Source organism: Vitis riparia, chromosome 1 (assembly GCF_004353265.1).
Source record: "Vitis riparia cultivar Riparia Gloire de Montpellier isolate 1030 chromosome 1, EGFV_Vit.rip_1.0, whole genome shotgun sequence".
Taxonomy (NCBI): domain Eukaryota; kingdom Viridiplantae; phylum Streptophyta; class Magnoliopsida; order Vitales; family Vitaceae; genus Vitis; species Vitis riparia.
Window position 1 is genome coordinate 7,516,685 of NC_048431.1, and position 72,089 is coordinate 7,588,773.

General features: G+C 35.1%; 4 protein-coding genes across 6 annotated transcripts; 2 read left to right on the forward strand and 2 right to left on the reverse strand.

The window, feature by feature from the left end:
- Nucleotides 1-8,379: 8,379 nt before the first annotated feature.
- Nucleotides 8,380-12,042, forward strand: LOC117927548 (inorganic phosphate transporter 2-1, chloroplastic). The gene is made up of 3 exons (XM_034847472.1): nt 8,380-9,301; nt 10,498-10,689; nt 11,000-12,042. The coding sequence occupies exons 1-3, from the start codon at nt 8,594-8,596 to the stop codon at nt 11,822-11,824; spliced, it is 1,725 nt and encodes a 574-aa protein (XP_034703363.1). The 5' UTR covers nt 8,380-8,593; the 3' UTR covers nt 11,825-12,042.
- Nucleotides 12,043-12,241: 199 nt separating this feature from the next.
- Nucleotides 12,242-34,961, reverse strand: LOC117915111. Its single transcript, XM_034830686.1, has 20 exons — nt 34,391-34,961; nt 33,089-33,137; nt 31,876-32,319; nt 28,650-29,026; nt 28,366-28,566; nt 28,086-28,283; nt 27,827-27,901; nt 27,671-27,737; nt 26,395-27,550; nt 26,254-26,310; nt 21,121-21,230; nt 20,873-20,991; nt 20,150-20,446; nt 19,895-19,990; nt 18,823-19,163; nt 15,548-15,800; nt 14,698-15,471; nt 14,318-14,564; nt 13,467-13,901; nt 12,242-13,178 (listed from the first exon to the last, which is right to left on the reverse strand). The coding sequence occupies exons 1-20, from the start codon at nt 34,814-34,816 to the stop codon at nt 12,565-12,567; spliced, it is 6,336 nt and encodes a 2,111-aa protein (XP_034686577.1). The 5' UTR covers nt 34,817-34,961; the 3' UTR covers nt 12,242-12,564.
- A 2,682-nt stretch (nt 34,962-37,643) lies between these two features.
- On the reverse strand, nt 37,644-59,679 carry LOC117917377 (ABC transporter B family member 26, chloroplastic). 3 transcript variants are annotated; one of them, XM_034833641.1, is made up of 19 exons: nt 59,076-59,679; nt 58,416-58,543; nt 54,472-54,514; nt 53,976-54,020; nt 53,728-53,850; nt 53,537-53,640; nt 46,756-46,810; nt 46,595-46,665; nt 46,299-46,401; nt 45,724-45,934; nt 40,296-40,369; nt 40,144-40,200; nt 39,988-40,062; nt 39,009-39,083; nt 38,646-38,927; nt 38,511-38,575; nt 38,376-38,436; nt 38,031-38,160; nt 37,644-37,958 (listed from the first exon to the last, which is right to left on the reverse strand). In XM_034833641.1, the coding sequence occupies exons 1-18, from the start codon at nt 59,541-59,543 to the stop codon at nt 38,080-38,082; spliced, it is 2,121 nt and encodes a 706-aa protein (XP_034689532.1). In that variant the 5' UTR covers nt 59,544-59,679; the 3' UTR covers nt 37,644-37,958; nt 38,031-38,079. The 3 variants fall into 3 exon arrangements, with proteins under 3 accessions (XP_034689532.1, XP_034689521.1, XP_034689540.1); XM_034833630.1 differs by having other exon boundaries at nt 37,644-38,160; XM_034833649.1 differs by lacking the exon at nt 59,076-59,679 and having other exon boundaries at nt 37,644-38,160; nt 58,405-58,534.
- A 6,194-nt stretch (nt 59,680-65,873) lies between these two features.
- On the forward strand, nt 65,874-70,004 carry LOC117922597. Its single transcript, XM_034840760.1, has 4 exons — nt 65,874-66,448; nt 66,897-67,049; nt 67,154-67,359; nt 69,582-70,004. The coding sequence occupies exons 1-4, from the start codon at nt 65,975-65,977 to the stop codon at nt 69,787-69,789; spliced, it is 1,041 nt and encodes a 346-aa protein (XP_034696651.1). The 5' UTR covers nt 65,874-65,974; the 3' UTR covers nt 69,790-70,004.
- The last annotated feature ends 2,085 nt before the right edge of the window (nt 70,005-72,089 follow it).

Consider the following 72,089-nt stretch of genomic DNA (forward strand, 5'->3'; position numbering starts at 1 on the left):
AAAGTAGACAATCAAAAGGCAAGAATAGAATGGGTGTTCTCTAAGTTAGGATTAAGAATGTATGGTGCAGGTTTTGACATTTCCCTTTGGGAGACTGTTCTTGGGTAGGCTGCTCTTAAGGGTTTGGTCATTTCCTTGTCTGAGACTTTGATTTGGATAGGGTTTTTTTGAAGGGTTTGGCCATTTCATTGTGTAAGGCTGTTTGTAGTCTGGCTGCTTTATGAGGATTACATCCATTCCTATCCGGAGGAGAAACATTATGTTGGGACTCTTAAGCTAAAATTAGGCCCCGGCTCTTGTCCTTTTCATTGATTATGTCAGCCAATAAGCCAAGCCGACTCCCATGAACATGCTAAAGTGGGTCATAATATTACAGGATATCCCACCCTGTTTCTTTTAAGCATTTCGGTGAGGGGGGATGCGGATGCTGAGCATATCCACCTTTATCTCCTTATCCTTTTGAATAGGAGAATCATGCACTTTGCTTCTTTTCTTTCAGTTAAATTGCTACTTCCAAGAATAGTTAGGCTTTGTTTGCATCATTCACTCTATCCGACAAAAGAGGGTGCAGTGGGAGTAACGTTACTGCACTTGACAATAGCAATTCCTTCTTATGCTTTCATTTTCCACTTCTATTGGCACAGTACTTCAAACTACCTTTCGGTACATTTAGGACCGGAAATGGATTTTAAAAATCCAGAGCTTAGAGCTCTTTACACGTGGCATGGGCCCCAGTGAGGTGGCTGAGCTATCTTACACGCAACCATCCAAGTTGCGGGTGCGGGTGCGGGTGCGGGAGGGTCGGTTGTTGTTTTGTGGGATTTTCTAAAGCGCGTGACCTACACTTGACAACATTGTGGCGCGCAACTTGATGCCTGGGTCTCTGAATGGTGACGGTGATTTGGATGAGAGACCCATGTGCAAAGGTGTACACATAGGGTGTGCATGATGAGAACCCCAAGCTCTTTGGTTGGTGGTTCCACCTGCCTGTCCGATCATGATTGGCCCGACTTTGCGCCCACATCATATCTTCACGCATCCATTTGGCCTGAGTTTTGACTAAGGGATTTGGTAAATGCGCCAAGATTTGATTAAGCTACATTACAATCAGATTTCTAAGCCTAAAATTCAACCCTAGTGTCGATTATGGAGTACCCCGGAAGGGGAAGGTATCTAGCATGGTCATACCAATGATCCTACTGTTTTGTTACTTGAGGGAGGGTGGGTCCCACTGACTTTCAAGTCTTCATTATATGCCAAACAGCCCCAAGTGGGCTTGTATGGTTGCCTCGATTCCCTTCACATGGGACTGGATGTGGACTCCCAACTTCGCTCCATCAGTTGCCTCATGCCACGTTGCCCAGAAAAGAAGGGAAAAAAATGGTAAAACTGATGTACATGGTTTGGCAGCAAGTCTACACTGCTCCTTTCAGTTATTTTCTTTATATGGGGGCTCATTTTGGTGGAGTGGGAAAACGGTGATAAAGATGGATGGCATAATAAGTAAAACAATAAAATTTTGAGGTGTGAAAGAAGTGAAGTAGGGTTTGGAAGGTGATGTGTAACTCTTTGAATGTCAACTTAAGAGGGAGAGGAGGATGGGTCGAGTGATGTGAGGTGTTCGGCAAGGGAATATACTTTGTAGGTTCTGAAAATTGCAAAACTTGGACCAAAACAATCACACCCATTCTCTATCTTGTATACGTGTACAAGAAGAATATGGCCCTGAATGCTTAGTCCTCACCAGCCACGGATGACTTCTTGAATTTTCGCTGCTTTTGAATTAAATAAACAATAAAAAAAGATCCGGTGGCCCTGGAATTTTCTAGTCTTTCTAGGGAGTTTTCTTTTGGGATCTTTCTTTTCTTGAGCTGCACGTAGCTGAGGAAAACTTAGAATAATGTGTATGATTTTGGTGGACTGATTCCAATTTTGCTGCAGTAGGAGCATTTGGATGGGTGGGAGTGGATATACCTTCCTCTATTATATAATGAGGGAGATGCTTCCGGCGCCCTTGAATGAAATAATTTAACTCTTATGCTTTCCCTTCAAAATGAAACAATGGTGGCTCCCAGTATAAATGTGGTACAAAGACCTGAGCAAGCCTGCCACCTTTGAACGGAATGGCAACCCTTCTTACAAGTTACAAGATGGGAATATGGGCTTGGGCTTCAGAATAGGGTAGTCAAAGTCAAGTCTCCTATCTTTGAATATTCCCGTGGATTTGAAAATGGCACACATTTAAGTAATATATATATATATATATATATATATATATATATATATATATATATGCAATCTTCATAAAAATTTAAAAATAAAAAATAAAAAATCCGTAGTCAATAATAATGCATCTATTGAATCCGACAAATAAGGAATGCCCATAAAAACAGTCCAAACAAGGCACCAAAATAAAACCACACAAACAGGGCCTTCCTATTCAAGCCCGGAGCACCCTTTTTTCTTCTCTCACAATCTCCATTACTTTCTGACATCCCCATTTGATCCCACCATGCATGGAAGAGACAACGGAGAGTGGAAGCAAGTTCTGCCTTCATAAAGCCATAAGGTCGGTTCTTTGATGGTGATGTATATGAGGTGGGTGGTGATAATTATCTATGAAGGGGTAATCAAATATCATCATCAAATATTATGAGATGTTAGTACAAAAATATTGAAAGATCCTCGGATGGTAAAAAGAAAAAGTACCACAAACACTACGTGTTGATCACCATGCATATGAATAGCATCAGAGAGACATATTTGTTAGTTCGAAAGCAATCATAATGAAAAAGTACAATATCAATTTTTCTTTTCCTTCATTTCCACTTACATGCAAGTGTTATTAAAAATGCATTTTCATATGGATAGAAATACAGATGTATAACTTCTATATAATTTCTAATGTATTTATTTATTTTTATATTTTATAATTAACAAATAAACAAGAAAAGTTTTTTATTATATAAAAGTTTGATGTGATTTTGAATATATCTTTAATTTTATTCAAATTTGTGCAATTAAGAAGAATAAATTAATATATATATTAAAAATATATAATGTATTTTATAGGACCCTTTTTTTTTTTAAAATACATGCAGGACACTTGACATTCAATTAGTAATGGAGGGAGAGAAATGGGTACAAATTTTGTTGTTTGATTAGAAAATAGAAAAACCACAACAATAAATAGAAATAACATTTACACATTTAAAGTTCTCATATATTAAACCCAAATTAATACTTATCGTTTTCTTTTTTCTTTAATGTGAGTATGCATAAGGATGGGCAACTTTGAATATGTGTTAATTCAATCATCAAATAATTATCCAACTTGTGCTTTTGAGTGGCTCCTTTAGTGAAGACCATGCCCCTATCATACAAAGAAGACACGAGAGGACCTTGAGAATTCCCTTTTAATAATTAAGGTTTGAGTAGAAGAAAGAAAAAAATATGTAAAGCAACAATTACCTTCTTTCTCTTTTCTCGTCCCTCGTATAGAACCTCTAAAAAATAGTTTATAAACAATGTTTACGTTACTTATACAAGATATGTGTATGGCTTATTTTAGATAGGCATGTGATTTTGCAATATGGTGACATGACTAATAGGTTATGTAGGGGGACATTCATACCCATGGTGGTGGCATTGTTACCCCATTGGGAGTTGTAGGTCATTGCTGGTGAAGTGTGCTTATTTAGACATGTAGAATTAGGCTAAGGGTTAGCTATGTTTGTCTTGTCATTCTACATTAGTCAACGTATTAGGTAGTACTAATGGTTAGCCTTAATTGGTCAAGCTCTGTCATTTTACCTAATTGGTGATCAAGTTTGGATCCCTTATGTTTACCTAAAAGATTGATGGTTTCTTGTTCATTTATATAGAGAGCATGGGATTCTAATGTGGGTCAATCAATGGGCAAGCCCAATAACAACCTCACCTCCTTACTTGGTGATTAAGTTGACATACTCTACTGAGATGAACTCTTGCAAACAAGTGTAGTTAGGGGGTTCCAACTACACCCCTTCAACAATTAAGTCCATAAGAAGCTCTACAACCAATTTTACTTGAAATGATTGGCTTAAGCTTTGATAGTTTAACTTTAACGAGTGTGAAGCTATATGTGGGAGACAAGTTAATGCTACAAGGGATACAAATATGTTGGTCTTTCTTGGAGTTGAGTTGTCCATATATATGAATTGAACACAATTCTTTATTTTACCAAAATACCTAGGTTTATTAACACAATAACTTTGGTCAAGAAAAATAAGAGAGAATTATTATAGCTTTTGTTGTATTACGAGTATTATCCTTATAATCAACCTATGAAAATTGTCAATACTAAGTCAAATGAGTTACTTTCACTGAAATAATAAAAAATGAAAACAATATATAAATTGGTTTTTATGAAATATGTTTAAATAAAAAAATTAATAATGGTGCAAATATTTATTTTTAATACAAATGATTTGAACCTAAAAGTTTTTGCAATCCAACTTTAGGAATAGAAGATAGAGAGAATAAAGGTTTCTTAAGTAAGGCGGTCTTAGGGTTTTGGGGATCCTTGTTTGTGATAAACTTGAGCTCAATAATTTAGAATTGTATTTAAAACCTAATTTTACCTTTTAAAATTGGATTCTTAAATATCATCAAGTGAATGAAATTTATTGCATATTTAAGTCTTGACTTTTTAACCTTTCATACTCTTTATAACTTTATTTAGGCAGGTTAGATTATAATAAGGAAAAATTGAGATAACTAGTGATCAAAGATTACGAAGAATCATTAGTATTGAGTAATACTCTACATGTCCTTTGTTACTATAACTAATATGAAAAGAACTAAAGGTTCATAAATTGTAGCTTAAAACATTCATTAATCTCACAGTTATGATTATTTACCCATTCTCTTTTTAAGTGGAATCCTTAGGTTTTAACTATCACAATTATAATTTTTTTTAAATAAGTAATAAGTTAACAAATAAATAAATAAATAAACTATCTAAAATTTGAAAGCAAGTTTTTAGTAAAAAGTTAAAAACAAAACAAACAACTTATTCTCCTTCTTACAACTTTTGACTTCAAATTGATGTTTTCTACTTCGAATTGGGCTTTTGTTCATCTTCTCCCTAAATCCTTGACTTATTTTGACCTTAAGATGACAAAAAAACTATTTCAAATTGAGACTGTCAATTTCAAAGTCTGTTTTTTTCTCCATGTAATTTCACTTCAAATGATCATATCCTCCACATTTCAATTCTAATTTGTTCACTATTCAAAGGTTAGATTTATGATTTTTATTTTAAACCTTTAATCCAAGTATGCTATACACACTTGAAGTTGAGTTTGATTCTCCATTTGAACTTGTAACCTCAAATTCAAACCTTCCTCCTCAAGGTTATTTACTCTCTAACTCTCTCAGTAGCTTTCATTTATGATCTCTCATGCTTTTAACATGCTCCTTATGGCCTTGATTTGAGTCTCATCATCTTCACAAGTCTCAAATCTTCTTCTATGCATGATTGGCCCATTTTTTCTACCTTGGTTAAAATGAATTTTTTTTCATCTCTTTAGCCTAAAATTAAGCATAGAGTAGTTGTTAAACCCATGGATAGGGTTTAACAAATCAATTTTTAATAATGCAAGTTGATGATGACAATGATCATAATGAAGTATAAGCATATACATTTGATATAACTATGTGATTAAATGTACTTTTGTTATTATAATTTAATTTAATGTGTATAATTTAATATATTATTTGAGATGTACAGTAAAGACAAAGCAATAACGATTTATAGGATAAAAGCTTATGCTTGTAATTTCAATTTATAATAAAATTAACGATGTATTTCAAATAAGTAAAGTTGTACAATGTTGTTAGATTAAAGTTTCACAATAAATATAAAGCAAAAATATTTATTATACATATACTTGTTTTTCTTGATTTATATTATATAAATATTTTAGTTTATTTAATAATTTTCATATTTTATAATTTAATTTAAGATTTAATATTTAATGAAACTTAAAATTGGAAGAAAAAAAAACGTTGGACTTATATGTAGGCCCAAAGCCCAACTTCGAATACTCAAGTTGAGGGCAAAGTCTGAGGCCCATAAGACCAGGCTTTGGACCTTAGATTTGGGAGAGTGGACCTGGTCCGACTTGACTTGAAACCATCTCTTGAGCCTACCAAGGACTGAATTTTCGGGATTGGATCAGGCGACGGCTTGAATTTACACTCCCACCTACAGCCTTTACATTTCACGCCATGAACTGAAGTTCAAAACGTGACGGTAAACCTATAAATAAAAAATGTTACATATTGTTAGAGTTTGGTAACCGGATTTTTGTTTGGTCCAATCTAAAAAGCTCACGTAATTTTTCTCATCTAAGGTTTTCCGTATAAATCTGTGTTCTTATTTATTTTTTATTACCTATTTTTGTTATTTCATAACACTTGTGATGTGATCTAACCTTTGTATTAACTCATTTATGCTTACCATCTTATTATAAGAGGACATAAAATATTATCATAGCTTAAAAAGAAAATTTAGGGATCTGAATTTATAATACTAAACTTTGGATGATAGCAATCTTGATCTTCACTCCCTTACTTTTGACTTTTATGCTATCCTTAGCATATGTACTAGATTTTTTTTAATATAAAAAAGTAAACTAATTAATGTCATAAAAATAACATGCATAAGGAACCATAAATGCAAATACAAAATTAGTATATATAAAATACATGGAGAAACCGAAAGAAATAGAATCGAATCCTTAGAGTAACTTTTATCCGTTGAGCGACGACCTTTCCACTTTGCATCGTCGGATCAATAAGGCCAACTTTCGTCCTTGCTCAATGAGTAGGATTTTGCAGTCAAACTCCCTTCTGCTTTTGCACTCGAGGGTCAATCTCCGTCTGACCTGAGGAAACCTTTGCACGCCTTCGTCACCTTTTGGGAGGCCTACGCCCCATAAAAACTGTCTACCTGAGATCGTCTCTTGACCCGTAAGTCCTGACATAAGGTTAAAATTCTAGCTCTTCTAGAATGGTATCTCACTAATCGCTCAGACCCTCTCAAAAGGAGACCTTCTTCACCCTCCACCTAAGTTGTGCAGGAAAGGCCCAAAGCTAATTCTAAGGAATAGTGAAGCTTCATAGGGTCTTTCTATCCAGATGCAGGTAATCCGCATCTTCACATACATGTCTATTTCATCAAGCCATTAATGTGGTAATGATGACTAATTTTGGTTTAACACCTTGGTGTTGGGTAGTGAAGAAGTTAAAAAATTTTCAAGAATAACTGAGATTTTATTTCATCATTTTCTAGATATAGAGGAATTTCTTGCAGGGGGAGGACCTCTATGAGAAATTTTGCACAAATTTTTTAGTGATTAGCTCAAATGCCCCCATTGTTTCATGAGGGCTTTATATGAGTCATTACTTTATTGTTGTTGCAAACTATGTAGGTTTTTCTAAGTACTTTGTTGTCTTTTGGGCACATGAAAGAAAGAGTAATTGTGTTTTACTTTTTAACTGCATGTCAGTGAGTCAAGTTAACCTAAAAGTTTGATAGTAGTCACTTTTCATGATTCTCACTGTTCAACTCTTCATGATCCTCATTTTGGATGAAGTGAATTTATGCACCCTATAGCATATGGAATATAATAACCCGAAAATTTATTGATTTAAGACAATGATTGAAGCTTATATGAGGCTTTTATTGCGACTTAAATGCCTTGAAGCCTTTTAAGACATAATAGCAACGGTTGTTGATTAGTTTAGAAAATAAGATCAAATGTGGCCTACAGGCGTAATGCCTTTTAGTCCTGAACTTTTTAGTAGATAAAAAATACACAAAAGAAAGAAGCTTGATGGAGACATGAGGAAAAATTGATAATGGCAGACGGGAAGGGGGCAGTTCATAATTGGAAAAGAACAAACAAGAGACTGGAAGTTGAAGGGAAACGAGTGGACTGAGGGGATGTCTGGGCTAGGGTTGGCCTGATGTCAGGCCTTTGAGTGGTCAGGAAGGTAGTCCGGAAAAGGAGTGGGGCAGGCCTAGCGTCAAATTGCCAGCCCAGTTTCTCACCCCTTCAGTCTTTCCAGGCCTCGTTAGAATTGTGAAAAGACAAGGTAGCGGTAATAGAGAATACATTAGAAAAACTTATGAAATTCATGCTTTAAAGGCAAATACTCTTGTATCGAATAGAATTACAGGGAGACTAAAGAAAAGTTTGATGAATTGATGGGGAAAAGAAGATAAAAGTAGGCCCCGCAGTTGGATTCTGTGTATTTGGAAGGGGCCGTGTATGGATATAGTTTTTATGCATTTAATTTGTATGGAAATTGAAATGAGTGGGGGGTGTGGATGAAGAGGCCTTGAAGAAACAGATCCACCACTCATTTGAATCCAGCCAACGCAAAATTGAGAAAAGTTTGCACACTCCATTGTTCCCCCTCCACCTACTTTTCTCTCCTCTTTCATGGCACAGAATCCACCGGAATAATCCCATATTCCTCTCCTCCTCTCCCTCACATTCTCTCCCTCTCTTTCCACTCCTTTCTTCTTCTTCCTTAAGATATGACTCCTTCCTATTGCCTCTCTTCCTCCAGACACGCCACCACTGCCGAGGCTTTTCTCCTTCACAACTCTCATCTCCACCTTCCCAAACATCGCTCCACACTCCCCAAGAAAGACTCTCTCTTTCTCAAGCCTTTAAACCCACCTCCCAAGTCATCTCTCTTCCTTCTCAGACTCAAGACCTCTAAACTCTCTCACCCTTTTGCCTCCTTATCTTCCTTCGCCGAAGCCGAAGGCGAAGAGGGACATCATGCCAAAGAAGAGATTGCCAAGACCGAAGGTGAATTGCCCGGCATGGCTCAGGCCTTCAACATATCATCCAACACTGCTTCTGCCATTTCCATATGCATAGCATTTGCGGCTCTGTCTCTTCCACTTTTCATGAGATCTTTGGGCCTGGGACTGACTTTGAAGACTAAATTGCTTTCCTACGCCACGCTGTTGTTCGGGTTTTACATGGCCTGGAATATTGGAGCCAATGATGTGGCCAATGCCATGGGGACGTCGGTGGGTTCGGGAGCATTGACCCTCCGGCAGGCAGTGTTAACGGCGGCGGTGCTGGAGTTTTCAGGGGCATTGCTGATGGGGACCCATGTAACCAGCACAATGCAGAAGGGCATACTTGTTGCTAATGTGTTTCAAGGCAAGGACACTTTGCTCTTTGCTGGCTTGCTTTCCTCTCTGGCTGCCGCTGGTACTTGGTTGCAGGTGCATTTCTCAGTTCATTCGTTTCTTGATTTCTCTCATTTTCCTTTGGAATTTGTTATGTTTTCAAGTTTTTGCATTTTGTCTTTTGCTAATTTTGGAAACTTGTTTAATTAGTACTGCATCTTGTTTAAGAAAATGTAGAATTCATATCTGCATATACTGATCTAGCCCACAAATTCCAATATCCCCAAGTGAAGCCTTTCTTTGGAAATGACCTAATCACTGTTTTTGTCATTGTGCAAGACCCAGTTTGTGTAACTTCATACGTTTTTTCTTGTCCTCAGAGTTTATGATGTCTTTGGATGGACTAATGATTGTCCATTATAATTTTCTGTTCCGCCAAGATTACTCAGTCAATGATCTTGTGAATGCCACAACTCCCAGTAATCTTGCATTGAGAGACTATTGAACAAAAACTAAAAGCAGATCATAAGAAATGATCTCGTCAGACGAATGCAAGACCTTGAGTTTTGGCATTCCCCCCTTCATACTTCCTAGCGAACTAGGAGTCTGAAATTTTCATGGGCTTCTTTCATAACAATTGACAGTTTTGGACCTCATGCATATTAACTAGGAATGATTTTTCCAAGATCCACAAGTCTTGAGCGATCCTAGAGTTTTCCTTCATTGCTAAGGAATGAGAGAAGAAAATTTGCATGTGCATTTCTTAAAGCAGCATACTCACAAATTCACTCGCACTCCCATGAATACAGAACATCGATAAATGGAATGCGACCCAAGGTATTAGTTATAGCTTATATCAACAGATATCTATACCCCATGTTAAATTGTTTTCCTGAAATAAGTCAACCATTTTCTGGTGGTTGGTTAAAATTTTGAATTGCATTAACTTAAGGAACATCTAAATACCTTTCCTGAAACGTCTATTGATAGTTAGATTTGCTGAGAGACTTGTAGTGCCATCAGAGTAATTCTTCATATAGTTATTTTTGGAAAGAGAGTGGATTAGCAATATTTTCTATTAAGAAAAGGTCTCTTGACGGTTAAATTCACAGCAAAACTAGTGCCATGAGAGCGATTTCTTGAGATCAATGAACTCTTTCATACACTTGCTTCCAATTTTTCTTCTAATTTTATTGCACTTACATTGGATTAGTTTGTTCCCCTATCCATAACGTATTTGGAAGCTACATTCTCATGTTTTACTATTCATTAATGCTTGATGTGTTATTCAGGTTGCATCATTCTATGGTTGGCCTGTCTCGACTACACACTGTATTGTAGGATCCATGGTTGGATTTGGCCTAGTGTATGGAGGACATGGTGCTGTCTTCTGGAGTTCGCTGGCAAGGGTGACTTCATCATGGGTGATCTCACCTTTGATGGGGGCGATGGTGTCTTTTTTAGTCTACAAATGCATCCGTAGGGTATGTTCTTGCTCATTTGGATTTGAATGAACGAGCTTTCAGACTTACATCCTGTGTGTTTAATTTGGTTTTGATGTGAATTGCAAGACCTCACATGCTTATGGCTTGTGGAAAGTAGTTTACAGCATTCTCCTTGGAAGTTGAGAAGAATGCCTAAGAGCCCCCTTTGGAAAGAGGCTTCAGTTGTGTCAACGAGCCATAAGTATGGTGCATATGCCACTTCTCAGCATTGTCTAGCATATTCCAAACTCCCGAAATTCACGAAATGCTGGAATATGACCCTTATTCTTACCACCTTTACTCTTTCTAGTTTGTATACAGTGCTCCAAATCCAGGACAAGCTGCAGCAGCTGCTGCACCACTTGCTGTCTTTTTGGGTGTGACTGGAATCTCTTTTGCAGCGTTTCCGCTTGGCGACAGCCTTCCTTCAGCTCTGCCCAAGGCTTTAGCCTGTGGGGTTGCTGGTGCTTTCCTAGTCTACAGAATTATCCACAAACAGCTTGGTCACCTCCTTGTGAAGTCGAGTTCATCACAGCCGGAGGCGAAGGAGGATACCATCCACAATAAAAATATTGGGTTTCTCTCAGATATTGCTGGACCAAAAGGTACCCAACTGGAAATAGTTTATGGGGTGTTTGGCTACATGCAGATCCTGTCAGCCTGCTTCATGTCATTTGCCCATGGGGGAAATGATGTCTCTAATGCAATAGGCCCCTTAGCTGCTGCACTATCTATTCTTCAAGGTGGCACCAGTGGCTCTGAGATTGTGATTCCATTAGATGTCCTTGCATGGGGAGGATTTGGGATTGTTGCTGGGCTTATGATGTGGGGTTATAGAGTGATATCAACAATTGGGAAGAAGATCACAGAACTAACACCAACACGAGGATTTGCAGCTGAGTTTGCTGCGGCTTCCGTTGTTCTATTTGCATCAAAGCTGGGACTTCCCATCTCGGCAACCCATACTCTGGTGGGTGCAGTCATGGGGGTGGGGTTTGCAAGGGGACTTAACAGTGTCAGAGCAGAAACCGTGAGGGAGATTGTGGTTTCTTGGGCTGTGACAATTCCAGTTGGTGCCCTATTGTCTGTTTTCTACACATGGATCTTGACTAAGCTCTTGGCATTTATACCATGAGCACAATGAACAGCTTGATGTATGGGATTATTTAGAAACCCCCCATATTCTTCCAACATTATTTGTAGAATGCTCATGTTTCCTTGCTCCAACGTGATCACCATATTTTTCGGGAATAATTTGTTGAATGTTTATGTTTCCTTGCTCCAATATGATCTCCTGTAAGTTGAAATCATTGTATTCGGGAAATAAAATTAGTTTTCCTACTTCGATTCAAAGTTTGAAACAAAAAAAGGGCATGTTCTTCCTCTAATATTCTGTATAGTATGCCATAGAGATATTTACCACTGGTTCACCCAAGTGAGAAGGTTTTCGTCTATGTTTTGCCCGCACAATCGAATACGCAAAGATAAAACAAGACATAACCTGGTCGAGACAGCCCTGCCAAGTAGAAATGTAGAGTATAACTTGAATATAGAAAGTAAGACACTCACGTCTAGTAGATAATGGAGGCATCTGATAGTTTAAAAAAATAAAAAAATAAAAAATCAAGCACTAAAAAAGAAAGAAAGAAAAGGTTTAAACAGCTCCTATGATCGTTGGGAAGGTTCCTTCAAAATCCAAAAAATGAGGTCCTAAGCAGAATGTAGCATAAAATAGTACACATCAATATTTATGAACGTGTCCATCTTGCGGATTACTACTATACGACAAACATACAAACACTAGCAGTTCAACTGCTTTGCAGGATTTACATACCCGAGCATATAGTAGCAAGAAACATCTGGTGAAAAAGAGACCTATGGAGACAGTTCCTGTATAGAAGTCAGGCTGGGCTCCCACCCCAATCCCCTGTGCATTTTTTCCTTTAGAATAGGTGATAAAGAAGGCATTTTCACTCCAGATCTTCTCAGCAAACAATTAGACCACCTTTCCTTGGAGGTATAGAAGTCTTTTGCAGAACAAAAAGACTCACTCAAATTATCACCGTCTATGTCAACAATAATATTCCCATATGACACATCTTTGCTTCCTTCAGAAGGCTGTTTTTTGTTTACCTTCTCCGGGTGTCTACGCATCAGTTTCTGTGCAGTAGTACATGGGATTAGATAATACTTCTGACCAGGCAACAGCTTCTCTTCTGGCCATAAAAGTGACTTGTGGGGGTTCTTAAAGACTTCTGGCCGAGCAACACACAGCCCTGGATACTTTTCCATCAATTGAGACGCAAGAACTGCATTTTGATAGACCTCTTCTCTACCACCAGCATGAACTATTCTTATAGTGAAATCATTTGATTGTAAGCTCAAGTTCAATGACGTGGAAGTTCCTCCCACGTTCTTTCTTCTGGATTCTCTGTCGGGGTACCGCACAAACCCTAACAAAGGAATGCATCTCTTCAGCATAGCCAGCACTCAAGATTCGTTCAATCCAAATTTAAGCATTATAGCCTATTGCAGGGGAGTGGAGAAATATCTTGACTTTGAGGGATTTTAATATTACTAAGCATTGCTCTATCCCCTTGTTTGTCATTGCCGGCTCTCTCTAATTTAATATTTTCCAGAGAAAGTAGTGATGAAACCAAAGGTTAATAGGAGAGAATGGTTTATCACTTTCTTATTTTATTCTCCTCCACATGAAAACCAAAGTTACCCATGAAAATAATAATAATAATAAGCACCAACCAGGTTTCAGAAATAACTTGTCGATTTCGTTTTCTGCCAGCTCTGCAGACACATCCTTGAGCTAATGTCATAACCCCATAATCCTGACAACACCTGACGCTGCAATTTCTTCCTCCTCCCACTGATCCAATTGTTATGGAGAATGAAGCAATCCTTCTTCAAACAGACAGATTTCCATTTCTTTTTCTCCCACAGGTTTTGATATGCGCCATTAGGGAAGAGGTTTCTATCCAAGAAATGAACAGTCAGATTTGTTTCAGGTTCCAAGCACCTGTTATCACCCAAGCGATAGGATCCCCCCTCCCCACATAATGAGTCATAGAAGCTTGGCTGCTCGGATAGATTAGAGCTTGCAGCATGCTTCACTACCTTCTCCATTCCAGCAATTGTTGTATCATCAGAACGAGCAAAGTAGAAGCCAGAGTTCAAGCGTCGAGGTAAGTTAATGGGTCCTGCAGATCCAAGTACAGACAAATTCAGGTTAAGAACTATTTTATCAAGGAATAGCCACATAGAGAAGTCGTGGAATATGCTACCCATCGTTGTAAGATAATTGAGACATAATAGTTTTCTTATTACACCAAAAATAAAAAGAATTTAAATAAAGGGTGTATTAGACCAAAATTCAATCAGATAGAACTATTCCAGCCATGCAGCGATTTCCCCTGGGCCTCTCCTGTATGTTGCTATGTCCTTACTCGTATGACAGTGGAAAATGAGGGAAAGGAGACAAAATGCTTGAAAACCATATAATTAATAAATATTTACCAATAAAAATGCTTTTATATCAAGGAAAATGCTTGATATTTTCAATCAGAGGAGCCTATGTAAAATAAAAAATGAAACAGAGTGGAGCATCAAATAACACCTGTTTCTTTGTATTCATCAGATTGTGCTACCAGAATAGCAGGACCAAAGGAGTAAAGCAATGGCAATGGATTTTTAAACCAATAGACATCAACATCACTCATAAGTACATTGTAACCCAGCTTCAGTATCTGCAAAACCAATCTGGACTTGGATTTGGTCACCCTCTGAAAGCATTTTGTTCCAAAGTGACAGTCATCAAAGCTGATGTCACTTGGAGCTAAAGGATCCTCGAAAACGGGCAGGCCCTATAAAATATATGCATAAATTCAGAATTAAGATATCAAAGCAAGTAACCTATTATACATTGAAGCAAACCTATAATGAACTGAAAAAGAGGGTAAAAATCAGAAGCAAGAGACAGCAACAAAGCAGATTTACCTGCAATATGGAGAACTGATAGACATCATGATCAAGAGCACACACCACAAAATTTGTAATCAGGAGGCTGCGTAATCTGCAAACCCAACTCATTAGCATGTCCTTGTAACTATATCCAGCAACTGCAAGGACAATTGTCTTATTCTTGTCAGCAATTACTGAAAGGAGAGATTCCAAGGAAAATGGAAGGTACAATGGTGAAGAGAAATCCAACTGATGCTTCATAGAGCAATCCATATTTCTCTCTAGAGAGGTAATAGCATGAATACATTCCATAGTTTTCTTCTCTCTTCTGGGATGCAAAATCCTTCTCTTCCATAACCTCAGTGAACTCTGGTGTTCAAAAGAATAAGAAATGCTTTCTGCTGTGTTGACAAAAAGATTTTGGCCATCACATTTGAAATGTTTTACCAAGTTAGAATAATTAACTCCAAGAAAATATAGTGATCCATAAAGTGCTCCAAGATGGGAATTCCCCACATTCTCCCAACTTCTATTTTTGATATTTGAAAAATTATAACCTTCAACTAACCGATCAGACCACTGGTCCAGATCTTTCAGATAAAAACCTGTGATGGTCCAGCTGGCATCAAATATGAACCTAAGTTCAGATGACAAGGCCTCATTAATGACCCAATGGTTGTGGAGTCCCTTTCCATACAAGAAAGGAGGGAGGACTCCAGTATGTAATGGCAGCCCTCTGTTGTTCCATGCCATAAGCATCCTCCCTTCATGACAATTCCACTGCCAACTCTGAGCAAGAAATTCCTGCATCTGAGGGAAGATAGCACAATTTCAATGAATCCCATATATTCCATTCACTTCGAATCCGTATTAAATTCCTTCATACCTTCTGGGTTCTAATCCGTTTACCATCCTTCCTTAACCAATGCTTCCCAGCTTCATCCAATCGAAATGGGAAGTAGAAAACACTTCGTAAATGAGCAAAAAGGAGCCAATCATAGTCAAGTTTGTGAGCATAACTCAGAGTGGAAATGAAGTCTGGCAGAAGAATGGTCTCAAAATCGGTCAGAACAGAAATGTCTGATGTGGATGCCCATGATCTTGCAACCATGGAATGAAAGAATGGGGTACCCAGGAACCTAACCAGAGATAGGCATAAGTCAGGAAACTTGTAGATTATGCGAATTAACAATTAGCAAGAATATTTTGACGTATTTATAAACGCACATGATGAAACCAAAAATTTTGCTCTCACATGTCCTCATGCTTCTTTAGATCAATTTTGGACATCCTAACCATATGGCACCTTTATTATTTCATTCCAAAGTATACTCTTATTCCACATCTCCACTTATTCCACTGTCTCCCCTCACTTCATCCTCGTTTAAGTAAATCTGTATTTATTTTATTGTTCTTGAGTATCTTTAATATTTCATTCTCTATTTCCATGTATCAATATTTGCATCTCCAAATAGGACTACTCCATATATGGAAAAAAGGAAAAAACAGGAAAAGAAAAACTGGCCAATTCATTACTGAAACAATTAAGCTTCCCACTGTTAAATGTGTTAAATCACCTAAATTATCCTTAGTTAACAATTGAATTGATTAGAGACTATAGAAAATCAATCAGCACAAAGCTGACTCCAAATATATGTTGAAAAACCATATGCAGAGTCTCTTAGAAACTTAGCAGATATAAAAAGACCACAAGTGAACCAACTGCAGAAACAATCTACTAAATATGAAAAGAAGGTTTCCTAAACCGGATGCACCTACTCCTAAGGATCTTTATACTGGTTAGCACGCACACTCTTCTTTCACGCCCATGACATAGCACCTCATGCTCCTTAGTGGATCACCTCAACACCATGCTGAGGCTAGTGGTTCAATGAATCATGCTTTTCTACTAAAAAGACTTCTAAGACAGGTTCTGGAATACTCTTGAGAGTTAGGAGTGCTAAGGTAAAACAATGGCTATGAAATCACAATACATATTTCATAGTCTAAAATGTTAGGTTTTTATACCAAAATCCTAATTGGATATTTGGATAAGGTTTTATAGTTAGTTTACCAAAAGAGTCTGAAAAAAATTTTAAAATTCAAGTTCAAAAAGCAATTTCAAGGAGTTAGTGTTCAAACCATCCATAGGTAGGGGGGCATTTGAACCATGCATGAACATTTGAACATCCATAGAGCATTTGAATGCCCCTAACAAGATGTTTCAACATCCAATCCTATTTTTCAATTTTTTTTTCACTCATTTTTAGTTTTTTCTCCGAATTTCCATTTCATTCACTTTCAGTAACCAATAACCTAATGTTTTAAAAGGCCAAAGGCAATCGCAAGGTGTTTTGCTCACACAAAGCGAGGCATAAGTCTCAAGGCGAATAAGCCTTAAACAAACAAACAATCGCCTTAACTTAAACAAACAAATAAATAAATAAATAAATAATCTTAAAAAAATCATATATATTTATTGATAAGTTAACAGTATGAATATATTGATAACTTAGCAGTAAGAATATATTGATAACTTCAAATGAACCATACACCAAGTAACACAGGATGTATACAATGCGTAACAAAAGGCATAGCCTGTAAGAGGGCAAACATGATAAACTATTCGCTCCCTCAGCCAAATCCTACCCAATCTACAAAATAAATTGAAGGCATTGATGCTTTAGCTATGTATATCCTAACTCATAATGACATACTTCTAATGAAGGAGCACTTCAACAATTGAACCAATTGCCAAGCTAGTGTAATACCTCAACAAGCAATACTATTGCCAGGAACAATGGTGAAGCCACTTGAGGCCTAGGTGAAAATTTTTAAAAAAGGGCATAGTGGGGGATTTGAACCACTACTTGAACAAACTTGCATTTACCATTAAGCTAAACCAGGTAGTTTTGCTTGTTTTTGCACCCCTGTAAATTAATTTCCTGGCTGCACCACTACCTAGAGGACATGTCTAACCCTGATGAGGCTAAAGATGCATCCCTTCTTTTTCCCCAAGCTTTGGTTCTGAAATGCTGCTCCAACTCTATAAGGACTCCTCTGTCCCTTTGCTGACCTCAAATGCCATCTCATTTGAATATGAAAGCACAGAAAACTCCTCTCTCAGTATCTTTTAAATTAGTTTTTATTTCTAGATTCACCATTGAAATGATTGTTTAACAAGGTTCAAGCCCTGATTTATCAAATAAGTACACTCAAGTGATACCAGAGCTCCAAGCAAAGAGACCTTGTTACAAGCCTTGTATCTATTACACAGCCATATATAATAGTTCCAATAAACCAGTTGATTACAATCGCAAGTTGCTTGGGCTAGTTAGCTACATAAATACAACACCATGAGATTATTTTCTTAAAAATTTTACCAGAAATTCAGGCCTGGCAGATCAAGAATTTTTAAGTGCAGCCAAAAACTGTTGGTAAATAGAGTTCTTTTCCATTTTGGCACAATTTGATGAAAAAAATATTAAATTGATGGATAGAAAATATTCATTCCCAATGTAGCTTACATTTTCCCAGCATAGAAAAATCACATTTTCAAAATGTCATTTCATGGTTTAGTCTGCATCCACTGTGGACAGGAGAAGTCAACTTGGTATGGACAATTTCCAGTGAAACTGCATTAAAATAACATGGCTTTAGTTTTTAGTCAAGCTGCATTAAATAATGCAGCTTTAATTCAAAATGATATTGCAATATTTTCATGCCTTTCCAATCCAAAGAAAGAAGAAAGACCGGAGAAAATGTAGGTTATGTTTGCTTATTGGAAAATAGAAAGGAAAAATAGAAGAAAAGAAAAGTGAAAAAAGTTCTATATATATATATGAAGTATATAAAATATTTTTATTTACTACACTCTTTTATATAAAGATTAAATATATCTAATTTCCTTCCATATTTTCCACATTCAAATCAAAGATGAGAAAAATATTTTCATATTACTTCAACATGTTTCTTTTCTTTTTCATGAGGGTTGTATCCAATCACATCTTACAACCCGATGTGGACTCAACTGAGCTACATTATGAACAAATATATATTTTGTTTATCATTTTGATAATTATTTTACAAAATTGCTCCAAAATGGCAAACAACTCCGATCAATGCTTGGCAAGAAATCAAAGATTAAATTTAAACGCTTACGTGAAATCGATATTAGGCTCCACCGAAACCCGCGAACCGAAGGCACGTGCAAAAACAACGACAGAAGGGTCTCGACTGAATAGAACAACAGTGATGTATGGAGATAAAGCAAGCCATGATCGAACTGCCAGAACCTGCCTTGGCCCAGGAGGAGCATTAAGAGGATCGGGGGCGGAGAAAATAGTAATTTTGGGAGATGTCAAATTGGTAAAACCTTGGTGCAATTGTTTGGGCATCTTGATATGGTCCTCTAGGGAAGGTAAACTCTGCATGGCATAGAGGGAAAGAGCGATCAACAGAAACCCGGATACCCAAATTGACCACAACGCCACCTGAAAGGCCTTTCCATAAAAAATAAAAATAAAAACCAAAAAACGATTATGAAAAACAAACGCAAGACCAGAGAAGAGAAAAAGGGTTTGTGTGTTAATAGTCTTAATGGGAGAGATTGTACCTTTTTGTGATCGAAACTAGCGAGAATAAAACAGGTAGCCTTCATCCTTGTCGATGCCGCTGCCCTTACTTCTCAGTATCTGTATTTCTGAGATTGGATTTGAGAAGACGATATACCCGATTTTCTTTATTTTTAATTTCTTTTATGCGTGAGAGAGACGGTGCTGAGTGTGCAGACTGCTGAGTGCAACTTTAACGGAAAGAAAGAAAAAATTGCACGATAAACAACCGCACCATCACCATTACCGACACACGTGAGTTTTGGCCTCAGCCCGGCCTTGGAATCTTAATTCTACTACATCCTTTGCATTTCAATAAAACCATATTCCCGTCATCTTTACTCTCCTCCACGTTGAATTTGTGATTCATGCTTTGAAGAAAGAGATTACAACACCCAATAACATTAATATACTAATTTAGCACGTGGTAATAATGTTTGAGAGACGTAATGGTTGGGTTTTACAATCTTCTGAGATAAGGTGATCAGCACCGTTTGATTTGGAGCTTTTGCACATCCTTTATTTAACGTAAAAAAAAGTCAATGCCTCATGACGGTGCATCCCTCACTCCTCTAGAATGAATTTACTTCAATGGGTCTCCCCGTGGTGACTGGAAGTACCGGCATATCTGCCATCTCAGAGAACATCAAATTGGAACGAAAAGCAAATTTCGCTGACAATGTAGTTTCTAAATAGAGCTTACACCCGCTCAATTTCTACATTATCCATACAATTCCCTCAAAACACTCAAATTACACCCAAGTGTTCAAGCATAGTCACAAACTATGACCTGGCGGATATAGTCCGTTTGTGTGCCAAGGTTTGAAAGCAAATGAAGTTCTTAATTTCATAAGAATTTGAGGCAAAGTACATACAGGAATCCAGTCCCCCATCGATTCAATGTCCTGAACACGACATTGAATAAAGACCAGGTGATAGATCAAAAGAGAAGGCCAGTAGAAAACTGGAAGACCATCTGGACGCAAGAATGGGGCACTGCATGTCATGAAATTTCCCTCATGGATGTTTTCTATATCTGCCCGTCTTTCCTTGGCCATTGCATATGATACACCATATAACAAAGGGAACTTTCTGCTGCCTCGAAAAACAACAAACCCAACGGCAAAATACAAACTCCAACCAACTTGAACATTAACCTCCGAAACCCTCCCCTACCCCCAGTAACTAAACCACCCAAAACAGAATCTAAGTACGAAAATGAAATTGCCAAAATGACCAACGACTAAAAAAAAAAAATTTGCTAAAAAAAAAAAAAAAAAAAAAACAAATAGAACTGCTGAGCAACCAGCAACCAAAGTCCATCACTCTCCGCACACCCTTCTGAGCTGCAAATACATTTATATAGGTTTTAGGTCCCAACTGGAAAGCACAAATAATTTTGAAAAACAAAATCCAAAAATAAGGGAGCAGAGGGACCAAAACTCAAGAATTGCCAACCCACCCTTAATACTTCATTCAACCTCCATGAGATGTACCAGAAATGCTTTTACCCTTCAATTAAGTGATACAGGTCCAAGTAACTCCATTATTCAATTGCTATGGCTAAAGCACGAAATTCATGTCAAATGCCCATTGACAGGACACATCAGATCTTCAAAATGCTTTGGACAAGAAATTGTAATGCTTTGTGTCGTCCCAAGAGATCCTCTGTCATCTTTGCCGACGGACTGGAGATTTGGACCTTGACCTCCTTCCCCTACAATGAAATTGAAATAGAGTTCATAAACTAGCAACATTCAGAACTGAAGATCCAAAATCTGATGCTTTCACCTGAATCTGCTTAATGTTTTATGGTGATTGGTGGGTATGTCTCAAAAACATTAACACAATCTTAATCTTACAGACTGCAGGGCAACATACCTGGTGGTCTCAAAAGAAGAGTAGGGAGAATGCCTGCGCTGAGAATGCTTGCTATGTGGAGACCTCGAAACTTGTCTAGAAATGAAAACATCCATCATACTGATTTGGTGAGTTGACTATACATAATTCAAGAGAGAAATGCTCAACCTTGAACAGTGTCTGACTCGATAAGTACTGGGCTGTGGGCATAAATTATTCTGCTTCTAACGAGATAAAAAGGATCCATATAATTAAACACCATGTATCAACCAAAACCAAAGAGAAAAGCACCAAAATCTTAAAAAACACCAAGATTCATCCACTAAAGAATTTTCTGGCCTTTCTTCAACAGATAACATAATGATAGCTGTTCATTCTTCCATCTTTACTATTGACTTGGTGTAATATTCACAGCAAGAGAGTCTTTACCATTTTAAGTACTAATCAGAATCATAAATAGGAAATTCATGCTTACCTAATCTTAAAAATCCTAGATGCTTTTTTTGGTGAGATGCAGAAGACCTTTCAATAAACTTAGAGGTTTGGTCCAACAGTAACTTGACTGGGTAGAACCACCTATTTTGTGAATGGTTCTAGCAATCCATGAAAATTAAGAATATCTTTGGCAATAGAAAATGGTCATATGTAAAGATACTTCATTATCCACAGTTTTTCAAAGAAATGCATATAAGTGAATACGTTGCAGTAATGCTTGGATGACTCCGAAAAAGATGAATCATCAAATCTCATTTCAAAAAGAGGATCAATTCTAGCATAACGCAGAAATTAGGCACATCAACATGAAAAAAAATTATAGTCCATGTGAACCATCATTGATTTCAAGTGAAATTATCAAAGGCGTCTTTGGGTATTCTGAAAAAGAAGAATGTAGTATATCACCTTTCAAGAGGAGAATCAACTGTGGCATTACACAAAAATAAGATACATCAACATGAAACAAAATTACAGTCCATGTGGGCCACCATTAGTAGAAAGCAAAAATTATCCAAGTTATCATTGGGTACCCAAACAATACTTGGATTCACCTATAGTACCATTCTATCATATCAAGAATACAGGCATCATTCTACTACCAGTGCCCTAAAAAGTAATGGCACACTAAGTGCAAAGGCATTAGTTTCAAATCCATTGATTGAAAACTAAACTCAAATCTACTAAAAAAATCCTCCCTTTTTTCATGGATAACTGCAAAGAAAATGAAATAAGAGGTACTAAAACCTATGGCATTACAGTGCTATATGCAAGCATTCATGCTATATGTATGATAAAAATAAAGCCTCAAGATCACAGAGCACAGAATTAGATTTTATTCTGTTAATTTATGGATCATTTTTTAAACATGTCCAAGTATCTGGAGAATGATGCCATTAGAGAGATTATCAATCACTCATCCAACAAGTCCAACATTATGCAGTCCAAACATGAATTTTGAGCAGGTAATAAATCAAAATACAGCAATGAGATGATGATATTGACATCTTATGTGAACATTCTCTTTGTGGTTAATAGTTTTGGTTTAGGTAAAATTTAGTATCAAATTTGAAACCTCAAAATTAAGTTATGATTATCGCATTAGCTATTTATGGTGAGCTTCATCTCTTTACTCTTCCCATGAATACTAGGACCACAGAAAATATAAAACCCCTCGTCACACCTTATGGACATGAATTTTGAATCTTTTTTATCCTATGATAGGACATCTAAAGAGAATATTGCTTAAGAAAGCTGAATGATTCTTTTCTCTAACTCCATGTAGCCGTCATTCAAGGCTCTGTTGAGTTAACAATGCCCACTAAAGAGGGTAGTGAGAGTTTCTATTTGGAAGTAGATAAAATTCAATAATATTCATATTTAGATCATGAACAGTAGCACACAGATTTTTTTTTTTTTTTTTCTGATAAGTAAATAAGCAAGATATATTAAACGCACTTGCCAAAAGGCACAACAAAGTACACACGGAGTATACAAATAAAAAAAAGTGTCATACACTTCATGTTTTCTATTTTTAAAATAAAAAATTTCCATAGAAAGTAGAACATCTTATACAAAAAGTGTAGATTTACCTTATGTCTTTGTAAATCACTTTCATAAATTTTAAAGTTTTAAGAATAAAAAATTTTTGATACCTCAATTTTTTTTAAATAGTTTTTAAAACCACCATTTTTCAATGTAAGTCTCTAAGAGTTTTTGTATCTTACATAAAAGTTACAACTATTTTCTAATTTTAACAACAAAAAATAGGATGTGTATCTAAATGGACACTTAGTTAATAGTTTTTGTCAAGAAGATGGAGGAAATGAATGAGTTTTACAACCATACACATTTCAAATGCTTGAGAGAGAGAGAGAGAGAGAGATGAGTTTGAAGTGCTCGTGTTATAGGATTCAAAAATTCCCATCCTTTCCCTGAAAAATAATGGAGAATGAATGGCCAATGCCCATGCAGAATGATATAAGAAAGGTGAGAGTTTCCGCTGCCTTAGTTGGTGAGATTGTTTATACTTCAGCTCAAATATATATATATATATATAGAGAGAGAGAGAGAGAGAGAGAGAGAGAGGAGGGAGCGAGGGACGGAGGCACTGGGATTTGGGATTTATCTCGCACCAGGACAAAGAACTTGAGAATTGGTTAAAAGAATATCAGGAAGAAGCCAACAAACCATCTCCATAGAAACCAGATTTACTAGAATGGGATTTGAGATCTATTTAAATTTCAGAACAGTTTGGCAATCTTGCAAATATGCAATTAGCTAATAAAAAATTTATAGGTGCTTACAAAAATACTTGGACTCAGTGTGCCAAAAGTTCTCTTATGGAATGGAAAAGCTATTTTAATTTGACTCCTAAACATATCTTAAAGAAAGAACAAAGGCTTTATCATAATTTATCATTTAAAAAATAATAATAAAAGTAAGGGGTATAGAAAAAAAATGATAAAAATACAGGGGAAAAAAAAGCAAAGAGTAGATAAAAATTAATTAAAAGACCATATTAGATATCCATAAATTCCAAGTGTCAAACTAATTTTTGGTAGATTATATTTCTTCACATCGACCATCAACCAATCCAAGTTTGGAAATTATATTACTGATGTGCAGTTTCAAGGACTTCAAATTTCAAAGCCACAAAGGCATTCATATTCAACTGCTAATTCATCTCTATTTCTTGTGTTGTATATGAGGTGCATATTCTAAGGTAAAATGTATATTAAAGTCATGAGGTAAACATCTAAAGAAAGCCTCAGACCTTAGAGCTCTAGGTTGTTGCTTGGGGATTTTTCTTGAGCCTTGGCTCAACATAAGCCTTCAAAGTTTTTTAAATATTTTGCTTTTGCATTGTGTATAATCAAAATATTCAACAAGTATGATTATAAAGAAAGAAGCCATAAAATTCAGAAGTTCTCAAAAGTGAACATGACATGTTGAGTAAACCAATATAAGAAGAAGAAGAAGAATAACATGTCTGATAGATAAGCAATGCCATCTATGCATATGAGAAGCAGTTTTGTAAATATAGAATGCTTTTGGAAAAAAGAAATCCTAGACCACATTGGTTGTTTCCATCCAGAGATCAGTGCGCACCAGGCACATGCTGGATTCTGGAATAAACGGCCATTGTTGTCTGGGACACATATTGCTTCATCTGTCATGCTCTCATTCCAAGGATCAATCTCCAAAAGAGCATCATAGCTGTAGAATGAATGTCCTCTCCAATATTTTCAGCATGGCAATGCAGCAAAACACATAGGGAAACTGTTCTTCTCTTATTCCCACATATATGAATTTAGGCTTGGCAATCTATCATAGGACTGCCTAAATTTTGTGCTTCAGTAGCCTCAGATGCATGATACTTTTCATCAAGGAAAAAAAGAGCAATGTGTAACGGTAGACGAGCATCACACACATTTCCTCTCTTGTAGAATAAATAAACTTAGCAGCAGCAAGCAAGTAGCAAAATACCACAAGTACAATTTCACAGTAACATAAATTCTAGAAGACATGCTTATGAGGAAGAATTATACTAAAGAATCTCATTCAGATAAACACCCACTGACGGAAAAAGATTATGTGTTGTAAGGTCTATCAACCTTAAGCAACAAAATCTGCATCTCAATGGCTTCCTCAAAACTTTCCACAAACCGAGGCCTTGAAGCACAAATCTTTTAGGACATATAAAAGGAAAAAATAATAATAATAGAACAATGCAAGGGTTTTGACTTCGTTCTCATCCGTCCTTTAAGTGTTCCAGATGTTGCCACACAGCATGTTTAATTTCATACAAGAACTACTACTTATTTATGGAATATGGAGAACAAGATTTTTAATAAATCCAAAGTAGGTACAACCATTCGAATATGTTGACAGCAGAATCCTACACATGTTTCAAACTCTAAACTCCTGATTCTATTATCAGTTTATCACGCTTGCATAATGGGGTCTCCTAGATCAAGACCCAATTGCAGAGCAAAAAACAAGAACATGACTTTTCTTCTTATTTATACATTAGCTAGCCAAGTCACTCAGTTAAGAAAACACTTGAGAACTTCAATGCTGGAAATTTGACTAGAATTTTTAAATCACTAAAAGGGCAATGCAGAAAAGAAAGATGCAAAAAACAGAAACAAGATGCAAAAAGATCAATGCAATCTCATCTAACCAACATATGCCCTAATTCACTGCATGGTCTCAAATCATTGTCCCGCAACTATCCATTGAGGCCAAAAAACGAATTAAAAAAAAAAAAAAAGAACCAGTTGTCATTTAAATAATTTAAAAATAACCAAGCCCACTGAGTGTAAGTAGGATTTAAAATGAGTCCATGATGTTTCTTAATTCTCACAATTAAGTGAGCCCATTTAGTTCAAATGAACTTTAATAAATGATCTCCTTGCTATTTTATTGGTTTATATCATGATATCTCCACTTTAGATTATCAACCAGTTCTTTCCAATGCTCTGTAAAACACACGATATGCAATCAATTATAACAGGATCGAGGATGTCCAAACACCAAGAATTTCAGACCTCAAACATGTTGAGATGAGTAGAGCACAAAAGGAAACAGTAAGAGAAGTAATGAAGCACTGGTAAACAAGTACCTTATTCTAGACCTGGTTGGTGATGGTGATAAGTTACGTTTTCTTGAGTGCAGCTTCCTGCATTACCCAACTGAATATGAGGGTCAAGGACAAGAGTGAAATCAGAAAAGAGAATAAGATTGAAGTTCTGAATTAGTAAACCTCTTAGAATCCTCTGATGCCTCATCACTTGAAGCATTGGTATGACTAACCACTGAATTGTCCTTGCTACTTCTACCCCTACTGCTAATTGAAGAGGAACGTCTTCTCTTATGCATGCCTGATTCACTTGCAAGTTTATGTCTTGACCTATCTTCCTTCTCATCATTTGATCGTTCTCTTTTTTGGATACTCTCTGCTTTCACATTAGCTCTTTTGAACTTTTCTGTTTCTTTTCTATCCTCCTTCACATCAAGATGGGCAGACCTTTTCCTGGAATCAGATTCCTTTGCCTTTTCCCCGGACTTACTACCTTGTCGTTTTGTTCTATCTTTTGAGCCATTCTGATCATCTGTCTTTTCCTTTCTTAAATTTCTTTCATCATGTCTCCGATGGTTTTCATCCCTCTTCACATCTGCTCTAAGCTTAACACTCTCCTCTTCCTTAACAAAATTTTTCTCAGAAGAACTCCTTTTAGTTTCATGTCTATTATTTTTATCTGATTCAATTTTGGTTTCCTTACCTTGAGAACCATCTGTTATTATCGCATTAGCAGTCTGGCTACGCAATTCAGGTTTCATGGCCTTTTCTCCTACACATTCATTTGACCCAGAAACATAACTGCCTTTTCCAGCGTCAACGTTAACCTCATCTTCCCTACCTCCGGAGACTGCCCCAGTTCTAAGGCCAATACTACTATTCTGTGACTCTGTACCTGCCCCAACATCACTTAGCCCACCAGCCACAGTACTGCCATTATTTTTGGCCCCGATTAAACTTGTTCTGTTAGGACCAGCCTCTATGTTTATTTGACCTTTACCATGGTCTTCAATTTCTACTTGTGAACTGTCATTCTCAACTGCATCAGGTACATTGTCTGAAAATTTTTTCATGCTTGACTGTGGATAAACACTATTTTCCCGAGAATCGAGTGCACTGAAGTTCTGGACTTCATCATCTTCATCATCATCATCAGAAGCATAGCTTCCAAGACCTAATACATCCCCAGGAGAGCTGGAACTGGATTTTCCACTACCAGCTTCGGTCTCAGTTTCCTTGTCTTTAACTGGAATTAGAACCTTAGCAGAAGCCTTAGGAGTTAGAACTGACGGAGAAATCTGTGATACCTTATGATTTGAAGTGACAGTCCTGTTGTCAACTGCAGGAATAAAAAGTAACATGACTGTATATGTAAGTTTAGAGAACACAGAAAGTAATTACAATTATTTCAGTAGTTTCCCACAAAAATTAATAATATATGAGGAATCAGAGGACATACCTTCTACTGTCATATCATCTTCACTAAGAACTTTTGTTGCAATTTCATCAAACAGCTCATCAGTAACCTGTTAAAAACATAAAAAGTAAAATATATATATATATTTCACAAAAAGAAATTATATGATACAGCCATAAGAATTTAAGCAGCTCCAACCTTTAAAAGAACTTCAGTTACTATTCGTTTTATTTCCTGGTTAATAGCTGCAGTTCTAGCAGCTTCCACATAATCCTACATAGAGCAAATGAATAGCAACTTAGTTCCATGAAGTGCACCCAGATAATTACATAACCAAACAGTTAAATTAACAAACCCATTGACTGGAGCACCAAAGAAAAGACATTTCAGCAGAGGGAAGAAAACTACATAAATGGATGAAATCAAAATGAATAATCATCAAGCAGAAGAAAGTAACCTCATCATCATCCTCTTCTTCAGTTGACCTAGAAGAATCAATACTTTTGCTATCTGCCTGATCACCTTTCCCAAAAGATTTATCAACACCTTCCTCCTCAATGAATTGAGTTTCCTCTCTAGGATGCTCCTGAGAAGAACTTGTAATGACAGCTTTCTTCTTAATTATTTCTTCTCTTAGCCAATTAGGCACTGAAGCCTGAAAAAATTCCACAATATAGAATTCAGCAACAATCATGCAACTGTCAAGCATCAATCCTGGGGAATAAAAGAATAATTACCTTTTTAGGGCGTTCAAGACCACTAGAAAGATTGTATGCATCACCCGGAAAGGCTGTCGTGGGATGAAGTGCAGTTCCTGCACCTAGGCCAAAGGGTGCACTGGCAGATGGAACTGTCTGCTGGAAGCTTGGTCCTGGCATCCTTCCAAATATGGGTGCAGCATGTCCAGGAATGGAAGGCATGGTTATTGAAGGATCATGCTGTAAAAAGGAAACAACTGTTACCAGATTCATGTAAAGGCTGTAGAATTTAAGGAAAATGAATCAATTCAAAACCATAAAACCTGTGGCCCTGTTGAGAGTACTGGAGGAAAAACCACCCCGGAACCGACAGGAGGAGTCCAAGTATGCATAGATTGCACAGCTGCAACAGGGTCCATGCCTCTCCCTGGTCCCACTGAATCAGAATGAGCATAGCTGGATTGCATATTCGGATCATGGTCACGATTGAATCTAGGTGCAAAATCTAAAGGTTGATCACTAAGATCGACTATGGGATCCGCTGTCTGATTGCTGTATGCAAAGGGCTGTTCTGACAAAACCGATCTACCAACAGCAGGCAGTGATGATTGAACATGAAGTTGTCCATCTTGAGCTGAGGATATAGGCACAGGTAATACCTTCTGCAGCTGCTCATTTTTACCTACAACCTCTTCTTTCCCTGCAATTTGAGTAAATAGTCAAACAGCAATGGCAATGAAAAGCAAATAAAAATTCTACTACTAATAAGTACTACAGGAGTAGAAAATTATAAATGTTGTATAGTTTCAAAACATCAGGCTGCTATCACAGTTTAGAAATGTGTAAATCTTGAAAAAAGAAATTGTGAACCATCTGATAAACAAATTATGTAATCTCTGCAACAGTAAAGGAAGAGAGCAACGACATGATGCATAAAATGACAGCAACTAAAAATGTATTTCTGTAAACAGGAATGCAAAAATTCCTTTTTTGATAAGTAAAAAGGTAATATTATAATAAACAAGGATGTTATACATCAAGGTATATAAGGCATATACAGAGAGTGATGGGGGAAAGTCTATTCAAGGAGAAAAGGGAAAACATAAATAAACTTTAAGTAGGATTAATATTAATTAGAATTGAATTAAGATTAGGATTTGTTGGAGTCAAATTAGTATTAGCTAGTTAAGTTATAATATAATTAGAATTTGAGTCATGATAGGTTATTAAAGTCCTAATAGACTTTGAATATTATAATAAGAATTAGAGTCATAATAGATTATTAAAATCTTACTTATCAAAAAAAAAAATAGATTATTAGAATCTTGGTATACTTTGGATTTCTTAGAGAAGGCTATAAATAAGCTAATTAATGTAAATAAAAGGGACGAATTAATTGATGTTAATAATATTATATATATATATATATATATATATATATATATATATATTTTCTCATTGCAATTGTTGCAACCTTCAATGGTGAGACTCCATTGATTTTCTTCTAGATAAGACTCGTAGAAGGCCTTAGTGAGACTCTGAGGTTTTCATCTTTTCTTCGTTGTTTCTTTTTTCTTTCTATGTTTTTTATTTTATTTTTCTCTACCATAAACTTTATTTTTTGTTCCTCTCCTTATGCTCTAAAATCAAAACTCTAGCTCACCTACTTTTGAGTGTAGGCAACCATCCTAGGGACCCAAAGGCACAACCCTAAAGGGATAGGACAACCAAAAAACAACCGCTCCCTCCCTCACCAAGAATCCACCCAATCTACTACTTTTGAGTGTAGGCAACCATCCTAGGGACCCCAAGGCACAACCCTAAAGGGGTGGGACAACCAAAAAACAACCACTCCCTCCCTCACCAAGAATCCACCCAATCTGCAAAATCAATAAAAGACAGTGAGCCTACTTCTATGTAATAATGTAAAAAATTATTGTATATTCCAACACTTAAAATTCCCTACTGTCCATAAATTTGTCTTTATGTCAACATGCATTACTAAGTGTGTAAGTAACCTTTTACTTGTGGGATAAAACAATGATGAACTGTTGCTATATTAAGTGATTCTTGAAAGGTTACAACAGGGGCAATAGAGAAATCAGAGAAATCAAAATATTCCTGGTCATAGTCATCATATGTCTCCCGGTACCAAACGCATGTGGATGCAAGTAACTGTAATGTAAGGAAAATTGGAAGCTATGTGGATGAGAGAGCATCCTTAAGAACACAAGCAATCATATACAACCCTCAGCCTGAGTCTGGTCAGTTTACACCACTAGCCTGACGTCAAACCCTGGAATAGATAAATATGGCAGAAACATAGCAATTTATAGTTGTATTAATATGACATGAACTGACTGTTATAGATTGGGCTCTAATCTGTCCAGTAGCCTCCATGTGAGGATAGCAATGATAACTTCAAATTCTATTGGAACTCCATAAGGTACAAAATCATATCTATTGATCTTTATATGTTCACTACAGTGCAATTTTTGCACCCTACAAACCATATACTACTAATTTTATTTTATTTTATTTTTTGACAGATGACTTTGTTTGTTTGGTCACAAACAATAGAACCTGGGACCTCCCTATCCCACCGTCAACCTCTCCCAACCCAAACCCTAGGAACCACAAACTTGTCATATTTGCATTTTATTGACAACATTCTGGTTCTAACTATATATACTTGTCTCTAGTGACAATGCCCAAAGCAATATTGAAAATTTTCATGTTTTGCTACAAATTTTCACACAACAATTTCGATATTGATATTTCCATTTCCAAAACCTCAATGGTGATATCAACTTGACAGCCAATAATGATATTTACTTCCTTGGTATCCCAAATCCACATGTTTTTCTGTCAAAAGGAAAAAAAATATATATTTTCTTGTTATATTCCTTAATTGATCTAATAAAAAAATATTATGTAGATATATCAACCTAAAAAATTATCCAAACATTTGAAAGACTGCATTTTTTTGTATGTAACATTTTTTAAACAATCCTAGGACTTGAACTGGAACATCCCACATATCCACCCCAACCCTTGCCACATAAGCCAGGCCTAAAGGGACTTGAAAGACCATACTTCATAATTATTAAATGGCAACCATTAAAAATATGCTGCAAAAGGACTTAAAATTCTTCAAGCGATAAGAGTTTTCATCAACCCTGAGAACTGAGGAAACACCACTCTTATTGCAAGATAACATGAAAAACAATTTCAAACCCTATCACCAGCCAATAAAAATTTGTTTGCTTCTTGGAAGAGGAAAAAATAATTAAATAAATAACTAAAAACTCAACCACATTCACTATATCTATAGATTGCACAAGTCGGAAACTCATAAAACATCATGAACTTTTTTGTTAGTGATCATTCAATACAGATCCTATTTCAGATAAGCTGACTAGTTTTAAAGAGCTATGAGTAAAATTGACAAATTCAGAAATAGAATTAATAAGTGAAAACAAATTCCACAGAAGCAGTTCTTCATCACAAGCTTCTCATGCTAATTCAAAATGCCAAGTGAATTATTACCTGTAACAGAAGAATAACTATAAGGTACCTCCTGCTGATGAATAGATGGACTTGCAGATAAATTTTCTTGATGAGGAAATACAGCACTTGAATCTCCAATTGCAGTTCCATCTCCGACAGCAAAAGGTGGACGACCATCTGGAACATATGAAGATGGTCCGGAGCTGATAGATGCAGACTCCTGCACATGAACTACTGGTGGCCTGTGAAGAGGTGCACCTGGAACTGGAAATTGTTGATAACTTGATGAGGAAAATGATTGGTGTTGAATGTCTGGATAATGAGGATCAATCGCTTGTGGATACTGATCATGATAATGATTCTGTTCTTCTTGTCTACCAACTGGTGTAAACTGTGATTGGAGATGCTGATTCTCCATTGCAGCTTTGGCTGCTGCCCATGCTCTTGCCCTGGCAGCCCAATCTTCCTCATTGCTATGGGCTGCTATTACACAAATAATGAAAAATCAAGCCCATGGTCATTAGCAAAAAAGAAGCAACACTCGACTTAAAACCAAATCCTAGCAGTATTCTTTACAAAGAAATCATTTAAAAAAGAAAGAAAAGTGAAGTGGGATTTGTGAATCAACTTTAGTCAGAACAATTTCTGGACTCTCATCACCAAGAATTTGTTCATTAAATTGCAGAAGAGCAACGAGTTCAATGTCCAATCAATTGTTAATGAACTCCAAAGAGGCCACACTTAAGACAATTTCTTTTGGACATAACAATCATGTTACAAAGCATTCTAGGTTTCCAAAAGAGGCAACAAAACAGTAACTTGAAGGGGCTTGGGAATTTGTTACTAGTTTATAAATATTCCCAACAAAAATACAAATAAAAACCATAATTTTTTAAATTTATCGTAGCTTGTACATATGGAAAATCTAGCCAGTTTCTGTCCCAAGGATGACTATTTAATGAGAGCAATGCTACTTATCAAAAAAATAAACAAAAGAAAACTATCTAATGAGAGCAATGCTATACAGTGCAAATTTTCAACTTCCCATTTATAAGCATGTTACTTTTCTCTTTAATTTCAAAATAAAACATACATAGACTGAAGTACTCACAAATCAATCAAGCAATAGAAAATACAAATCAGAAATGTAATAGGAACCAAATAAAAATAACATAAGTAAAAAAATGAAATGATCTATTTGATATGAACAAGAGGAATCAACTTCCCAATATTAAGTTGCAAAAAAACTCACCAGAGTAATCCCAACCTTGGTGATGAGCCCAACTTGGATTGCCCCATTCCTACAAGTATTTACAAGAAAATACTAGTGAAGTTTGAACCAAAGTCTCACCCATCCTCCAGCACAATGGTGCTTGGGCAAATTTCATATATAATTACTGAATGAATGTGTGCAGCAGAAGAAAATAAAGAATTGATATCATCGCTATTATAATCCTGCCTTCTTTTTGAATGAATTACATAAATAGATAAATAAAATAAATAAATAGTGCACAAAAAAATTCTTTTTGGTTGGTACCAGAGGAATTTTATCAGGGAGAAACAAGTACAAAGGAAGGAATATCATTCATACTAATACAGAATAATCTAGGTTACCCCAGAAGCAAGTTGATTAAGAGGCAAAAGGAATGGTTAAGAACCCAAAAAGAACCTGCACCCTAAAGGATTCAAGCACACAACCCAAAATAACCTATAACCCAAAAGGGTTTGAGCACACAACCCGAATTGAACGTCCATCATAATGGATTTGAGCACACAGCCATCCAATCCAGCAAAACTAAAAAGGTGAAAAGATTAAGAGAAAATCGAGGGATATGTCACAACACATGCAATATCCTAACCAGACCATTACTAGGATTTAGCATCATCAATAACTGTAGAATTTAATGCCAATTGCAAAACTATGCACTCATCCTATGAAAAAGTTAACATGAATGAGAAAGGACTCATAATTCAATTGGAATGTAAACTAACATTTAAGAAAAAAAAAATAACAGAGGGGATCAGAGAAGAAGGCTATCTTATAAGATTACTCCTAACAACGTAAACTATTACATAAGCAACCAGAAGATCACCAAAAAGAAAAAAACAAAACAAAAAGGAAAAAATTCTGTTTCACTGATGATAATGAAAAACCACCACAATGTCAAAGCAAACATGAGGTAGCAAGAAAGAAGGTATTGTTCATCAAGTGACAAGGCGAAAACTGCACTCCTGTCTGTTTAGTGTTCAACAATTTATTTTTTTTTCCTTTTTGATAGGTAAAATCAAGATAGTATCGAGTAAGAAGAAGGGGCGCCCAAAAGGTGTCGCGAAGCATGCAGGAAGTATACAGAGTTCAAGAAATTTATGTGTGTAGAAGCAAGAGTTAATTTCATGTTCTTGATCTGGAAAGTTCTTCTCAAAGCATGCTGACAAATAAAAAAATGCAAAATACAGTGATGAGAGAAAAGAAAACCCTAGAGAACAGGGAAAGCAATACAAGAATTAAACCTAATTGGCAGGAAAAATGAAAAAGGCAGATGGCTAAAAATACCTGATTGTGCTGAGGATAAGATTGGGGAACCTGAGAATGAGGATGGGAAGGGTGAGGGAGAGGATGGGGGTGAGGAGGAGGGAAGTGGGGGCGAGGAGGGGGAGGGAACTGGTTGCGGACAGGGTGCGGAGGGTAAGGAGGGAGAGGTGGAGGAGGATAAGAATGGGGAGGGAGATGATCGGATTGAGGAGGAGGAGGTGGTGGTGGTGGCGGAGCCCACTGCTGTTGCTGTTGCTGCAGCTGCTGCTGGTGAGGAGGCAAGGGCGAGGGAGACGAAGACTGGGAAGGATGGTACTGGAACTGGCCGGGAAACCATGGAGCTGGCTGTCTGGGAGGGGCTTGTTGCTGTTGGTGGTGGTGATGGTGGTCGGCCATGGAGGGTGGCGGTGGTCTCATGAAGCGGTGAGGCTGGTGGTACGTATCCATCTCCTACCTTGTGAATTGTGACTGGGATTTGGGGGTTTTGATGGATCCTAATTGCACAAAAGGAAAGTAATTGTTACATAAAAGTTTTAATCAATCAAACCCACTCGCAAATGCTGATCTTCAACATGATGGGATTTTAGAAGCGACCCACTCATGCCTTTTGTTGTGGAGAGATTACACACCTTTCTCGCCTTTGCTTTGGCTATTAGATTAACAACATCCACGCGCCTCCGCCTCTAATGCTTTATGACTACTCGCCATACGCGCGCTCAGTCTCAGATGGTGCCCTAAAACTGCTGCTGCCCTACCTTAATACGGTCTGCAAACAATCTACGCCTATCTCTCTCTGGTATACAGTCGGGGGACTACGGTGTTTTGGACCTTGGTCCAAAAATTAAGTTTTAATCAATATAAATTCATCATTTAAACTCAAGACTTAGAGAAAATATAAAAATTGAGAAAAATAATATGAATTTTTTATTTTTCCAAAAATGACTTTTATTGACTATGAAAAAAAAATAGAAAAAAATTATTTTTATTTTTATTTTTTTTGTAAACCTCAATAAAATTTAATTTACTTTAGTGATTTAGAAAAAATACACTATTTTCCAAAAAAAATAAATATAAATTATTATTATTATTATTATTTAATAATCAAACATCTTAGAAAATATATGTTTTTTAAATTGTGTATATAAAAAATAACTAAAAATATGTCAAAATTATTTTTTTTAAATGATATATTTTTAGAATATATTTTTTAAAAAAATTAGTTTTCTAAAACTAATAAAATTTCAGAATAATTATTAAAAAAATAAAGATAAAAAAGTTTGTCAAATATTGTGGTAGAAAATACTCAAAATAGTTTTGAAAGGTATATTGGTCTCTTTACAATTTATATCATTCTCATCAATTATACAACTTTTATGGATCAAATTTTAATTTTTGGACCCAACTGGATCCAAAACACAATTATCCCTACAATTAGCCACCAAACAAACTACCGGTATGGTACCCCAAACAGACTTTTAAAAATGGGATAATTGTGTTTTAGGCCCAGGTGGACTTAAAAATGAAGGTTTGGTCCATAAAACTTATATAATTGATGGAAATGATATAAGATATCAAAAGATCAAAATACTCATTGACCTTTTATATAAGATTTTTTTGTCTTTATTGCACCACTATTCTTGCAATCATAATAATTTTATTTTAATAATTTGGATTTTTCATTGTTTTTTATAAATATTTGAAAATCAGTATTATTTTCTATTTTAAATTATAAATAACGAAAAATTACGTTCAATAAAGAATTAAAACCTTGTTTAGTATAATAATTCTATTCTAAAAAATGGTAATATGATTTATATTTTCTTTTTGAAAAAATATTTAATTAAAAAATGAAAACTATTTTTAAAAATAAAAATTAAAAACCTTGTTTAGTACTATTTTTTATATGAAAATAATAAAAATAATTAAATTTCATTCATTGATTATCCATTAAATTTTATCTTTGTTTATAATAAGAGTAAAAAGATTCAATATCTTTAAAAAATAAAAATAAAAAACAAAAAGTTAAAAATGAATAATACTTAATTGGGAATAGAAAAAAGAAAAAAACACAAAAAAAAAATTGAAATTTACACTCACTATGTGCCTATGTAGCGATTAAGAGTATTTTAGGGATTAATTAAAGATAATATCCTTCAATTTAATTCTTACACTTTATTTGGATCTTGGGCTTAAATGTACATAATATATGGACCTTTGGTCAATTTTTGGATCCAAATAGGTCCAAAACACAATTATCCCGAATGTTCACTATCCTGTGATGAGATTTTTATCTTTTTTAAAAGATAAAAATCTCATCACAGGATAGTGAACAGTCTTATGTTATTTAGCACAAACAAATTTTTTTTTTCCAAAAATATATTTGACAAATATTTATTGATATAGTTTTTTTGAAAAAAAATTTTAAAAATAAATTATTTTTTATTTTTTAGTATAAATTTTTAGATGTTTTAGATTTTTTAAATAAAATATTTTAGAAAACAATTAAGAAATATAAAAATATATCAAAAACTTTTACATTATATATAAATGACAAAAAAATAAAAATAAAAAAAAACCTATTTATGTGTTTGAAATGTTGAATTCCAAAATAAAATTTTATACCCAAAAACATTTCATAACTATTTTTAAAATATGACCAAAAATACCCCTATTGTCTGGACACAGTGAACTGGTGAAGTCCTTATCATCCCCCCTCTAGCGACGGCCCGGCATCAGCCTTGAGGCCTCTAAGGTGAAAAATGCTGGGGAGATCATTGACCTTCCAGAGCAGATAATGTGGCTTTTATGTGATTTGTAAGTTATAACTTACAGTCCCTTGCAGGTCTCATCTCACCAGTAATGTGCCATTTACATTACATGGACCCGTTGACCCAAAGTCTCAATTTATGGTAAAAAGATTGACCCAATATTTATTTCCACAACCTTCTGAAAATAACTAGACCTAACAGGCTGCATAAATAAAAATGGAAATCACAAGTTACAGTGGTTTTACTCTATATGTTTGTAGTGAAAGTGTTTTCTTAAAACCATTTTTAAAAAATATTTATCCCGAAAACACTATAAGTCATTTTTCAATATTACAAATGAGTTTTCTAAAATTTATCAAATAACTAATTTTTTTTTATTAAAAACACTTTTTAGGCAAAAACGCTTTTTAAAATCACTGTCAAACAGATTCGATATTGGCAATCTTATCATTGCAACTGTTGGTATTTATATAAAACTTTCCTCCCTGAACCAGAACACGTTTGGATTTGAGGCTTTCGTCGCAAGTATTTCAATGAATTTAAGCAAGGTAAGAGAGTGAATTACATGTGTCAGCAACTGGTATAAGATCCAAGTAGCATTTCATTCTCTGCTACTGCTATCTATATGCACCCCATGCTTCTTAGATAACAGTTTAGGATCATCCACCAATAAAAGAATTACAAAATAGAAACAAAAGAAATGAGATATTTTGGTGCAGCAAATTCCTTTTGGAGCAGCATTGCATACTTTACAGGGGTTGATTCGGCAGCATCCCAACCACTTCAATGATACCTTAATCTTTCTGTTTCTAAATTTTTACCTGTAGAAATATATGGGTCAGCACTAAAAAGAATTGCTTAAACCTCTATACTGGAGCTGATCAGAAAGAAACCAGAGGAAAAAGTAGAAGGCAATATCTTCTGCATCCACTAGCCCCTATGTCATGCTACAGCATCAGCCTGCCTTCTAGTCAATCGGGCATATATACCGTCTTTAAGGAGAAGCTCCATGTGACTCCCCATCTGCAGTTTAGGAACAGAAATAGTAGTTTATCCAAGAGTGGGATGAGCTAATGTACAACACAATCTAGCATCACAATATGCGAAAAGCCTTTACACTCCCAGCTCTATCCCAACCAAAGGAAAAAGTAGAGAGACCACCATTTTTAGGTAAAACCAACTTCAGAAGTTCAGTGACAATGTTTGGAAGTTCAAAATAAAACAGTTATAATACGTACCTCAACAATTCGGCCACCATCCATAACCACTATTCTATCAGCAGCTTGTATCGTAGAGAGTCTGTTGAAAGTGGGTGATCAACATTCAGACGAGCAAGTAGGATGTGCTTAAAGAGGAAGTGTCAGAAAACTCACCTGTGTGCAATTACTATGACCGTTCTCTTTGTCTTCAAGTCACTTCTGAGAGCACGAAGAACATTCTACATTGCAAAAACATTGAGTTAATAACTTCCAGTTTCCATGTGTTTTTTTAATGCCAAAAGTGGCTACCTTGACATTGTGTTCACTCTCTGCATCCAGTGCACTAGTGGCTTCATCAAGGACCAAAATGGTGGGATCCCTAAGAAGGGCTCGAGCAATAGCAATTCGCTGCTTTTGTCCCCCACTCAGTAAATCATTGTCAACAAGTGTCTTGTAACCATTAGGGAGTGACAAGATGAAATCATGGGCATATGCCTGCTTGGCAGCCCATTCCACATCCTTCTGCTTAATATCCCGGGTACATCCATAGCGTATGTTTGAACTGATATCCATACGGAAAAGTCGGGGTTCCTGTTAAAAATAGTTTAGTAAGAAAGGATGAGCTTATAAATTAAATTAATTTCACCACTCAGTAAACTAAATAAGAAGAACCTGTCCCACAAATCCAATTCTCTCCCTCAACCACTTGACGTCCAACTCTTGAAGGGGGAAGCCATCAATCAAAACCTACAATCAAAATAACAATTCTTAATGGTTCCAATAATAAACATCCAAATCCTAAGTATTTAAACTAGAAGCAAGAAAAGAAAGTAATTGAAGACTACAATTATCAGTACTTGCTATCCAACACTCTAGGAGAGAACCGGTTGATCTAAATCAAGAATTAAAAAGGTTTAATGAAAGGTTCAACTGCCCACAAAATATTTTACATAGAAGAAAAATTGCATAATCTGTCTAATAATGCATATAGTTTTTAATAATTAAAAAAAAAGTAGAAATTTGAGACAAACAAGATCCAAAACAAAAATTAAAATTTAAAAGACAAAATACTAACTTAAAAAGCAAAACAACCTGCTGCTGATCATATAGAAGAAAAGCCTTCAAACTTTCCTTTTAATGGTTGGTAATAGGTATTTCAAAATAATCTCAGTCCAAAAGAAAAACAGAAAAATATTTGATACCTCAAGACATCTGGAAACTTGCTCCAACAAAATATTTTTGGTGCCTCAAAATTTTTCCTTCAATTTTTAGCTGATGAAAAAATATAGCTAAGCATAATTTCAATGCAGCCACATTAATAGTCTTAGAGAGATTGGAATGTTTTGCTTCAATGCAAGGAATAAAATTTTACTTTTCTAATAGAAGGCCATCAATTACAAGATGAACTGTAACACTCTTGGCTCCAATTTCTGTATTCATCAAACATAAATTTAGCAGCTTTGCAGGTATGTGTAAGATTTTTAAGCAACTAGACATCAAATGACCTCAATGTGGACAAACTGGCACAGATTAACATGATCTTTAGCTCAATATTTTATCATTTTTCTCTAATATATTTACCAAATTACCATCACACCTGTTTCTTCCATATTTTAATTCAGAGACCAACAGAAGGCTAAAAGAAGCTCACCTGACCATCCGTTGGCTCATAAAGACGGAGCAAAAGATTCACTATTGTGCTTTTTCCACTACCACTAAGACCAACCTGACCAAAATTACATAAGTGGGCAGTTAATACTTATGCTCACTAATTAAAGAAGAAAACAAATAAAGAAAACAGTCTTACGATTGCAAGCACTTCATTAGGATGCACAGAAATGTTTACATGTTGCAGTACAGGTACCTGTTCAAATTTCAGATGTCATTTCCTCCTTTAACTTAGTGCTGAATTATCGTAAGCAAATACAAAATAATACAATTACAGGACAGAAAACATACCATTGCCCTTGAAGCATAATAAAAGGATACATTCACAAACTCAATATGTCCTAACAGTCTTTGTAACTTTAATCCTGTCATGAAATAAGAACTGAAATCATACTATTATACAAAGATTCTTTGTAACTTTAATCTTGTCATGAAATAAGAACTGAAATCATATTGATTATACAAAGATTGATAGCAAATGAATTAAAGTGCTACTATTAATATTCTATAGAAACAATATATGATATGCAGTTAAAGGCTGCAATCTTCATCCCCATATCTATTACAAAAACAGAAGTAAATCAAACTATTGAAATTTGGCATTCAAAGTTAGGGTTTTAATTTAGGAAAGTATTTTAGGAATAAAAAAGGAGAGATCATTTAGGATGATTCAGTTTCCTAATTTTAGGAGAGAATCAAGCTAGATTGATATTTTCTTATTCAGTCATTTGTGTATATATATGTGTATGGTGTGTACCTAAAAAATCAATAAAAGGAATTCAGAAATTCTTCATGGTATCAGTGCCAGTTTTCTGAAACCCTAATCCCTTCTGGCCACCTCTTATTCAGGCCATCATTCATTCCGGCCAAATCTCTCTGGCCATCTCTCAATCCGACCATCTCTCTCTCTAGCCATCTCTCATTTCGGTCATCAGTCCCTGTTCTCAGAGCCAAGGGAGAAAACGCTTTCCGATCGGTCGAATCGTCGTCTGAAAACATTCACCGCCGGTGACTTTTCCGGTGAACTTTTCCGACGAATTTTTCCGGCGACGGTTTTTTTTTTCCACACCGCAAGGAGCGGCTGGAGGAGATCTCCAATTTTTCCCAAAGCACCAAAGCCAGAAAACCATCCACGCGCTGGCTACGCGCGTTTTTCCGGCCGGCGACTGCATCTCACGCGCCGACGCGTGAGGGCGCGTGAGCCACTTTCCGGCGACGCGCTTCCTCCTCTAGCCTCGCCTGACGCCGACCAGCCACCCTTCTTACCTGTTTCTGCCATCCGAGCCCTGCACGTGCCTTGGGAAGTGTTCTTCTACCTTTCCGGTCCATGACAAAATACGGAATGGCATCATCACAAGTATCCAGCATCACGGCACCAGAATCAGGGGGCAGATCTGAAATTCCAAACCTTGGTGGCAGTGATTCCTCTCCTATTCTCATCACATGACACAAATTAAATGGCCATAACTATTTACAGTGGTCACAATCTGTGTTGCTGTTCACTTGCGGTAAAGGAAAGGATGAGTACCTCACTGGAGAAGCAGCCATGCCAGAAACTACAGAACCGGGTTTAGGAAGTGGAAGATTGAAAACAACATGATCATGTCATGGCTTATCAATTCCATGAACAATGACATAGGTGAAAATTTCTTGCTGTTTGGGACTGCAAAGGACATATGGGATGCAGCCAAAGAAACTTACTCAAGTTCTGAAAATACTTCAGAACTTTTTCAGGTTGAATCAGCCCTACATGACTTCCGCCAAGGAGAGCAGACAGTTACTCAGTATTACAACACACTCACAAGGTATTGGCAACACCTTGACTTATTCGAGACTCACTCATGGAAATGTTCTGATGATGCAGCAACATACAGGAAAATTGTGGAACAAAAGAGACTGTTCAAGTTTTTCCTAGGACTAAACAGGGAATTGGATGATGTTAGAGGCCGAATCTTGGGCATTAAACCCTGCCAAGTCTCAGGGAGGCTTTTTCAGAGGTTAGACGTGAAAAAAGTAGAAAGAAAGTGATGATGGGATCCAAAGAGCAACCTGCCCCAACATTGGATGCCTCTACCCTTGCTGCTCGGTCATTTAATAGTAGTGGTGGAGATCGTCAGAAACGGGATAGGCCTTGGTATGATTATTGTAAGAAACTAGGCCATTATAAGGAGACTTGCTGGAAGCTTCATGGCAAACCGACTAATTGGAAACCAAAGCCACGGTTTGACAGAGATGGCAGAGCACACGTGGCTGCCAACTCTGAGAGCACATCTGTTCCCGAGTCGAGTCCATTCAACAAAGAGCAGATGGAGATGCTACAGAAACTATTAAGCCAAGTTGGCAGTGGCAGTACTACCGGTGTAGCCTTCACTACTAATCGAGGAGGAATGAAGCCGTGGATAGTGGACACAGGTGCTTCTGATCACATGACAGGAGATGCTGTCATTCTTCAAAATTACAAGCCAAGTAATGATCATTCATCCGTCCATATTGCTGATGGTTCAAAGTCAAAAATTGCCGGGACAGGTTTTATAAAACTTACTAAAGACTTATATCTTGACTCTGTCCTCTATGTTCCAAACTTGGATTGTAATCTTTTGTCCATTAGCAAATTGGCCCGTGATCTCCAATGTGTTACTAAATTTTATCCAAACTCGTGTGTTTTTCAGGACTTGAAATCGGGGAAGATGATTTGTAGTGCTGAACTGTGTTCCGGGCTCTACCTCATCTCATGTGGCCAATTCTCAAACCAAGTCTCTCAAACAAGTTGCGTACAGTCTCAGAGTATGTTAGAGTCTTTTAATTCTGTGTCAAATTCTAAGGTCAATAAATTCAAGTCCTCAAGTCAGATAATGCAAAGAAATACTTTACTAGTAGTCTCAGTACTTATCTTCAAAATCACGGCATTATCCACATAAGTTCTTGCGTTGACACCCCACAACAAAATGGGGTGGCTGAACGCAAGAATAGACATCTCTTGGAGGTTGCCTGGTGCCTTATGTTTTCCTCTAATGTTCCAAACTATTTCTGGGGAGAAGCTATTCTCACAGCTACCTATTTGATTAACCGTATGCCATCCAGAGTGCTTACCTTTCAATCCCCACGTCAACTTTTCTTAAAACAATTCCCTCACACCCGTGCAGCCTCTTCTGATTTACCACTCAAAGTATTTGGTTGCACGGCATTCGTTCATGTGTATCCTCAAAATCGTAGCAAATTTGCTCCTCGAGCCAATAAGTGCATTTTCCTAGGGTATTCTCCAACCCAAAAAGGGTACAAATGCTATTCTCCAACCAACAAAAGATTTTACACCACCATGGACGTCTCTTTCTTTGAACATGTCTTCTTCTATCCCAAATCTCATGTTCAGGGGGAGAACATGAATGAACATCAAGTTTGGGAGTCTCTTCTTGAGGGTGTACCTTCTTTTCACTCAGAGTCACCAAATCCTTCCCAATTCGCGCCTACTGAGTTGTCCACACCCATGCCGTCATCAATCCAGCCAGCCCAGCACACAAATGTTCCTTATCCCGTGACCATCCAGTCTCCCATGCCTATTCAACCTGTAGCCCCACAACTTGCTAATGAGAACTTACAAGTTTACATCAGGAGGAGGAAAAGACAGGAATTAGAGCACGGATCACAGTCAACATGTGGCCAATATATTGACTCCAATTCAAGTCTTCCTGAAGAGAACATAGGTGAGGATAGGGCTGGAGAGGTGTTAATTCCCAGCATTGATGATTCTACTCTGCCGATTGCATTGAGGAAGGGTGTTAGGAGATGTACAGATCATCCAATTGGGAATTATGTTACGTATGAAGGGCTCTCACCATCTTACAGAGCATTTGCTACTTCTCTTGATGATACTCAGGTTCCCAACACAATACAAGAGGCATTCAAAATTTCAGAATGGAAGAAGGCAGTATAAGATGAGATTGATGCACTTGAGAAGAATGGGACGTGGACTATCACAGATTTGCTGGTTGGGAAGAGGCCCGTGGGGTGCAAGTGGATTTTCACCATAAAATACAAAGCAGATGGATCAGTCGAGAGATTCAAGGCTCGTTTGGTAGCTAGAGGGTTTACACAATCCTATGGGATAGACTATCAGGAGACTTTTGCTCCTGTTGCAAAACTAAACACTATTAGGATTCTTCTCTCATTGGCTGTCAATCAAGATTGGTGCTTGCAACAACTGGACATAAAAAATGCGTTTCTAAATGGTGACCTAGAAGAGGAAGTCTACATGGAAATACCACCTGGTTTCGAAGGAAGTATGACAAAGAATCAGGTTTGCAAACTCCAAAAATCCTTGTACGGCCTTAAACAATCTCCCCGAGCCTGGTTTGATAGATTCACAAAAGCAGTCCTTAAGCTGGGCTACAAACAAGGTCAGGCTGATCATACTCTATTTGTCAAGAAGTCTCATGCCGGGAAAATGGCCATATTGATAGTCTATGTCGATGATATTATTCTATCTGGGAATGATATGGAGGAATTACAGAATTTGAAGAAGTATTTGTCAGAAGAGTTTGAAGTTAAAGACCTTGGAAATTTGAAATATTTCCTTGGTATGGAAGTGGCTAGATCAAGGAAGGGAATTGTAGTCTCTCAAAGAAAATACATACTCGATCTTCTTAAGGAGACCGGTATGCTTGGATGCAAACCAATTGATACTCCTATGGATAGTCAGAAGAAACTTGGTATCGAGAAAGAAAGTACACCGGTAGACAAGGGGAGATATCAGCGGCTCGTCGGGCGCTTGATTTATCTCTCACACACTCGGCCAGATATTGGCTTTGCAGTGAGTGCTGTAAGTCAATTCATGCACAGCCCCACTGAGGAACACATGGAAGCAGTCTACAGGATTCTTAGATATTTAAAAATGACACCAGGGAAAGGTCTATTCTTCAGAAAGACAGAGAACCGTGACACTGAAGTATACTCAGATGCGGATTGGGCAGGAAACATCATTGACAGGCGGTCCACTTCTGGATATTGTTCTTTTGTCTGGGGAAATCTTGTTACCTGGAGGAGTAAAAAGCAATCAGTTGTAGCCAGAAGTAGTGCAGAAGCTGAGTACAGAGCTCTTGCACAGGGAATCTGTGAAGGGATTTGGATAAAAAGGGTTCTTAGTGAACTGGGACAAACGAGTTCATCTCCAATTCTAATGATGTGTGATAATCAGGCAGCTATAAGCATAGCAAAGAACCCCGTGCATCATGACAGGACCAAGCACGTTGAGATTGACAGACACTTCATTACAGAGAAGGTGACTAGTGAGACGGTTAAATTGAACTACGTTCCTACCAAGCACCAAACCGCAGACATCCTCACCAAAGCTTTACCTAAGCCTAACTTCGAAGACTTAACTTGCAAGCTGGGATTATATGATATATATTCTCCAGCTTGAGGGGGAGTGTTGAAATTTGACATTCAAAGTTAGGGTTTTAATTTAGGAAAGTATTTTAGGAATAAAAAAGGAGAGATCATTTAGGATGATTCAGTTTCCTAATTTTAGGAGAGAATCAAGCTAGATTGATATTTTCTTATTCAGTCATTTGTGTATATATATGTGTATGGTGTGTACCTAAAAAATCAATAAAAGGAATTCAAAAATTCTTCACAAACCAAGCACGAAAAGCAAAGCTCATGCTTGCAACACATTTCATTAAAATTCACAAACCCATAAAGAAAAGGTTCACAAACTGCTTGCCTTTAGATATGAACTGGTCACTAGGCAAGAGATCCATCAATTGGAAGACTTTTTCACTTGCCCCAACAGATTGCATCAATGATGACAAATTGTCCCCCACCCACCATGTTGAATAAATCAGCCACTCACTGTATAATATAAACTTTGTAAGTTGCTCTGCTGTTATATGACCAGCCAGAATAGACATTCCTCCTATCAGCACAGCAATAACCTATAAAATTAAATATGCCAATTAAAGCAGAAGTCAACTTATAGGTATTAAACAAAGAGGTCATTTTTTACAGTGACTATTGTACATAGCTTGCTATGTCAATAGGATAATATAGAGTTACCCATTTGACCTTGGTAAGCAAAAGATGCATTAGCAAGCATGGTTATTGTAAAAATGTTTCAACAAAATAAATAAAATCTAGTTTGTGAAATGCAAACCCAAAAACTGGCAGTTCATGTTAAATGATAATGATATTTGTGTATCCTCTGAAAATCCTATTCAGTAGTTAGAAATTTTCTTAAAAAGAAAAAAGATCATATTGGAAACAATGAAATTGTTTTGACAACTTTAGAAATGGTGAAACCTGTGTTGAGTGATAAAGAGTGTTGAAGCTCAGGTTCCACAATCCATATGCAGCACTTTGCCGCAAGCTTATATCAGCTATTTTTCCCAGCCACTGCTTGTACCTATCCAACATAGCAGGAAAGTAATATATACCTTCCAAAATCACTTAGGTATTGAACAAATGTGTGTTTGCTTATGTACATGATTTCTTCTTCCTCTTCCTTTTTTTTTTTTTTTTTTTTGGTGCAGATTATCCCTGCAAAGGAAATCAAAAGTGCAGAAATATAGATTACTGATGATAGTGGCATTTGCTACCTTCCAACTTCTTGTTCCTCTGTTCCATAAACACGAACAGTTCTCATCAAAGAGAATGTTTCCTGGGCAACCTATTAATTGAAGTAAAATTCTTCATTATATAAAAATCACAAATCCTCCATATCCACTTAGATTACTTATGGATAAGCAGTCTCATCTACCTCATTAGCAGAAGCAGTGAACTCTTGGATTAATTTTGCTGCTTTCTTCTGGTACCTATACAAGAAAAATGACAAAAAGGAAAAATACCAGAAGGCACAGCAAGAGAACATTTGAAAGTTTTAAGACTTATAAAAAGAAACAAAAGGAAAAAAAAAAAAAAAGATGACATGGTATTTCAAAACATCAAACAAAGACATGTTCTTTCCTCCACAATATATCATATATAATAAACAATGAGATGCAGCATGATTTCCTAGAGCAAGTGGTTTCTATATCTTGAAAGAAAACTAAAGAGTACAGATGTGGTTAGACTATCCAAAACTTGGTTATTTATTCAAGCAACAAGCCAAGAAGATGAGATTCTAAAATCTCATAAAGCGTAGCACATAAGACTAATTTCTGGAAGATTGACCAAAACATTCCACCTTTATGCAATTATTTAAGCATGTAGTAAAGGAAAACTACACTGCTGCACTCAAAAAGCCTTTAATGAACCCTGTGTTATGAATGGAATGTAATGCCCTTTGGGCTTAATAATGAACCCTCTAAATTGCAGAATATAATGAATGAAATTTTTAACCCTTATTCTAACTTCCTCATTGTTTATATTGATGATATTTTGGTTTTTTCCTCATCAATAGAAGAACATTTGAAGCACCTTAACAAGTTTATTCAAACAGTCAAGGATAGTGACTTAAGTTTGTTGGCTTCCAAGATCAATCTTTTCCAGACTAGGATTAGATTTTTAGGACATCAAATTTAACAAGGAACCATAACCCCAATCCAAAGAGCAATTTGGTTTGCTGATAAGTTTCCTAACAAGATTAAGGATAAGAAAAAAGTACAACATTTCTTAGGAAGTCTTAATTATGTATCGGATTTTATCAAAGTCCTAAGCAAGATATGTGCCCTGTTAAGACAAAGACTTAAAAGGATTCTCTTCCATGGACCACAAAGCATACTAGAATTATTAAACTTATCAAGACTACAGTTAAGACTTCACCTTGCCTAAACATAGCCAACCCAAAAGCTTTTGAGGTTTTTGAAACAGATGCTTTAGAAATATGGTATGGTGGAATCCTTAAGCAAAAGGATGGAGATAAGGAAAGGTTAGTAAGGTTTACTTCGGGAACATGCAACCAAGCCCAACTCAACTACAATACCGTCAAAAAGGAAATTTTAAGCATTGTTTTATGCATCTCAAAATTTCAAGATGATCTTTCTAACCAAAAGTTTTTAATCCATGTTGACTACAAATCAACAAAATCAATTTTGTAAAAAGATGTTAAAAATATAACTTTTAAATATATTTTTGCTATATGACAAACGATTTTAAAAATCTTTTTATTTTAACGATTTTAAGTATCTTTTTATTTTCAAATTGAATATATTAAAGGAGAAAACAACTCAGTGCCTAATTTCCTAACCTATGAACTTTTGAAGGATTCATGAGACTGACCCCTAAAAAAGCAACCAAGTCATCTAAATTAACTCCCCAATCTTCTAAGAAAGTTCAGATCTCTTTAGAGCAACCTAAGGAAACCTTTCCTGAAGTCTCAAAAGGAAGTAGCTTAGAGTTTATCAAGTTTTAAGAATCAAGTTGCAGTGGTTCCCAACCCCACCCCAATTTTCCAAAAATCTCATTTTTGGCATAAGGATTTTAAGCAGCCTATTATGGTTATTGAGAGAGAATTTTTAAACAAAGATCCAAGAGAGATTGCTAAGAAAACCTTTTGTAAAAATTTTCATTATCGCTCCAATGATCTCTTTAAAACTTAGCAATTTTATGAACTTATCTTAATTGATATTGACTTTGTCGAGAATAATCATCACCCATATAAATTTGATAATTCGAAGTTTGGATACTCCACTTGTCATGTCCTTAAGATCCTTACAATCTCTCAGTGGGGACCAAATTCTAACACCCTAAGAGAATTTTCTCAACCATATAAGCCAAGATTTTATAATTACTGAGATTACCAAAGAGCCTAATATAATGCTTTCTTCATTCAAAACAAGAACCTTTGTCATTCATGGATGGTCTATTTTCAATCCAAATTTAAGCTAAACCTACCATATTGGTCCAACAGTTGGTGGTGCTATTTTGGTCCAACCACTAAGATTCTTCCAAAACCCATCCTTCAAGATTTTAAAGCCTTTCAAGAAAATTTTGTTCCTCCCAAGGAACTCTCAGTGTTTCCTTAGATATATTTTTTTTTCAATGAATTTGATTTAGCCTAGATAATCCAATGGGATTATGCTATCATTGAAGAAGCTTTAGTAGTGCTCCCTTTCCTAAGAAGAACTTTTCAAACCAAATGGTGGGATGATCTAAAAAATGATGCTTCAATACCAATAGTCTAGAAGTATTTTCAGTCTCACTCTCAGGTTCCAAGATTGGAAGACATGTCTCAATTCCTTATTAAGAAGCCGCAAACCCAAGTCCAACTTGTAGTCACTAAGACTTTGAAGGAATATCTTACAAACTACAAAATCAAAAAAGGAAGAAGATTCGCCTCACCCTTTTAGTCGAAAGTAAGATGTGACTGAATCATTCGGATAAATAAGACATTATTCATTTCGAGGATGCACTATTCATGTCAAAAGAATCTTAATTGTTCACTCACATGTGTACTATTCATGTCAAAAGAATTTTCACTGTTCATTCACATGTATACCATTCATCTCAAAAGAATCTTCACTATTCACTCACATGTGATCTTTAAGATTTGTATTTAAGACTCTTGTAAGGGTTAGAAAAGCCCATCAGCAATTCTTCCCCCCTTCTTTCTTTTTCCCTATCCCCATTTCTTTCTCCATCTCCCTTAAATGTAATCAAAGGAGTTTTTGGTCTAGAAAAGTTCTATGTGTGTGAGTGTAAGTTATCTCTCCATGTAAGTTTGTTATTTTATGATATATTAAGATGTTTTTCTATTCAAGTTTTGAATCTTGTTTTCATTTTCTTTAAAGTTCTTTAAAGATCTTTTAGCCACATTCACTATGTACCACATTGTCTTGGGTGCTTGAGGGTATCAGATCCATGGAAATGGTTATTAAGTTTGCTTTAGGATTTCATCTATCCTAAGAGTAATGGTTTGCCTAAAGGCGATCCAAAGGAGCTTGTTTTAGACGAAGGAAAAGGTGTTTGAGGGTAGGATTTCTGGTGATTACTTAATTAGACTTGGAAATCCATGAATAGGCTCTAGATTAAGTTTTGAAATGAGTTCAATATTCAAATCTATGTCTAGGAGATCCATAGATCCTCAAGATACCATTGTTAATGATGAAAAGGTAAACTTTTCTCACCTCCAAAAGGATTTAGATGATTGGAAACTACCTAAGATTTCTAACCAAGAAAAATATAAGGATCGACCAAGTTTTTCTCTGATTAGACAATTAAGACAATTGAACAAACCATAAGTTTAGAACAAAATCAAAGTATAAAACTTTTGAATAGCAGATTTATAGAAGGACATAAGAAAGATTATAATTTTATACATCTAGGAATGATCTAAGAAGTTACTAAGTCTTTGGTCAAAATAGCTCTAAACACTTCCATCGCAATGTGCTTAAGAGATAATAAACATCTTGATTATAAAGATTTTGTTATAGAGCAATCCAGGTAGGATTAAATGATGGACCAACTTGTTTTAAGTGTTTCCCAAACTTCGAAGTAAGATTAAGGGATGTATATATAGACACACATTCGACCAAGATTAGCTACTAAAAACTCAGTAGAAAAAAGTGAAGCAAGGATAGCATGGTCTATATGATTGATAGGGGCTTTGTATGGTTACCATAAGTCATTCAATTGAAACAGAAGAAAATGAATAATTCTTGCATAGTTGAGACATTTTGAAGAAAGAATGGGAACTTCCGATTCTTGATTTACCATGATTCAAACCATTAAAAAGAATTTATACCCCCTCTTTTCCATACAACCACAATGTCAACAAAATTTTGGAACCAAAAATGATGTTAATGAGAAACTCTAAAATTGCTCATAAATGGGTAAAGACCACTAAGAAAAAAATCATGGAGTATTCCGGCATCTTGATATTATGCAAGAATTGGTAATAGTAAAATAGGTGGTCATGTAACAACACTATGATGGTATTTTGGTGCTCCTATTGTCATGAAGAGGTGTTACCATTGAAAGAAAGAACTAATTTTCATTTATTATACTAAATCATGTACATCATTGCTGAATAATTCTCTTAGTTCAGGAAAAGGACAATAATTTTTTTAATAAAGAGAAAAATAGAATATTCTCCTAATTTAAAAGGAAAATATGATCAGAAAGCTGAAAGAGAAAAGAAGAATTACATATTACAAAAAATAAATGTCATTCTATCATAAATAATAGAGAGGAGGATGTCCAAATCTATAGTGCCACCGAGTTAGGGATACTGCTAAAGATATTACATATTGTGGATATGATACCAAACTAAACATGTGCTACATTCTTCTCACACTCTCCACCAATCATCTTCCTCCCACAAAGATCCAGTCATATATGAGAAGGCTCCAAGATCAATTAAGGATGTCATAGAATCACAAGGAGAAAAATAATATGGTCATAGTACCAAGAGAAGCAATGGGGGATGGATTGACTAGCTGGTTACCTTGAGTAAGAGATTGATTTGAATCTCCATAGGAGAGCACAAAGACAGTTCCAGTACTCTCATATGCAGGAGTCACTAATATAGATAGACCGTTCCCAATATTAAAATAAGTCTGATTAGTCCAATCTGGCTCACAAAATTTCACCTAATACTTCTCAAGTGGGTGATTACTACACCCATGGTAATTGCAAAGAAATCGGCCTCCACCAAATCCTTGACCATGTCTGAAGTTTCCTCTTCCAAGACCACCGTAAAAGAAGAGTGTAGAGCCTTTTTGAGAGATTGCCTCACAGGCTAAGAAAACAAAGGAAGATAACCCTGTTCTTTAAGACGAGCATATGCATCATTAAATGATGACAACTCTGCTTCTGTAAGGATGCTATTTTTGGAACTTTCATATACTAGAACTAGATTGGACACAAATTTTTCTGCTCTGAACTCTTCTCTACATTTACAAAATATCTCAAGATTATTGATGAGAGAATGAAAGACAGCTAGGAAAACATTGAGTTCTTCACACAATCCTTCTAGGATCCCATAGTGTTCACTCAGATTTATCACCCTATTGACAACCAAAGCATGCAGAATATATCATAAATTTTGGAAATATTCTGAGCCTGACCTTGCTTGTCTTAGTGCATTTTGCCTTGTTCTGTTGATGAACATAGCAGTAGATGTTATATGAGACTCCATAATATTCCAGAAGCAAGTCATCACCATTGTGTTTTCTTTTCACCAAAAAGTAAACTCCTTTAAATCTTTAGACAATAATAACTTACTGAAATATTTCTCCTTGCCCTGTACTATCACATAGATCTCAACAGCTTTTGACCATAAAATAGAATTGGTTATATTAAGTTTAACTACTATAATAGAAATGCCAGCTCCAGAAGAGACCATAGATGTCATAGTCATAAAAGAAAATACCAACGATAAAGAAGGAAGGACAGAGAATTTAGAAACTGATGGCTAGGTGATGAAGGTTTAAGGCTCTGTGTATAGAGAGACTAGGAACAGTGACTTTGGCATGGTGGTTGGAGGCTTGGAGCAGCCTTAGGTTTGAGGCCTGCGCTGCTACCATGTTAAAAGAAATAATTGATCTTTGTGTAGAAATTGGGTTGTTGAATGCAAGGTTTGAAAAAGGTTTCTCTCTCTTAATTTTTCATTGATACGAAGAAATGTCTAGATCTTGATACAATTGACTCTCTAATATCACTTCCTATAATTATGGTGGCTACTTTACAAGAATAATAAACTGATTTCTAAACAGATGATATAAAATATTTACACAATATTCAAAATATTTACACAATATTCAAAATAATAAACTATCCTAAAGAGTCTCTAACACTTTGTCCATTATTATAAATCAATTACAGTATTTCTGCTAATTCAGAAAAGAAAATTAAAATATTCTCTTATCAAAGAGTAATCCATAAATAATAGAGACAAAATAAGATAAAATAATCTCTAGTTTCATCAACTAGTAAAATAGTCATCTCAAAACCATCTCAAGACATATAGTAATTAATAAAGCAAAAACAATATTACTATATAAGTATATATAAATTGATAAAATGGTATTTTTATCTTGATCATCCTTACAGCCTTGTCCCTGATTCTAAATTATTAAGGTCCACTAATTTTTATAAGGAACCTGTTTCTCCATTCCACCTTATCAAACTCAATATCTTACAGGTTTCCACTCCACCTTATCAAATTCAATATCTTCTCTAATGTCATAAGACATCATGTTTTCACTAAACCTCTGCCTATTCTCTTTTTGCCTCCTGATCATCAGTGTAATGCCTTCAACTTGAACTACACTTCTAATAGAACGTCATTAGACATAACACACAACTAAAGCATCTATTCCAACTTTTTCTCATCTTTTCCTTAATCGTTATTATCCATGCTTTCCCACAGTGCATCTATTTCAAGTATCATTGCTAATAGAACCAGTCATTGGCCTTTAGACACATAAACAAACCACCTGGTCTCTGATCTCATCTCTGTTGGTTATGCCTAATATTTCCCATAGTTTGATTCATTTCTAATTGAGGATATGCATAAACAGTTCTCAGTAAGGCAGATACAAGTTTGGGACAAGAAAACTTGCATGAATCATAAAACTAGGAACTATATGAAGTCTTACCTGCCATATAATAGCATAATTATTAACAGAGTAGAACATATCATCATTGTACATAAACCAAGCGGCCATGACAAGACTAGCAAGTATATCAACGCGCCTGTCCCCTAAAAAGGATAATAGAAAAACAAGTTAATTTCTTAAATTGTTGGCGAACTAAACAGTAGAACTAGTAATTATATTTGAAAAGCAACCTGAAGAACATTGCGCAGAATAAGATTAAGATCATTTCCAATAACACGTGACACTTGCTGACAATCTGCCCCAAGCCTACTGGTCAAATCACCAACAGTTTCATTGTCGAAAAAGGATATGTCCTGTATAGGAGGCAACACCAATATAAATTAATTAAGACACCAAGAAATTTGGTTATATATAGTTCACATAAAAATGCACACAGAAAGAAATGTATCAGAAGAGTACTCTTTAAATATTTCAGAACCTGAAAAAGTAGAGCAGAATATAAGGTTTCCCTCATTCGCTTGACCTGCAGAATGTTATTGAAACAGCAATCAGTATCAAAGTTATTCCTTCTTTTTTTTCAAAATTTAAAATACAATGTTTACACAAGAAAACTTCGTAAGAGGGGTCTTCAGTTGAAGAAAGCACTAGTTTTGTGCAGTTTGCATGCAACAGCCATAAAACAAGCATGACAGTGGCATATGTTGGTTAGTTCTAGGACGAGAAAGAACCCTACAAATAATCTGGACATCCACATACCCCAACACAGTGTATAGGACAAATCACATTCGAACTCTTTCAATCCATCCAAGCAAATTTCAAAAGGTGGACTAGGTAGAGAGTCAATATAAAATACTTAAGTCACTATTCTAAAGGCAGCTGCATACACATCTCATATCATGGGGGTACATCATTGTTTTCTAAATAATGAAAGTCTCGAAAGGAAAAAGGGGGGAAAACATGATATGGAAACTCACAAGGATCATGTTTGCTATGCCAAAGCAGCAACCTCGAAGACCACTGAAGTTCAAATAAACATAGCATGGGGTCAGCAGCTCTGTCACATTGTCCAAGCAGATGGCCGAATTCCACTTACAAATGTACAAAATTGGATATGAAAAAAATGTTTAAAACCATGAACATAAAATGACATGCATTTACTTTGAAATATCATATTTGTAATGCATGTTTTCAGCAAGAAAACATATGCATGGGAATAAGAAAACCTCATGCTTGGTCATTCATCAGTATTTTTATGTAATAGAAAGGTCCTTGAATTGAGATTGAGATTGAGCCTTAACTGACTTCCTGAAGACTCCAAACAACCATTTCTCAATTCCCATTATGGGTATTAAAAATAAGATGCTCTCGTCCAAACTCATCAACCAACATACTGGCAAATCATTCCCATATTGCATATTCATTCCTAAACATTCTACTAGATGCAACTTTATTATCCAATCAAAGTAAATTAAGTACTCAAAGCATGATAATAATAGTGGTGACAAATCATTGCCCAGCCTTGAAAATATCCTATGCCTGCATAGACATGTCAACGCTCCCCCAGATATAAATCTCTGGCATTGAGTTACCTAGCAATGGTAAGCCATGAAGAATAAAAGATCAAAAACATATGTAAAGTTGCCACTATACAAGAAGAAATGGTTGTAAACCCCAAATTTAGCATTACCTACAGTCCAACCCATGTCCAATGATTCAGTCCTTGACCCATAGGCAAATGGATTGTAAGGATTTTTTTTTTTTCCCTTTTCAAAAGATGAACCCCCTAGAAGCGTTTGAGAGAGAAAATTGACAACTATTTGGTTCTCATTCCAATTAAATCCAAACAATTTTTAGAATAAAAGATATTCATGCTACTTTGTTGCAGGTAGATCTCTCTTTGAAATGAAAATAATATATTTAACATTATCAAATCATAAATCATTATTAACTCAAAACTTTTTGAATATTCAAATCACAAAATGTTTGAATTATCATTTTTAAGCTACCTACTTTTCTAGTCACTTATTAGAGCTTCAATTGTTAGGCAGTGGACCCATAATATATATCATGCTAACATCCTCCTTTACATGTAGTCTCATACCCACATGAGGAAAGATGAATAGACAACCAAGAGAATCACAAATTTGTGATCATGCTAACACCCACGTTTATGTGCAGCCTCATACCCACACATGGGAAGACACGTTGACAGATAGGTAAATCACCCTCACGCGCAGTCTCATACCCTCATATGGATGGTATGAGACAACCACACAGCTAAACAAATCACAAATTTGCAATCACGGTCCCAAATGGAGAGACAACCACACAGCTAGACAAATCACAAATTTGCGATCACAAATAGATAAATGGGACGAAGACACAAACTTGAAACTTCTAGTTAATCAAAGTCTATTATCATGTTAAGCTACCAAACTTGAAACCACCCAAAAATAAAATTTAAAATAGAAACTTGAATTACACAAAACCCGTAACTAAAATATACAAGATAATATTTCAAAGAAGGCAAAAGTTGCAACTCTGCTTCCTTTAATTCCATAATATTTCTTTCCAATTTACCCCCTCTCTTCTCACTCTTGTACCAACCAAGATGTCACCCCACACCTGAGGTGTTGCTCAAGGATTTAGGGTTTCTCATCAAATGGTACACGATAGCCTTATTGCATCAGTTTACTCATACGCATAATCCTTCCATCACTTACCCAAATTTGGCATGTTTGCCCAAGGTTTCCCCTAATAATGTTTCGATGATACCAAAACAAGGTTAAAGTACTAATGGTTCTATTAAGTTTAATGTTTAAATTTTTAAGGAAATTAAAACAAGTCAAGTGCCAAGCAAGGACAAATTAGAATCGGGATGAAGACCTGGTTGCATTGAAGATCCCTAGGAACTTTGTGTAATTACATTTCATGGTGCACTAGAATTATTTTATTTAATCCATGCACTTAAACATTTTTTAACTCATCCATATCCTTCAAATTAGAATCAATTTTAGAAAATGGATGAATTCAGTTTTAAATGAAACCCGAACTCCAAAGTTCTCAAAATCAATTTTAAAGGGCTTTATCAAATGTGTTGGAAGCATAGTTATTGTTCATCATTCACAAATTGGTCTTAAACTTGCAAAATCATAAAATATTCAAGGAACAAGGGAACCAGTCAACCGATTGGAATCGATTGGTCGAGAGTGCTGAAATGGGACTTCTTGGCAGTGCTTACTGATTGAGGCCTGAACCTCAACCAGTCAAACCGAATTCTTAATCAGTCGAGCATTGTAACCTAACGGTTACCTGAAATTGTATTAAGTGCTTAACAACTAGTCAACTAATCCAATTGGAAGTTCAACTGACCGAACCTTGACTGTGCTTAACAACTATTTTGAGCTTCCCACCTGTATATATGAGCTCAAACTTGCATTTACTGATATAGAGAGCATTATGTATTTATTTTTTACCAACAAAAAAGCAATCATAACTTGTTTTCTAGTGCATTTGATCATCAACTTGCAAACCCATACTGCCCCTTATTTCAATTCTAGTGTCTATTGTAATTTGTGAACAAAACTTTAATAGATTTATTCTTTCATTTGAGAACCTTGAGAAAAGAATTCATGTGTGATGAGTCGCTTAAGGAAGCACTGTAAAGGGTTCATTAGAACCACAATCCAATTGTATGAAGCCAAAGGCTTAGGTTGAAGCCTTGAAGGAGTGGAACCCTCAACTTGGTTGGTTGAAGATTGAAAAGAGTGGACGTTGGCTGGGATTGGGCCAAACCATTATAAACTTGTGTTTACATCTCTCCTCCTTTCTTTGTATTTACATTATTATTATTGATTTAAATGCTTGTTATCACCTACTCTTGTCATTTGCATTCATTAAATTTAGATTTTGTAAAAAAATTTACCACCACCCAATTCAACCCCCACCCCCTTTTAAATGATTTACTTGGGTTGGATTATTTAGACTTCACACATCATTCTATGGCAATCTTGTATGCACCTCTTCTAGTATCAAAACAAACAATTATACACAAACATACACAAGGAAAATGATTTTTTTATAATATTACTTAAAAAACTTATAAAGCCTGGAAATGTTTACATGTACATGCAGCTAAAACTTTAACATACACACACACACATGTCATGCAAATAATTGCATACAAAGAATTTGATCAAAGTTGAAGAACATGCACTCAAGTGATATCTTAGACTAACATGGAAATGAGTTCATCATGCCATGAATCAAAAGAGAGACAAGTGAAGTCAATCTAAACATTTATACAAACACAAATTTAAATAATGAAAGTAATATAGAAGGGGAGAAATGACCACCTGGTGAAGACCAAATAGACAAGATTAGTAATCTCCTCAAAATAAATCTATTCGCTTCCCTCTTGATGCATATCTCTCTCTCATTTGGTTTTTATTCTCTCTCTTTCTGATCTTCTTTTTCCTACTCTCTCATGGTCAGGTATAGCAAAAGGAAGAAGATGGAAGACTAGAAAACAAGGATACTCTTCAGTTCTTCAAAACTTAGAGATAAGAATTACTCCCAAAATTAAATTGTTATGAGGTTAGGAGTGTTCTTTTAGTTTCTTTGTTCTAAGAAAGCATAAATATTTGGGTGTAAATGAAAATTGTAAGTCAAGTATTTAAAGGGTCTTATAATTTAATCCTTGGAGGTTATAGTGGGTATGAACTGTATGGTGACACGCTAAGAATAAATTAGTGGATTACAAGGACCCTATATATATATATATATATTATACAAAGAGATGAATGCAAGACTGTCATATCAATTTCAAATTAAGGAATGAGCAAAAAAAGGAGTCTAGAGAAAGAGATTCAGGCTATGGTTAGCACTTTAGAGAAGAAGGACCATACAAAATTTTAACCTGCATATTCCTGAAGCAAAACATAGAAAAACCAAGAGACCAACATTCCGGTGGAACACCACAATTTCACCACTCTGTGCAGAGAAGATTGATGCTGTCAAGAAATGAGGTATGGAGATCTCTGAAACCTGAACCAGAAGAGGGCAATTTAAGCAAGTTAGTAAAGAATATGAAAATGAGCAGGAAGTTCTTGCTCATTTCCTGCTAATATAATTCATAATAAAAAGATTTCAACACAGTTTGACACAAAGCCTGGTACCATTTGGCATGACCTACATCCTACTCCTAGTGCCAAATGGATCTGTCAGTGAAGTAGGAAACCAAATTTCTTTTCTAGAACACTACTTTGATGCGACCGCAGTTAGTTAACTTTAAAGGCTGTATTTCTTTTCACTTTTCATGTTGCTTTGCCACTTTCTCCGAGCATTTGAAGGATTTGCTCCCGACAGTGATTTGGAAATAAATGATTTGCACTAGTGGGTATGTTTGGTAAGGAAACTAACATCACATCGAACGAGAAGTAGTGATGTTCATCTTTCAAATATAATATGTACAAGACGTTCGTACTCTAATTACTATAACAACAATTTCCCAGTTCCCATTTATAATATAATGCTCTAATCACTATAGAAGGAACAGGAACGAAGAAAAAACACGCACCGCAGCGAGAACTAAGGCGGAAAAGGCAGCAAAGATGATCCATCGATCTTTAGCAACCAAGTCCCACATCCGTTGAAGTGCACGCAACACAGTCACCGGCTTTGCCGTCATTATGAAGTCCGCATGATCAGATAAGCTCCACCAACTTCCACCGGGCCAAATTGATCGAATAAAATGGACCAATTCTCGGAACCTCTCGGGGAACTCAACCTGGTCATTCTCAGACCCTTCCGGATTGCTATTATGCACGGAGAATCCATTGATAGACGCCGATTTGGGAGTAGAAAAGGAATTGAGGCGGCAGTTAGGGGGAGAAGTGCATTGAAAGAAAGGGAGCTTGGTATTGGTGGTGAAACGGGAAATGCCGTGGATAGTATTGTTGATGAAGGCGTGTTTGCGGTGAAAAGGAGAGCGAAGGGGCAGAGCCATGGATGGATTACCCAGAGCCATAGCCATAGCCATAGCCATTGCAATAGCAATAAGCAGAGGGTTCAACGGATAAAGCTAATCGGTGGAGTGTAATTTCTGCGCCATATGTTTGTAATTTTGCGCAGAGGAGACAATAGAGGTGTTGGTAGTCAAGCACGTCACGTTTGGAGGCCCTGATAAAATCCTAATTTCACGACAAGCCTCCCGAAATGCTCCCGGCAAAGTTCCTCGAAAATTAAATTGCCTCCCTTTCTAACTTTTTTTCTTTTTTTTTCTTCCTTGTTTTTTTTAATTCATTTTTCTTCTTGGACGACTAAGGATGAAAATTTCTTAAAAAGTTAAAAATAAAGATTTCGAACTGTTGACATAGATTCTACGAAGTGTTTCTAATTTTTCTAATACTTAATTTTTTTTAAATATTAAAAACGTTAAAAATACTTTTAAAAATCATTGTCAAACACACTTTACAAAGTCGGTTATGATATTTTTAATATTTAAAGAATAAAAATTTTTAAGTATTAAAAATATTTAAAATATTTTTTAAAATTATTGTCAAATCTACTCTTAAAGTATATTTGATAATGATTAAAGGAAGTGTTTCTAACCTTTTTAATATTTTAATGAGAATTTCCAGTGTTTCAAATACTATAACCATTTTCTAAAATCAATATTAATCGTATTTTTCGTTTGTTATATTAGAAGGGGAGTTCCATTTTGCTTGTGCTTTGACTAAATATGCACTCCTTTTTAAGTCCTGAGCCTTTTTAAGAAGCCATATGAATTTATGATATCACCCTTGCTTTCATTTGTTTTAACCTTTACACATCCAATAAAAAAATTTATTTAATTAAAAGTTTTATTGGAAATCCAATTTTGAAAATCCAAATTTTTATCATTTTTTTTACTTCATTTTAATAAAAATATTTTTATTATTTTCTTATAAAAATAACGTTTTTTTTTAAATATGGTATAAATACTTAAAATAATTAAAGACATTTATATTAAAAATTGATCACTCTTCAAACAAAAATATGGGAGATGATAACTTTGCAAATATGATAAATATTTCATTTAACAAATTGACCAACTATATGAGATAATAATTAAATAATAAAATATTTTGATTTTAATTGGAGTCAATGTATTAAATTAATGATCTTACTAAATATATAAGATAATATTTTTAAATTTTTTATTTTTTAAGTACCAAAAAAATATATATATAAGTTAACAACTAATAAAATATATTTAAAAAAAATAGTGACAGTAATAAACAATTTTTTACAATTTATATTTTTTTCCCTTTTTTGTTGGGTCTAAATATGCATTTAAAATTGTTTATCTTTTCTTTCTATGTAAATTGAATTTATCCTTAAATGCATATTATGTCTATTCTTCTTTTCTCTTTTATAGGCAAATGGTTATGATTACACAATTGATCATCTCGAGCTACTAGTGCACACAATTGATCATATCGACCTACTAGTGTACACAATTGATCATCTCAACCCACTAGTGCATGTAGAGGGAGGCATGTTCTAATTGTATGTTTTGGGGACATGTTCACTTTCATGTCCTTAGAATTGCATCATGTTCCTTCTCGTTTCAGGACCTATATTATAACTGTTTCAGGACCTATATTATAACTGCTATCGGATGCTAATGATTAATTTTGATAGAATATCGACTTTGGATGCTTCTATCTAATTATATTGAATGACAAACTTCAATATAATATTGATTTTGAATGTTTATACCGAACTACACCGAATGATTTTAAACAATAAGGTGTTAGATCGATTCGAAGTAAAAATGTTTGAAAGTGCTCGTACACACATCTTTAATATATTTTTTCACATACTTAGAAACATAGAGTTAAGATAATAATTTATATTAATCCAAAAAATATTATTTTATAAAAGTTTTACTATATAAAATGTAAATATCATGAAATTGAGAAGTCAACTTTTTCAATTTCAAGTTACCCATTTAGATTTCATGCGCTTTGACCTAACCTTTATCGCATCTTCCTCTCGTCCGAAAAACTTAAATCCCATGAAACCCTAACCTCTTAATTTCCAAAAATCTCAAGAATCCCGCAAAACCCAACCTTAATCTCTTATTCTCCGACTCCAACCTTTTATGCGTACTTTTTTCCTTTCCCTTCCTTCCTCCCCTCTTTTGTATTAAGTCTTGAAAGAAAAAAAGTATAAAAAAATGACAAGAAAAAAAATTAAGAGTTGATTTGAAGATATTAAAGGTCCCTTTTGATGGTATGATTTAACAATTGTTCTCTAAAATAGTTTTTTTTTTAAATATAATAAAAAATTATTTTCACATGTTTTAGAAAATAGAAATACAAATAAAACATTGTTTTTATTTATAAATTTAAATATCGAAAAACCCAATACACTAATTTATATTTCACTCTGATTCGACGCTTCACATAACAATAATAAACCAAAATTAAGAAGCATTAATTTCACGAAAACAATAATTATTAAAAGATTTAATCTTCACATTAACATTTATTATTATTATCATTAGAAAAATTCTTAAGGCACCTTATTAGTATTTATCAAATATATAATTTAAATCATTCAAATATATAATCAAATTTAAATGATTATATGAAAGTATCGTAGGTATCAAAATTTTTAGTGAAATGAATTATGACCTTTAGCTCCTTAATTTAATAAAACTTGGGATCAATAGAGGTGTTGGTGGTCAAGCATGTCACATTTGGAGGCCCTGATAAAATCCTAATTTCACGACAAGCCTCCCGAAATGCTCCCGGCAAAGTTCCTTGAAAATTAAATTGCCTTCCTTTCTAACTTTTTTTCTTTTTTCTTTTTCCCTTTTTCTTGTTTGGACGACTCAAGGATAAAAATTTATTACAAAGTTAAAAGAAAGATTTTGAATGTGTTTCACATATATTATTGGAAGTGTTTCTAATTTTTGTAATATTTAATTTTTTTTAAAGTGTTAAAAATACTAAAAGTACTTCTTAAAATTATTGTCAAATACATTCTAGTAAACGTTTCTAATACCATTAATATTTGAAAGATAAAATTTTTTTTATGCTTAAAAATATTAAAAACATTTCATAAAATTACTGTCAATTGTACTCTTAGAGTGCATTTGATAATAATTAAAGGAAGTTAAGTGTTTCTAACATTTTTAATATTTGAATAATGAAAATTTTCAGCTTTACAAAAGTTATAAATACTTTTTAAAATTACTATCAAAACACACTTTTTGTATCTTATATTATAAGGGAAGTTCTATTTTGCTTGCATTTTGACTAAATATACACTCCATTCAAGTCTTGAGCCTTTTTGAACAAGCCATATGAATTTATGAAATCATTATTGCTTTCATTTGTTTTAACCTTTGCACGTCCACTAAAAAAAAGTTATTTAATTAAACATTTGATTGGAAATCCAATTTTGAAAATATAATCTTTTATCATTTTTTGACTCCATTTTAATAAAAATATTCTTATTATTTTATTGTAAAAATAACTATTTCTTTTAAAAATATGGTATAAATATTTGAAATAATTAAAGACATTTATATTAAAAATTGATCACTCTTCAAACAAAAATATGGAAGATGATAACTTCGCATTTATGATAAATATTTCATTTAACAAATTGACCAAATATATAAGATAATAATTAAATAATAAAATATTTTTATTTTAATTGGAGTCAATGTATTAAATTAATAATCTTACCGAATATATAAGATAATATTTTTTATTTTTTAAGTACCAAAAAAATATATAAGTTAACATTTAATAAAATATATTTTTTAAAAATAGTGACAGTAATAAACAATTTTTTACAATTTCCCCCTTTTTTTTTTCTTTTGTTTGGTCTATGCATTTAAAGTTGTTTATTTTTTTTTTGTCATTAAATGCATATGATGTCTTTTGTTGGTGTACTCAATGCTTAATGAAATTTAGTTTCTCCACGATCTATTATTCTAATCCCTTTTATAGGCAAATGGTTATGATTACACAATTAATCATCTTGAGACATGATTGATCATTTCGACCTACTAGTGTACACGATTGATCATCTCGACCCATTAGTGAACGTATAGAGGCATGTTCTAATTGTGTGCTTTGGGGACACGTTCACTTTTATGTTCCTAGAATTGTGTCATATTACACTTCCTATTTCAAGACTTATATTATAACTGCTATCGGATGCTAACGATTAACTTTGATAGAATATCGACTTTGGATGCTTCTACTCAATTATATCGAATGACTAACTTCAATATAATATTGATTTCAAATGTTTCTAGTGAACTACACTCAATGATTTCAAATGGTGCTAAACTGATTTGAAATAAAAATGTTTGAGAGTGCTCATATACATTTTTAATATATTTTTTCACATACGTGGAAACATTGAATTAGGATAATAATTTATATTAATCCAAAAAGTATTCTTTTATAAAAGTTTTACTATATAAAATGTAAATATCATGAAATTGAGAAGTCAACTTTTTCAATTTCAAAGTTGCCCATTTGGATTTCATGCGCTTTGAATTGATGTGGTTTTTAATACATACAAGCCTCCTGTTGCCACCTAAGCTCTCTCGAGGAGAGTACAGCCACGGGCCACATGTGAAAAAAAAAATAAACAAAATTAAAACATTTCTCCCTCTCTTCAATCTCTTCATGTACAATGAACCTATAAAATTAATAAATATTTCTCCATGTGCTCATCCTCCTTTTCAAACCCTAACCTTTACCACATCTTCCTCTCATCCCGAAAAACTCAAATCCCGTGAAACCTAACCTTTTAATTTCCAAAAAATCTCAAGAATCCCACGGTCTTAACCTCTTCTTCTCCGACCCCAACCTTTTATGCGTACTTTTGAAGAAATTAAAGTTCCCTTTTTATGATTTAACAATTGTTCTCTAAAATAGTTTTTAAAATTAAAATATAATAAAAATTATTTTCACATATTTTAGAAAATAGAAATAATGAATAAAACATTATTTTTATTTATAAATTTAAATATCAAAAAACCAAATACACTAATTTATATTTCACTCTGATTCAATGCTTCACGTAATAATAATAAACCAAAATTAAGAAGCATCAATTTCACGAAAACAATAATTATGAGAAAAGTTAATCTTCACATTAACATTTATTATTATTATCATTAGAAAAATTCTAAGACACCCTATTAGTATTTATCAAATATATAATTTAAATCATTCAAATATATAATCAAATTTAAATGATTATATGAAAGTATCATAGGTATCAAAAATTTTAATAAAAAAAATTATCATTAAATTGACCTTTAGCTCCTTAATTCAATAAAACTTGGGATCATGAGTGATGCATACACTCATTTGACACATGACATTTATTAAAAATGTGACATGCAATAAAAATTTGAAAGACTATAAAATTTGATATTAAAAATAAAATATTCTAATTCATGTAAAAAAAAAAAAAAAAATAAGTATTTCCTCATTGATATAAAGGAAACAAATATTCAACAATAAAAAAATTAAAAAAAAATCTCTTGTTAACAAATTTGTATAATGAAAATATAGTCACTAAACTCAAATAATCAAGATTTTTAAATTAATTGGCTACATATTAATAAATTATAAAATTTAGTTTTCTAATTTCATCAATAAATAATGGTGACTTTTTTCGATTAAAGGACTTATTCTAATAAGAAAAACTACTTTCCAAAGGAAAGGATGTTTCGTAAAGAAGAAAAAAAAAGTTTCATAAGTTCAAGAAAGTGAAGAAACTGATTAATTAGGATTGTTTTTTTTTTTCATACATATTTTTCTGTTCGATCTCTGACGCAGCCCTCCGACCCAAATTAAACACGCCAGAGTCACTGTCCGAGGGGACTGTTCCTTTGCAAATTAAAACACCATGAAAATGTAATTTTGGGTCACGTGTTTAGAAGAAAGAAAATGAAAGAAAGTTAAAACAATAAAAAAGAAAAAATAAAAGAAAAAAAAAAACGCCACCTATGTGACAAGAACAGGAAGAAGCTGTACATTGCACTACTTGTACACCGTTGGATGTCTCTTTGGACGGTGGAGAATGAGGAGTAGTCCACAATGCAAGACCAACGGGAAGCAAACGACATCGTTTCGTCGATGGGATCTTCCAATGACGTGTCAAACTCATCAAGCTTCAATAGTTCAAGTTCCGTGAGACGACTAGACGATTCTGCGGCTGCCACACCTACCATCTTCCACATAACGCCACGCTCACATTTTTCTTACAAATATCACCCCTAGTTTATTTTCCTATTTACTTCTCATAATGATTCTTTTGAGAGTCGATTAGAGATGAATAAGGGGTATCTTGGTCTTTTATCCTTTCCGGACCACAAAATATCTCCACTAGGAGTTTCTTCGGTGGAAACTCCGTATCTCAGTTCTCTCTCCTTCATCTACCGGCGACATGGCCGTAGTTCTCGGAAACATTGCTCTGTTACTTGACGTTACCTCGCCTCTCACCGGAATTCCTGACCGGAAGGCTCGAACGGTGAGCCACGACGTCGTTTTGAACCTATCCAAGAGAGATTCTCATCATAGCACCAACGCCTACGCATCTCTCGCCACCAAGAGCTTCGAGTCGGACGGAGAAGCTCGAAACCACAGAGTCGTGGCGCGTGGAAAAGCGAATTCGAAGGTTAACGGCGTGGATTCTGATGCCGGGTCGAGCGATGAGGAAGGCAATGGCAACGGGAATGGGAACGATGACGAAGATGAGGAAACGTTCGATTGGGAGAAGGCGATGAGAAAGAGAATGAAAGAGATCGAGGAGATGAAAGAGTTGGAAATGAAAGCTGAGGAGTTGCAGAGTCGAGTAGCGGAGGGTCAAGAAGAGAGCGAGGAAGAGAAGAGGATGAGGGTCAGAAAAGAGCTCGAAAAGGTTTGTTCTACTTCTTTACACTTGTGCTCTGTTTGGATACTTAGATGTAATGATTTTAACTTCTTTTTTCAGCTACTTATAGTACTGTGAATGATATATTTCCTGTATTTCATGAGCACGCAAACAGAGCCTTAATGCCCCTTCCATAGTACCATGGTCTTTGTTTCTATTTCCAGAGTGAATTCATTTTTCTTTATAGATTCTTCGAATATACACACATATGAATAATGTTTATTTTATCTGAAAGTTTCTTATAAGAGATGTAAGTTGAGTGGCGCAAGGATGCTATTTCATGTCAATTACAATTCAGTTGTTGTAATTTGGGACATGATTGTTTCCTGAATGATTGAGCTGAGTGGATATGTGGTTGCTTTCTTACTACTGTCATCTTATTTTGCTTGTAGGAACAATCGAGGTACTTATCTATTGTTTTGGTATGGGTGAGCAGGTGGCCAAGGAGCAGGCAGAACGGAGAGCGACAGCTCAGTTAATGTTTGATTTAGGTCAGAAGGCTTATGGAAAGGGGACTTATAGCCGAGCGATTGAATTCTTTGAAGGTGCCCTCACGATAATTCCTCCGCCCACATTGTTTGGCGGTGAGGTTGGTGTGCTACCCAGAAAGGGATCTGTTTCAGGCATTTTGCTTTGTTACCAGTAGATGCTTGATTTTATACTAATGGAAAAAACCTTGGTTATGGTTGTCAGATACAAATATGGCTTGCTATGGCTTATGAGGCCAATAACCGCCATGCAGATTGCATTGCCCTGTACCAACAATTAGAGAGAAAGCACCCCAGTGTCAGTATCAGACGGCAGGCTGCAGACCTTCGCTATATCTTGCAAGCGCCTAAGCTCAAGATAACACAGGAGGAGATGGTAACCATACCACTGATTGGTTCTAGTTATGACAGGTAAATTTGGTTTTGCCTTTTAGTGGAGCAATGATTGCTCTTTTGTTACTTTAGCTAATCATTAAGGTATATCAAATAATTTAAATATAATGACACATACTTTCAAATGTAAATATGCATCAATAATCTTATGACCTTTTTTTTTTCTGTGGACGGGTTTTACAAGTATTCTGAAGCTGCATAGCAGAGTTGATTTCTATGAAACCATTTTTTATGAATGCAAGTGTTCTGTTGATGAATTTGGAAAATAATGTCACGGTTAGAACAATTTAACAAAATAATCACCAGCTCATCTATGCATATTTTGTTTGCATACCATCGAGGCTATTTACCCCCCTTCCAATATCATGAATTGTTCATGGCTCTGTTGCCTAGGATTTTCCCTGTCAGAGGAGAGTTGGTGGCTGCTTAATGTGCTCTTTTGACTCCCATTCACTCTTTTGTGTGGTTATGTTTATGCGCATATAATTACTTGAATGGTTATTTTCAATTACACATTCATCATTTGGGGGGGAGATTAGTACAACTAATTGAAGTACTGGAGCAAAGTTATAGTGTAGAGCATTAACAGCAGTTAAATATGATTTGGTGATTTGAAATCCTTATGTTAAATATTAAAACTCAAAATAATGTTTTTATATGTTTACAACTCATATTTGAACTGCAAAATCTCTTAAAAGAGATTCCCCATCCTCCCCCTGTTTTCTATTTTTCCCCTCTCCTCCTTTGAGGGGTATTAACTAGTAAGTGTGACACGGTAGTCCCACTGATCTTTTTCTTCCTACCAAGTCTACATGCTACATCAGGGGACACTGCAGAGGATTTGCACTACCATCTTCATAACAATGCAAGTAATCATAAAGGAGAACAGCTTGCCTTTATCTTTGAGACGCTTTTAAAGCAATCATCTGCTGTTCCATGTCTCATTCATCTGTATTGTTCTAACACTTCAACAACATGACATATTGATGTCGCATCATGAAATTTATGATGATATGAATCTAATCCAGTGGAAATTGGATCCCTTTTTCCCAAGATTTTGTATTTTGCTTTCCATTGAAGCCAATGGAACTTGAGAGGTGCTTGCAGAGTGTGTTCACCCTAAATCCCTTCTTAATCCATGTGAACATTCTGGACCTTGCATATCTTATCAGTGATGGCTTTTTCTCAGCCTTGGTGTTACTTATTAGATTACATCAGTGGCATTCCTCCTAAATTTAGTCATGTAATGCCTAAACCACCTGACAGGGTCTGGTCCTTTGATTGTGTTATGCTCACCCCCTTAGAAGGATTACTGACTGTGTAGCATTGACTTGGACCCCCTTTTTCCCCCCTTATTGTGCTGGTTTTGCTTCTACAGTGGCTGCCCTTTTTTTGACAATTTTTACATGTTTTCTCTATACATGAGAAGAACACAAATGAACTTTTTCTGCATTGACTGACTGCCTCAACATTTTGTCATTTCTCTGTGAGAATCTGTTATTATTGACTCTCGAACAATTTCTGCAACTAGATAATATCAGATTGCTAGTGTCTTTTGGAGGTTTTCCCGCATGAATCACTATTAGTCATGCTTTCAACAACTTCTGTACCTGTGTCCATAGACAGACACTAAAACCAATACAATTTAAAGCTTCAAAAACTTTCCAGTGGCTGCTAGAATGTATGAAAGTTCCTTTAGTTAAACTTAAGCCTCAACTTCCAAAAATTGGATGCTTTTGTTATATACTGTTGCATATTTCTAATATCATTCTCTGTGCCAATAATTTATGCCAAATTTTTATTGATTCTTCTTTGTCCTCCACGATGGTTCATTTACTGCACAAATGGGAAAGTGGGTTCTTTTGGGAATTACTCCCATGAAATTGTTGTAAGTTATAAATTGCAAGGTAACGTATTTCTTTTTTGTCCTCCACAGTGGTTGATTTACTGCACAAATGGGAAGTGGCTTATTTTGGAAATTACTTCTATTATGAAGAAGTTATGAGGAAACTTGTCCAAAGGCCCACTGTTTGCTACCATATTAGTTATTTTCTAAAACTGTTGTGCGCAATGTTGTCATTGGATTTTAGCATTGCTCTCTGTTTTATTGCTGCACTTTGTGTATGCGTTTATACTACATATATTTGCATTTCGGATCCTGTCTGGTGTGATACTGTACAGATAAGGAAAAAGAAAGCAACATGAAAATAACATAATGGGGCTGTTTGTGCATATTGCAGTTATGCCGCTACATGGACTGATAAATACAAGGACAAGGATGAAAAGAGAAGCTGGTCAACAACCAATCAGCTTCCATCAACCAGAGATTATATAGGGGACTTTCTGGTTTGGCAACCGCCAGTTGGATGGGAGAAGAATCGAGCTTTCTGGGTAGCTTTTACTTTATGGCTGGGCTTAGTAGGAGCTGCTGTCTTTCTTCAAATATGAATCATGAAAATATGTACTGAAATTATGCTGCCAGCTATAGACTCATGATCATTTGTAAATTTAGATTGTTATAATATTGTCATTGTGAAATTAGTGTATGCATGAAGAAGAAAAAAGCTTTTTCGTTTTTCATAAAGCTATTATGTGTTCATATTATTACTTAGCACAGCAGAGACTGAACTTCATCTTACCTCCAACTACCTTGTGTTTGTTTCTTTCCTTCGCTTGATCATCTGTTTTTGTGTTACTCTTTAAGTTCACAGCTCAAATTGTAACTGAATAGAGCAGGCCTTAGCATTTTTATGTTTCAGCCTGCTAAAATATGGGAACAGATGAGCAGAGATTGTATTCTGTTGCTTCTTATAGTTAGCATTCTGATCCTAGACAGGGTTCCATTTTGGTCTTTTGAGTGTCCATCACCATGAATTGCTCCAATGCAGTAACGACATGAATGTGGGATGATGCTGATTTATTTGGGTTCGACTCTTTGGTACAAGCAATATTGCTTGATGCTGCGGAGCTCGTGCTTCTTTTCTAAACTTGAGCTGCAGCCAAAATGGGGTCTTTTGGCCAAAAAATTATAAAACGTAAGTATGTTTTGAAACTTATTATCAAATAACCATTTTGATGGCCGTAACAGTCACGTTATTATTATTAAATTGAATTAAAATAGAATTTTGAAAATACAATTTCTAAATTTTAGATTTTTTTTTATAAAGTACATTTAGCTCAAATTTATATTAAATCATGACTTCAGCTCAATTTTATATTATTATTATTATTAAATTTTAGAATTATTTTATTTATAAAAAAAAGTACATTTACAAGTCGTGACTTCAGCTCAAATTTTATAATTGTATTTAAGGTTATGATTTTAGTTTATATTCAAAAATGTTTTAGACCTTTGCGAGTGATTTTGATAAAGTTGGAAAATACTTAGAAGTGCATTCTTATAGGGATGACCTATTTCACAAATTTTTAAAAATTATTTTAAAATTTAGAGATTCATTTGATGGGTGGTTATTTATTTATTTTTCAAAAGTCACTTTTGAATATTGTTAAAAACTAAAAAAGCCTTTTAATTAAAGTCACCTTCAAATTGGTTCTTAGAAACTACATTTAAAAAATTGCAATTTTAATTTTAAATTAGAAGTAGTGTTTGAAAATTATGGTTTCTATCTAAATTCAAAAGCCACATCTAGAAGTTGTAGTATGAATTCAAACATGAAAGGTTGTCTTATTTTTATATTTTTTTTTCAAATCCTCATCCAATTTGTAGCTTTGGAGGGATAAGCAGAATCGTTGAAGTAGTCTATTGGTGGATGGCTGGGCGAACCTGAACTAGTTGTAGGACAATGTTGGGATGTGCTTCTTGTAAATCTCCTTCAAGGCATTGTGTGTAGTAGTGAATTGATGCCCAAACAATCGTGAACCTTTAGTTTTAATTGAGAAACTAGTTGTAGGACAATGTTTGTGCAACTTATAGGGCGTAATAATTCTCCCTAATAAGACACATAAAATCAATCAAAATTCGAGAAATATTATGAATGGTTATGCAACTTAAATGATCAATAGTGTCATCTAATGACTGACCATCAATGTTATTAACCTTAAACTACCACATAAAATGACATGTCAATATTTGGTGAAATAACTACTAAATGTAATATGTAATTTGATATAATACTAAACAAAACACATACCAATGAGTCAATAGATAAAACAATAACCTAGCAATATAAAGGTCTAGCATAATTCATAGGTGTAATAAAGCGATATGTAATACAATATAGTATTATGCCATGTACAATGCGTAATAATATATCTAAGAGGTTGTGGGCTCAATGGTAATAATGTATGTTATCCTCCCTAACATCCCACAGTGCCGCATAGTGCTAATGATACTACATTCAATTATGCTGGGCTCGACCATGTTAGTCTATGAAGTAAAGCTTAGTCTCTATGGAGGATCCTAGGAGAATTCCTTGCTTGAATCCGAACTATTGTAACACATACTCAAGTTGATGCTAATTAATAATATCAAAAAATAAAAGTGACACAATCGTTTTTTAAATATCTAGATCAACTAAACAAATATTAGGGAAGCAATGCCATAAAGTTGCCACAACACCTAATATATTGAACAAAGTTTACATAATAATAATAATAATCTTGTTAATAACAATCTTATTAATAATAATCTTATGGGAACAAAATACTAATTAGTTCAAACTTAATGAAATCTCATATCTCCATTTATGAAACTCGTGAAGAACAAAATGTTAATTAGTTCAAACTTG

What these genes read in the sequence shown, in the direction of transcription:
- LOC117922597 (XM_034840760.1), top strand. Translation starts at nt 65,975, where the DNA reads ATGGCCGTAGTTCTCGGAAACATTGCTCTGTTACTTGACGTTACCTCG. An exon ending in CCACATTGTTTGGCGGTGAG is followed by an intron (nt 67,050 to 67,153) that starts GTTGGTGTGCTA and finishes TATGGTTGTCAG; the next exon opens with ATACAAATATGGCTTGCTAT. An exon ending in ATTGGTTCTAGTTATGACAG is followed by an intron (nt 67,360 to 69,581) that starts GTAAATTTGGTT and finishes TGCATATTGCAG; the next exon opens with TTATGCCGCTACATGGACTG.
- LOC117917377 (XM_034833641.1), bottom strand. Translation starts at nt 59,543, where the DNA reads ATGGCTATGGCTATGGCTATGGCTCTGGGTAATCCATCCATGGCTCTG. An exon ending in CTAATGAAGTGCTTGCAATC is followed by an intron (nt 40,063 to 40,143) that starts GTAAGACTGTTT and finishes AATTTTGGTCAG; the next exon opens with GTTGGTCTTAGTGGTAGTGG. An exon ending in ATGGTGGCCGAATTGTTGAG is followed by an intron (nt 38,161 to 38,375) that starts GTACGTATTATA and finishes CCTAAACTGCAG; the next exon opens with ATGGGGAGTCACATGGAGCT.
- LOC117915111 (XM_034830686.1), bottom strand. Translation starts at nt 34,816, where the DNA reads ATGGATACGTACCACCAGCCTCACCGCTTCATGAGACCACCGCCACCC. An exon ending in AGATGATATGACAGTAGAAG is followed by an intron (nt 27,551 to 27,670) that starts GTATGTCCTCTG and finishes TTATTCCTGCAG; the next exon opens with TTGACAACAGGACTGTCACT. An exon ending in GCATCAGAGGATTCTAAGAG is followed by an intron (nt 26,311 to 26,394) that starts GTTTACTAATTC and finishes TGGGTAATGCAG; the next exon opens with GAAGCTGCACTCAAGAAAAC.
- LOC117927548 (XM_034847472.1), top strand. Translation starts at nt 8,594, where the DNA reads ATGACTCCTTCCTATTGCCTCTCTTCCTCCAGACACGCCACCACTGCC. An exon ending in CCGCTGGTACTTGGTTGCAG is followed by an intron (nt 9,302 to 10,497) that starts GTGCATTTCTCA and finishes TGTGTTATTCAG; the next exon opens with GTTGCATCATTCTATGGTTG. An exon ending in TCTACAAATGCATCCGTAGG is followed by an intron (nt 10,690 to 10,999) that starts GTATGTTCTTGC and finishes TACTCTTTCTAG; the next exon opens with TTTGTATACAGTGCTCCAAA.